General features: G+C 46.0%; 2 protein-coding genes across 2 annotated transcripts in view; one reads left to right on the forward strand and one right to left on the reverse strand.

Moving 5' to 3' along the window:
* The window catches only part of LOC309558152 (uncharacterized protein), a 25351-nt gene extending 17927 nt beyond the window's left edge, over positions 1–7424 (forward strand). The window contains exons 10-12 of the mRNA XM_082261155.1: positions 1017–1129; positions 3960–4044; positions 6652–7424. Of these exons, the coding sequence (XP_082117281.1) occupies positions 1017–1129; positions 3960–4044; positions 6652–6708 (255 nt within the window). The 3' untranslated portion in view covers positions 6709–7424. The remainder of the gene's footprint in view (positions 1–1016; positions 1130–3959; positions 4045–6651) is intronic.
* A 15749-nt stretch (positions 7425–23173) lies between these two features.
* LOC309558155 (guanine nucleotide-binding protein subunit beta-5b-like) lies at positions 23174–59642 on the reverse strand. Its single transcript, XM_082261159.1, has 11 exons — positions 59536–59642; positions 39863–40028; positions 39686–39770; positions 39264–39399; positions 37092–37281; positions 34335–34443; positions 32182–32213; positions 31596–31695; positions 29578–29643; positions 26215–26307; positions 23174–23422 (listed from the first exon to the last, which is right to left on the reverse strand). Exons 2-11 carry the CDS (start codon positions 40006–40008, stop codon positions 23279–23281), a joined length of 1101 nt encoding a protein of 366 aa, XP_082117285.1. The 5' UTR covers positions 40009–40028; positions 59536–59642; the 3' UTR covers positions 23174–23278.
* Positions 59643–60948: the final 1306 nt, after the last annotated feature.

Genomic DNA, 60948 nt, shown 5'->3' on the forward strand with positions numbered 1-60948 from the left:
TTCTTTCTGTGTCTTACCCTCTTGCTTGAGGGTGTCAATGATGGCCTTCTGGACAGCAGTCAGGTCGGCAGTCTTACCCATGATTGCGGTTTTGAGTAATGAACCAGGCTGGGAGTTTTTAAAAGCCTCAGGAATCTTTTGCAGGTGTTTAGAGTTAATTAGTTGATTCAGATGATTAGGTTAATAGCTCGTTTAGAGAACCTTTTCATGATATGCTAATTTTTTTAGATAGGAATTTTGGGTTTTCATGAGCTGTATGCCAAAATCATCAATATTAAAACAATAACAGGCTTGCACTACTTCATTGTGTGTAATGAATCTAAAATATACGAAAGTCTAATGTTTATCAGTACATTACAGAAAATAATGAACTTCATCACAATATGCTAATTTTTTGAGAGGGACCTGTATAAGCGCAAGTGAAGTTCTTAGATTTGTGCAAAACCTTTCACATTGCAGTCCAGTCTCCAAATAATTTATTCCCAGGAGTAGAACAATAAGGAGAAATGTCCAAACACAGGACCTCAGCAGTGTGGATCAATGTACAGCAGATGCAGGCGTTTCCTTCCTTCAGACAGAAATCTGTTGCACCATCACAGATATAATCCCAATGGAAACACTCACCACGTGTGGATGACCGGTTGCTATTAAATGTTGGACTGGCCTCCTTGCTCTGCAGGCTTTGGCATATGTTCCCTCAATATAGAGTATATCCAAAGTAGTAAGAGGGGGGGATCAAAGTGCGATCATGGTGGAACACCATTCATAAAAAGTGTAGGTGTAACTGTGATGTAAAATCTAACAAACGCATTGCTTTGCCCAGCACCAAAGACTAAATAATATTACAAGAAGCGCACACCACTAGCTCAGAGACCTGTATGTGCCCCCCTCCTCCATGCACGTTGATGTCACCCTGCATTGGGTTCTGATTGCTGTTGATCCTCCTGCTGATCTCTTTATCTGCACATTATGTCCTGTGTATATTTCATGGGTCTCTGTCCTCTTCTTTTTTGCAGTCTCCCTTCGAAACCCTCTGGGCCCTGGTGCCGGAAGACTATGTCCTTTATACTTTCCTGACTCTTGCACTGCTGGCCTTTCTGTTTCTGCTGTTGGCCCAGAGATGCTTCAGGTAAGCTGATCTTAGCTGTCAGTCTTGTTTTTGTAGAGGGCTGCTCTGCGGGCTCTTAAGCTGACCTCAGCTGCATCAAAATTTGGCTGGTTCAGCAGGGACTGGCCGAATTTCCATCCATCTATGGCCATTCCTGTTTGTGAGAAGTCGATCATTAGAAGGGCTTGTTGGTAAATTTTTGTAGATCAGTGTATTCTGAGTCCCCACTGTCAGAATACAATAACGAATCGGAAGGATTCCTCTATCCACCTCACTTGTGTGGATGAGAAAACTTGTTTTAAAGCAGCCCGCTGCTTATCCCGGGGGGGGGGGGGGGGACTCACCCATGTGACTCCAGCTTTCTTTTTTTTCTTGCATATATTTGCTTAACGGGTCACCTGGTACAAGGGTTCAGCTAATGTAAATGTATTGTAAAGCATATATATATATATATATATATATATATAATACAATATATGTGCATGTATATATAATGTGTGTATGTATGTATGTGTGTGTGTGTGTGTGTGTGTGTGTGTGTGTATATATATATATATATATATATATATATATATATATATATATATATATATATATATACATACATACATACATACATACATACATACATACATACATACATACATACATACATACATACATACACAGTACAGACCAAAAGTTTGGACACACCTTCTCATTCAAAGAGTTTTCTTTATTTTCATGACTATGAAAATTGTAGATTCACACTGAAGGCTTAAAAACTATGACATGTGGAATTATATACATAACAAAAAAGTGTGAAACAACTGAAAGTAGCCACCTTTTGCTTTGATTACTGCTTTGCACACTCTTGGCATTCTCTTGATGAGCTTCAAGAAGTAGTCACCTGAAATGGTCTTCCAACAGTCTTGAAGGAGTTCCCAGAGATGCTTAGCACTTGTTGGCCCTTTTGCCTTCACTCTGCGGTCCAGCTCACCTCAAACCATCTGGATTGGGTTGAGGTCCGGTGACTGTGGAGGCCAGGTCATCTGGCGCAGCGCCCCATCACTCTCCTTCTTGGTCAAATAGCCCTTACACAGCCTGGAGGTGTGTTTGGGGTCATTGTCCTGTTGAAAAATAAATGATGGTCCAACTAAACGCAAACCGGATGGAATAGCATGCCGCTGCAAGATGCTGTGGTAGCCATGCTGGTTCAGTATGCCTTCAATTTTGAATAAATCCCCAACAGTGTCACCAGCAAAAGCACCCCCACACCATCACACCTCCTCCTCCATGCTTCACGGTGGGAACCAGGCATGTAGAGTCCATCCGTTCACCTTTTCTGCTTCGCACAAAGACACAGTGGTTGGAACCAAAGATCTCAAATTTGGACTCATCAGACCAAAGCACAGATTTCCACTGGTCTAATGTCCATTCCTTGTGTTCTTTAGCCCAAACAAGTCTCTTCTGCCACTCGTTTTCCTGTACTTAGCTGCTTTTTTCTTGCTATAATACAAATTCTAACCAGGGCCATCTTTATTCTTGATTGGACCCTGGGCAAAAAATTTCTTGGGCCCTCTTGAATCCACTTATTAACTATTTGGGGGCTCAAGGGGCAGCTGCTTTGGGCCCCACAACAATGACTAGACCCGGGGCAGCTGCCCCTTTTGTCCTGTGTTAAAGACAGCCTTGATTCTAACAGTCTATTCAGTAGGACTATCAGCTGTGTATCCACCTGACTTCTGCACAACACAACTGATGGTCCCAACCCCATTTATAAGGCAAGAAATCACACTTATTAAACCTGACAGGTCACACCTGTGAAGTGAAAACCATTTCAGGTGACTTCCTCTTGAAGTGTGACTCTACAATTTTCATAGTCATGAAAATAAAGAAAACTCTTTGAATGAGAAGGTGTGTCCAAACTTTTGATCTGTATTGTGTGTATGTATGTATGTATGTATATATATATATATATATATATATATGTATGTGTGTGTGTGTGCGCACACACACACATACTGGTCTGGGTCATTGGTTCATTAATTAGTAGAGCAATGGTGAGGACCGCCCCAGAGCATGCAATGTCACAAACTATTGGCCATGGCAGCTACCAGGTTCTCCTTTTTTATATTGACACATGGAACACTAAAATACTTAAGAGCACATTGTACTATATGATATACTCGATGACCCTATGTACTAGGGAATAATAAACTGCTCACCTCAATCTCTGCACCAGAGGAGCTTGCAATCTTATTCCCCACCACAGTTACATACTATTATACATTTATATAGCTCTGACACATACCGTGGTTCTGTACAGAGAACACTGAGCCATTCACATCAGTCTCTGCACCAAAGGGACTTACACGCCAACGTCCCCACTACAGTCACACACTATTATAGATTTATATAGCTCTGACATATACTGCAGTGCTGTACTGAGAACACTGAGCCAGTCACATCAGTCTCTGTACCAGAGGAGCTTACACTTTAATGTCCGCATCACTGTCACATGCTACTACTATTATTATTATTATACATGTACTATATATAGCTCTGACATATTCCTTGATGCTGTACAGAGAACACTGAGCTATTCCCATCAGTCTCTGCACCAGAGGAACTTACACACTAATGTCCCCTCCATAATCACACCCTATTATATATTTATATAGCTCTAAAATTTTGCAGTGCTGTACAAAGAACACTGAGCCAAACACTTCAAGATCACCAAAGGAGCTTACATTCATTTGTTTTTTATTCCGATCGGGGCCAGACCCAGAGAGACTTGTATTCCTATGTCCCCTCCACAGGGTCATTTTCATAATTTTTTTTTTTTTTCTTTTCTATTAAACCTTCTTAGGACACGTCCAACTCTAAACAAGAAACAGCGACGATTCCTACAAGACCGCCATGTGTATATCAGCGAAGTGGTTGTTGAGAAAAAGGTGAGGCATCTTCCGAATGTTGTCTTTCTAATTCCTAAGCAGGTTCTGCAGTTTCATTTCAAAGTGTGCCTGCCATAGGACGGGGAAAATAATACTCCAACTAGAATAGAAAACTGAATTGTTCATTTTGTGAGATGTTTTCTGTAGATCCTGCCAATCATCCCAGTCTTGTAATGTTACAGAGCTCTTGGTGGAAGGATTGTATAGACAGACTGAGACACTAACTGCATCGTACACATTGTTTAAAGTAGAACTATAGGCAAAACTTTTTTTTCCCATTTTGGATAGAGCAAGGAAGGGTTATAACCCCTGTCTGATTATTTTTTTTCCGCTATCTGTGTCCCATTGCAGGAATTTACTTTCACTTCCTGTCCCATAGCCAAACAGGAAGTGAGAGGAAATCCATTAGGAACCCCCAGGTCACTATTACTGGTGTCCCCATTGCAAGATTTCCCCTCTCTCTTACTTTTCTGGGGACAACCCGAGATGTGGGATTTTCTTTTCACTTGAGAACTGTAAACTGGAAAAATAGAGGGTGAATCCCCTTTATGGGGGCACAGACACCAAAAAAAACTGAAGCGTTCTAATCCATCTCTACTCTATCCAAAACTGCTTGTTTGGGTATGCTGTGACTTGTAGTTCAATGACATGAGTTTCACCGGATTGTAAGCAAATGGCAAGACTTTCTTCTTTTTTTTTTTTTTTTTTTTTTTTTACCTGGTTCAAGATAAATGTATTATGCCGTTTCCAAACACAAGTTCAGAATTTTCATTGGAATGAAATATTGATAGGTTGCGTTGGAAAAATGTTTAATAACAAGTATCCCAATAAGTAATTACTTAAATCAGTCTCATTAAAGTGTATCTAAATCAATTTAGGTTTTGTTTTAGACAAAGGGAGAGCTGACTCTCTAAGGTTTTTGTTGCTGTCCCCAATGGAGAGACTCGCCCTCTGTTTTTCTGGATGACCGTTTTCACTGGAGGCTTTACATTTTTTTTATTATTTATTTTAATAAACTTTATTTTTACACTGTCCCTATTTATTTTTATTTTTTTGGATCTCTTTTGTTGCTATCACAAGAAATGTAATGGCAATAATGCATGATGGGCCCTCTCTTTGGAGACATCTGGGGTCTAGAAGACCCCAGATCTCTCCTCTACCCTTGAAAGCATCGGACCCAAAAAAAAAAAATTGATCTTGTGCTTTCCAGGAAAAAAATCGCTTTGTTTACATTTTCTTTAACTGGAAGTGACCTGATGCTGTCACTTCCAGTCTCCTAGAGCAGGGGCCTCCAAACTTTCTAAAGAAAGGCCCAGTTTATTGGGGGGCCAGACTGTGCCTGGTTGAAGAAAACGAAGCTTGATCTTTGGTATTAGGAGGAGGAATAGTTAGTGTCTGTGAGAGGAATATAGTGCCCAATTTTTGTTGTCAGTCCAAGGATATGCCCCATCGTTGGTGTCAGTGGAAGGAATTATGCCCCATTGTTGGTGTCAGTGGAAGGGATTATGCCCCATCGTTGGTATCAGTGGAAGGGATTATGCCCCATCGTTGGTGTCAGTGAAAGGGATTATGCCCCATCGTTGGTGTCAGTGAAAGGGATTATGCCCCATCGTTGGTGTCAGTGGAAGGGATTATGCCCCATCGTTGGTGTCAGTGAAAGGGATTATGCCCCATCGTTGGTGTCAGTGGAAGGAATTATGCCCCCATCGTTGGTGTCAGTGGAAGGGATTATGCCCCATCGTTGGTATCAGTGGAAGGGATTATGCCCCATCGTTGGTATCAGTGGAAGGGATTATGCCCCATCTTTGGTATCAGTGGAAGGGATTATGCCCCATCGTTGGTATCAGTGGAAGGGATTATGCCCCATTGTTGTCAGTGGAAGTAATAGTGCCCTATTGTTGGCATTGGTGGCAGGAATTATACCCAGTGTTGGTATTTGTGGTAGGAATATTGCCTCAAGAGCTGGATAAAGGCAAGCAAATGGCCACGGTTTGGAGACTACTGTCCTAGATCATAGAGATGATCGGAGACCTTCCACTCCCCAGTCAGCTCTATGACCAGCCAGCGGAACCACTGACTTCAGTGCTGGGCTCCCCGATCACATGGGAGAGCCCAAAGAGACACGGATGAGAGGAGAGGGACGACCCCTCCCACCGCCTGTAAAAGTGATCCAGCGGCTAATCGGCCACTAGGATGGCTTTTGCATAGTAGAGCATTGCCGGCTCTGTGGTTTTAGCTAACAGCTGCAGCCATAACACCGGTATAACTGCTTAAACACAATCACAAACATGTAACACGATCGTGCATTAAGTGGATAGAGAGGAAATTTTCCAATAGGGATACCTGTGTAAGAGGGGATTTCCCTCGATTTGGAGAGTTTTACTCTCACTTCTGTTGTATCTTAAGACAGGAAGTGAAAGAAAGTCTCCCCAATGAGACCTAATCTTTCCCCACTCTTATCAGTAACTTAGAATGTTTTACTTACTGCACTGTATACTGTAAATGAAGAGAATTGAACAACGGACAGTTGCAGCAATACTCTGCAGTCATGTTATGCAATGTCTGGGCTTCCTCTCTTACAACTTTTTATTCTTTCACTTTTTTCAGAAAAAACTGTATGAAGAGTATCTGAAGCAAAGTGTGGGTGAACATGACATGAGCTGATTTCTGGAGAAGCCTGAGATAAACCCCCAACCTACCAATCATTCATCAGCCACCAATAACCTTTTCCCTATCACAGGGGCCATCTGAGATTTACACCCATCAACACTACGGCCACTCCTTCTCTTCCCTCCGATGTCCTTGTCCCCACTTTCCATACGCCCCAACACTAGTTCAGGCTGGTAAGGGCCTGTTCACACCGGATGCATGCGTTTTAGTGGTTGCATTTTTGTAGTATTAAATCTGTGATGTGAAGGACCCCTTTCAGTTTATATGAATGGGAAAACATAGGTCAGCATACCTAAAATGCAGCATGTGGGGTTGGTTTTGACGTCGGACCCCAGACATGCAATGGTCTGAACTGGCTGTATAGAAAAACAAGACTTTCTCGTGTCTTGCAGCATTTTTCTGCTCCGTTAAAAAGCACTAAGGCACAGTGGCATCTGCTGAGAACAAGGCTTGAGGGATCTACTCTACTTTTCACTAGCAATTAACTACTGATATTTTTATAAGCTAGAGTCTTGTGACGTGGCAAATCTCAACACACCTTGTTTAGTTTGTTCATAGACCAGACTGTATTCTGGTGCAGGAGTCTGTCACCCAACTCCTGGATAAGGTACTAGTTTCAGGGCAGAATGGTCCTCTTTAACATCTTGCACAGTAAGATGTCTGACCTGGAATTAGCACTGGTTGTGGGAGTTGAATATTTGCATTAGTGCTCGGAAAGGAGCTGGACGGACCTGTGCTAACCAGTTTATTTTTAATCCATGAACCTAAATCCCAAATGGCTGATATAAAATGTATATGTGACTTCTGTTAACTGAACCTCTTTATGTGGGAAAAGCCTGACAAGGTTCAAACCATCCCCACAGACCAGGGTTCCTCCAAAGCTTGCTAGGGGTTCCCTGATCTGTGGCTGATTGACCTCCCATTTGAAGGTGCCTGCATAGTTCAGTGGTCAGCATCACTTAGCAGTCAGTGGCATAACACCATTGATATTTTTTTTAGCTATCTGTAAGACTAACCACCACTGTAGGGGAAAGGTTTCCTTAACATTGACCACCAATGTAAGGGGGTCATTCTTCCCACTGACCACCAATGTAAGGGGGGTCATTCTTCCCACTGACCATCAATGTAAGGGGGGTCATTCTTCCCACTGACCACCAATGTAAAGGGGTCATTCTTCCCACTGACCACCAATGTAAAGGGGTCATTCTTCCCACTGACCACCAATGTAAAGGGGTCATTCTTCCCACTGACCACCAATGTAAGGGGGTCATTCTTCCCAGTGACCATCAATGTAAGGGGCATTCTTCCTGCTGACCGCTAATGTAAGGGGCATTCTTCCCGCTGACCGTCAATTTAAGGGGCATTCTTCCCACTGACTGCCAATGTAAGGGACATTTATTCCCACTGACCGCCAATGTAAGGGGCATTCTTCCCACTGACCACCAAAGTAAGGGGCATACTTCCCACTGACCACCAATGTAAGGAACATTCTTCCCACTGACCACCAATGTAAGGGGGTCATTCTTCCCACTGACCGCCAATGTAAGGGACATTCTTCCCACTGACTGCCAATGTAAGGGACATTCTTCCCACTAAAGGCCAATATAAGGGACATTTCTTCCCACTGACCGCTAATGTAAGGGTCATTCTTCCCACTGACCGTCAATGTAAGGGTCATTCTTCCCACTGACCGTCAATGTAAGGGTCATTCTTCCCACTGACCGTCAATGTAAGGGTCATTCTTCCGACTGACCGTCAATGTAAGGGTCATTCTTCCCACTGACCGTCAATGTAAGGGTCATTCTTCCCACTGACCGCCAATGTAAGGAACATTTTTTTTCCCACTGACCGCTAATGTAAGGGTCATTCTTCCCACTGACCGTCAATGTAAGGGGCATTCTTCTCACTGACCCCCTATGAACTGGTTTTAGCTGGGGTTTCCCAAGACCTAAAAAATGTTTCAATGGTTCCTTCATGGTAAAAAAAAGGTTGAGAAATGCTGCCATAGACTGTCACAGACTTTGGTGCTATCCTAATAAGAAGGCATTCATTGTGAACAAAGCACTCCGTTCTGTAGCTACTTTGTAAGGTACATCTCATACTGCACCGTGTATATTTTTTCATAAATTATATTTTCCTATGGTTTGATTACTACATATAGTAGCATTGACCTGTGTGGGGTTTACATTTTATTCTGTTGTTCAATGCCAGCAACAAGCGTCTTAATGACCATTTTATTTATAAGTCATGTATACATCTGAGCAATCCAGAGACAAGATGCCCCCACTGCAGTGCCTTTACTTTTATTGTTACAAGACTAGAATCACTGTGAATGTTTCCCCTCCTCTTCCTATAACTGCCAGTATTGTGTGTTGGGTCAGTAGGGGGCAGTCTTGTTTACACTCCATCTCTATCCTGAAATGTACCTGTCTAATGTATATCACAGTGGACTTTTTGTAGGTTGGCGCAATTGTTGACCTGTCGTTCAAGAAGGAACTGGTGCTACATCACCTTTTGCCACAATCACTGGTTCCTCCTGGGGCGACAGGCTGCGTAGTTTGCAAAATTGGCCTATATCTTATCAAGGCTGCCACTTTAAATGACAGGTTCTCTTTTAAAAGCACCGTTATGAAAAAGTGAGCCTAGTAATGTTATCATGTTCATATAGAGCTTTTGTACAAGACAATAAATAACTTATTTTCCGTTGTGGCTCGTTGGTGTATTTAATCGTGTAGTTCATGGTCTGGTGATGCAGAAGATGTTAAAACTTCAAGGTTGTATAAGCCAAACTATGAATGTTTCTAATTTGCTCCCTTCTAGTCTGTTAATCTCTTACTGATGCTTCCTAATGGATCTTTAAGGGATTCTGAACAATGGAGGCAGAGCTCCTGATCATGTGACCACTGTAATGTCAGAAGTAACATGATCTTTAGCCACTCCCACCAGTTCCCAATTGTCAACAATGATTGGGGGCTGTCCGTGTGGCTTTATCAGTGTGCTCTGAGCATGCTCTCGACACACAGCGGTGCACCATTGACGCATATGTGCAGCAGCATGTGGGTTGTGGATATATGCGTTGGGTATGCGTTGGGTGATCACCAAGAGGTTAAACATAATATAGAAAGAATAACTCCACACCTAAAAGTAAAAAAGGACCAGCTAGCACTAAGAGCTATGAAACCAAATCAACAAAAAATAAAAAGCGCAGTGCTACAAGATCTATATACACAGCACGAAATGATCAAATAAGTTGCTAAGTAGCCTTCCATTGAAACCCGAAGAATCAAAAAAAAAAAAAGTTCCATAACTTTCCCAATGTCCCTGTGCTAAAAAAGGAATACAAAAACAAATTCTTCAACGATATACCTCCACCAAAATTTAAGGGATAATCCTATAATAATCCTATATACTTATAGATAAAACTATAATCCTACCACTTTATAAAACTCTGGTCCGACCACATCTGGAGTATTCTGTTCAGTTCTGGTCGCCAGTCCTCAGGAGGGATGTGCTGGAACCGGAGAGAGTACAGAGAAGAGAAACCAGTAAATACGCTCCCAGATAGCAGTAACCTGGGCGTATAAATGGGGTAATAAGTGCCACATCCTAATGAAAGTCAGAAAAATGGAAAAAAGAAGAAGTGTGGACTTTGCAGGCACTGGATACTTAAAAATAACATTTTATTAAATAATACATCTAAAATCATCAATAGAGGTCACAGAAGACATATAGCAGTAGTATATCCCATGTATAAAGGGAAACATAAAAATGCAAAAACAACGAATGAGTAATTACATTGTTGGTAAATGGTGGACAGTTATACAACAACAGTAACAGTATATTTAAATGATACTTTACATCGAAGCGATCCTAACCGCAGGTGACAGGGAGATATGCTGTCTTCCCGGGAAGATCGGGCGATGTGTTTAGCAGTAGATCGTAGAGTTCCGTTGAGCCATAGTGCTCGGCATGTTTCGCCTTAAGCTTCCTCTAGGAGCTAATGGATCAATGTTCTGTATATAATCAGCAAGCAATGACGATGTAGGTAAAAAGCTTAATTAGTAACCAGCAGGGAAGGTGTATGGAGGATCAGAGTCATCAATAACAATGGGTAAAAAGGTACATACGCAGCCAAGCGTCATAAACCAGCAAGGATTAGCATAAAGCACATCAGCCGGTGTGCCAACCAATTAATCTTTAATAGGACAGAGTACTCGTCATAACGAATACGGGTACTCAAAATATCTGGTAGGGCCAATAATATAACCCTCAAGCAACTTCTGATCCCAAAGCAAACACCCTCCCCGGATGGGTGGATACAGAACATTGATCCATTAGCTCCTAGAGGAAGCTTAAGGCGAAACATGTCGAGCACTGTGGCTCAACGGAACTCTAAGATCTATTGTTAAACACATCGCCCGATCTTCCTCGGAAGACAGCATATCTCCCTGTCACCTGCGGTTAGGATCGCTTCGATGTGAAGTATCATTTAAATATACTGTTACTGTTGTATAGCTGTCCACCATTTACCAACAATGTAATTACTCATTCGTTGTTTTTGCATTTTTACATTTCCCTTTATACATGGGATATACTACTGCCATATGTCTTCTGTGACCTCTATTGATTTTAGATGTATTATTTAATAAAATGTTATTTTTAAGTATCCAGTGCCTGCAAAGTCAACGCTGCTTCTTTTTTCCATTTTTCAGAGTACAGAGAAGGGCAACAAAACTTATTAGGGGATTAGAGGACCTTAATTACGAAGAGCGTTTAGAAGCGCTTGATTTATTCAGCCTGGAGAAGACGCCTGAGAGGGGACATGATAGCGATTTAAAAATACCTCAACGGTGATCTCAGCATAGAAAAAAAAACTATTCAGTTGCAAGGAATGCATGAGACACGAGGCCATACAATGCGTTTAGAGGAGAAGAGATTTAACCTCAGGCTACGCAGGGGGTTCTTTACTGTAAGGGCTACAAGGCTGTGGAATTCCCTGCTAATAGTAGTAACTGCGGGGAGTATGGCTACGTTTAAAAAGACTCTTGGACGTGCATCTCAAGGATCAAAACATTCAGGGGTATGAGAAATGATTACATCCACACACATGTAAAACACCACATAACCACCTCAATTGCACATGCCAGAAGGTATGTGACCATGTACAGAGCCTTGAATAAGTATTCATACCCCTTTTAAATTTTCCACATTTTGTCATGTTACAACCAAAAATGTAAATGTATTTTATTGGGATTTTATGTGATATACCGACACAAAGTGGCACATAATTGTGAAGTGGAAGGAAAATGATAAATGGTTTTCAATTTTTTTTACAAACCTGTGAAAAGTGTGGGGTGCATTTGTATTCACCCCCCTTTACTCTAAGGCCCCTTTCACACTATCCGTCCATGGGACGGATTCTGTTTTTCTCAGCGGGGGATCGAGCCGCTGTTCCCCCGCTGAGCAGGAGGATGACAGCTGTGTCTCCGCGCTGTGTGCAGAGACACAGCTGTCGGTTCCCCATGCATCTCTATGGGGGAAATCGGATAGGAACGGACCGTAGGTCCGTTCTCATCCGATCCGATCCGCTGGACGGATGGAAAATAGGTTTACCATCTGTCCAGATTTGACGTTGACATCCGATCCCCCATAGAGATGCATGGGGGGACCGTTCAGATCCGCCAAAAAAATGGACAGGCAGATCTGAACGGTCCGCCTGTGTGAAAGGGGCCTAATACCTCTAACTAAAATCCTAGTGGAACCAATATCCTTCAGAAGTCACCTAATTAATAAATAGAGTCCACCTGTGTGTAACACACCAGACAGGTCAGGGATAAAGTTGTGGAGAAGTTTAAAGCAGGGTTAGGTTATAAAAAAATATATCCCAAGCTTTGAGTATCTCACAGAGCGCTGTTCAATCCATCATCTGAAAATGGAAAGAGTATGGCACAACTGCAAACCTAGCAAGACATGGCCGTCCACCTAAACTGACCGGCCGGGCAAGGAGAGCATTAAAGTGATTGTAAAGACTTGTTTTTTTAATAAACATGTCATACTTACCTCCTCTGTGCAGTTGGTTTTTCACAGAGCAGCCCAGATCCCCCTCTTCTTGGGTCCCTCTTTGGCTCTCCTGGCCCCTCCCTCCCGTTAAGTGCCCCCACAGCAAGCAGCTTGCTTTGGGGGCACTCGAGCCAAGTCACAGCTCCCTGTGTCCATTCAGACACCGAACTGCAACCCAGCCCCACCCCTCTCTCTCCTGATTGGATGAATGATTTTGCTTGACAGCAGCGGGAGCTAGTCACGCCAAGCTGCTCTTTCAGCCAATGAGGAGAGGAGTCCCAGGCAACTTAGACACTCCTGCAACATCGCTGGATAAAGATGGGCTCAGGTAATTTGGGGGGCTAAGGAGGGCTGCTGCACACAGAAAGTTTTTTACAATCCCCATTAAGATTAAAGGGATTGTAAAGGCAGAAGGTTTTTTTTTTTTTTAATTTATTGCATAGAATGCATTAAGATAAAAAAAAAAACTTCTGGCTTTACAATCCCTTTAATCAGAGAAGCAGCGAAGAGGGCCATGGTAACTCTGGAGGAGCTGCAAAGATCCACAGCTCAGGTTGGGGAATCTGTCCACAGGATAACTATTAGTCGTGTGTTCCACAAATCTGCCCTTTATGGAAGAGTGGCAAGAGGAAAACATAAGAAGTCCTGTTTGCAGTTTGGGAGAAGTCATGTGGGGGACACAGCAAACATCAGGGTTCATACGGTCATGAAAATCCTGGAAAAGTCATGGGATTTTGACATGACACTTTCCAGGCCTGGAAAAGTTATGGAAAATGAGTAAACCCCACTAAGTTTTGGAAAAGTCATGGAATTTTGTGCAACTATTTAATTTAGAAACTGCCCCCTGTATTCTGTGGGAGCGGGGGACAGTAAGTGGACTATTTTCTCTGTTTCGGGTTAGGCGGATTAATCAGCCGCAGCGCACTGCACAGCTGAAGCCTGGTCACTGGCCTCTTCAATATGAATAGACCGTGACAGGCAGGGAACTCTGCGGCGGATTAATCCGTCTAAACCTGAAACCAAGAAATAGTGCACTTACTGTCCTGCTCCTAGGGGCGTACCATACTGTCCCGCTCCCAGGGGCATACCAGCGGGGGGAGGGGGTCGCACACGCACTGGGGGGGGTCAGCCGGGCCACCCGGATCGCCGCACTGGGGGGAGTCAGGCCACAGTGGGGGGGGGGGGGTGTCAGGCCGGTGTCCGCCGGGCTGTCCGCATCGCCACACTGGGGGGTGTCAGGCTGCACTGGGGGGTGTCCGCCGGGCCGCCTGCATCGCCGCGCTGGGGGGGGGGTGTCCGGCTGGAGAGTGGAGGAGAGCTGAACCTGAGCCGGAGCTCGGCACTGGAGGATGACACCTTTGCTGAAGCAGAAGCGACTAAGCACCAGAATGGTCTGAAGAGGTTGGTGATGAAGGACGTGCAGATTTCTCTGACTGCTGCTTCTCCCTCCACCAGTAGCCAGTTGGAGCTGTGGTGAGCACTGTGGTCCAGGAGAGGAGCATCCTGAGAAAAGGAATTATGGTGAAGGAGGGCAGAGTGCGGGCCAGTGAGTGTACCCAGAACAGGGGATCAGGGTCCCTGGGTGTGACATGGAGGATCCCTGGTGTGAAAGGGTATCAGGGTCACCAGGTGTGCCAAAGGGATCGGAGTCACCAGGTGTGACATGGGGGATAGGGGTCACTGGGTGTAACAGGGGTTTGGGGTCACCAGGTGTGCCATGAGGAAATGGGGTCCATGGGTGTGCCATGGGGGATTGAGGTCCCCAGGTGTGACATGGAAAAACATAGACATAGAGGCATTGTGACAAAGAGGAACATTGGGCTCACTGTGTATGACAGCATGACATGGAGGAACACGGGGATCCCTGGGTGTGGCATGGAGGAACATTGGGGTCAGTGGGTATGACAGCATGATATGGAGAAATATTGGGGTCCCAGGATGTGACATGGAAAAACATCAGGGTCCCTGGGTGTGACAGAGGGACATCAGGGTCCCCAGGTGTGACATGGAGAAATATGGGGGTCACTGGGTACGACAGCATAACATGGAGGAACCATCAGATCAGGGTCACTGGGTATGACAGAGGAGTTTTTAACCCCTTCCCTTTTTTGTTTATTTTTTTTTGGGGGGGGGGGGGCGCAAGTGGCTGGTCTTGCCTAGGGCGTAAAATAGTCCAGCACCGGCCCTGATCCGATCGCTGGATTTTTCACCCGTGCGCCTGAAGTGACACCGGCTCCTAGCTGCGGCAGCGGTGCTTCCATCTCATCCACTGGAAAACAAGGGACCATTTTGAGTCACGCTGTATCCAGAAACGAAACCCTAACTGCAGAGGTACTGTACACTACAAAGATTGTCATTTATTTTAGTAAAAATATGCTGGGTGTGACATGGATTTTCTTCTTATTTAACATGCATACATAGACATTTCATGAAACTTTAGGTCATGAATATTTACGTGAAGTCATGGAAAAGTCATGGAATTTTATTGGTAAAAATGTGTATGAACCCTGAAACATGTAAAAGAAGGTGCTCTGGTCAGATGAGACCAAAATTGAACTTTTTGGCCTAAAAACAAAACGCTATGTGTGGTGGAAAACTAACACTGCACATCACCCTGAACATACCATCCCCACTGTGAAACATAGTGGTGGCAGCATCGTGTTGTAAGGGATGTTTTCTTCAGCAGGGACAGGGAAGCTGGTCTGAGTTGATGGGAAGATGGATGGAGCCAAATACAGGGCAATCTTAGAAGAAGACTTGAGACTGGGGTGGAGGTTTATCTTCCAGCAGGACATGACCCTAAACATACAGCCAGAGCTACAATGGAATGGTTTACATCAAAGCATATTCATGTTTTAGAATGGCCCAGTCACAGTCCAGACCTAAATCCAATTGAGAATCTGTAGCAAGACTTGGAAATTTCTGTTCACAGAAGCTCTCCATCCAATCTGACAGCACTTGAGCTATTTTGCAAAGAAAAATGGGCAAATATTTGACTCTAGATGTGCAAAGCTGGTAGAGACATCCCCAAAAAGACATGCAGCTGTAATTGCAGGGAAAGGCGGTTCTACAAAGTATACAGAATACTTTAATAATCCCAAAGGGATATTGGAAAACAGGGGAGCTGAATATAAATGCACGCCACACTTTGCAGATATTTATTTGTAAAACATGTTGAAAACCATTTATCCTTTTTCATTCCACTTCACAATTATATGCCACTTTGTGTCGGTCTATCACATAAAATCCCAATAAAATACATATATGTTTTTGGCTGTAACATGACAAAATGTGGCAAATTTTAAGGAGTATGAATACTTTTTCAAGACCCTGTATGAGAATATGCAAATGGTATAAAAAAAAATGTGTAAATAAATACCATTATCTGCTGATATTCAATGTAGTGCAAACTTGCATAAATATTCAAAAAGTGCAAAATAGTGCTGTTATATCAAACCTGCATAAAGTACAAAACGGTGCTAATTCACCATAATAAATAAATACACATATGGATTGATAAAAAATATATATGTGCACGTCTACTCCTGTTCCTTGAAAGTCCCAAAACAGTCCAATGTAAGCAAGTATCCAGTGAAGGAAAAGTGCAATGTGCTCTGTGCTCTTCACTAAACATATCGGTGTCAATCCGTGCCAATAAAGTGCAAAAATGTGCAATTCTACTCCCTTTTGGTGGTCCACTTACCAGACTGCCAGATACTGCATGTGGGTCAAATGTGCTAGAGTCCGGTGTGGGGTGGGTTGTTTCCATATGAAATGGGATATCCTTATGGACCTCTCTTTTTTGCTAGTCTCCCCAGTTGGGCGGGTGTTTAAAACCATAGAAAGAGAAAGACGCTCCCATAGTGTAGTAAATCAAAAACACGCTATTTATTCAAGTAAAACAAAGGATGTACACTCACAAAGTTTCCAAGTTGGAGATCGCGGTGGAATATAATACACACTTCCTGCTTACGTGTGGCCGATCGGGTCTCCCTGGTCCCTGATTGCGTTCTACCGTACCGGAAGTAATGCAATGGTTCAGCCATCAGCCTGAAATTGAGTCGACGCGTTTCACCAGATTACTGGGCGTTATCACAGAAACAATACGTCTAATGGCTGGTGGGCTTTGGCGCAGAGCAGCCGAATATTTGCATACCAATTCGCTGACACAGGCTGTGCCCTGCGTGCTCCCGGCACAGTTACCAGCAGCAACAGAAATCTCCCGATCGCTTCTTGCAAATGGGACCTTTCTGTTCATGTAACTGCCATGACAGCCAATCACAGTGGTCACATGATCATAAACCCTGCCTCCTGACATTTAAAACCACTTAAGCCCCGGAGGATTTGGCTGCCCAAAGACCAGGCCCTATTTTGCGATTCGGCACTGCGTGAATTTAACGGACAATTGCGCAGTCGTGCGACGCTGTACCCAAATGAAATTGACGTCCTTTTTTCCCACAAACAGAGCTTTCTTTTGGTGGTATTTGATCACCTGTGCGATTTTTACTTTTTGTGCTATAAACAACAAAAGAGCGACAATTTTGAAAAAATAACAATATTTTTCAAATTTTTTTATATGAAATTTCCCCCCCAAAAAAATGTAAAAATCAAAATTTTTTAACATCTTAGGCCAATTTGTTTTCTGCTACATATGTTTGGTAAAAAAAATCGCAATAAGCGTATTTTGATTGGTTTGCGCAAAAGTTATTGCATTTACTAACTACGGGAAAGATTTATGTCATTTTTATTGTTTTATTTTTTTAATGAGTAATGGCGGCAATCTGCGTTTAATTTTTTTGTGGGACTGCGACATTGCGACGGACAGATCGGACCCTTGACTGACATTTTTTACACTTTTGGGGGTACCAGTGACATTACTACAGTAATCAGTGCTATATATATGCACTGTTACTGTAATAATGACACTGGCAGGGAAGGGGTTAATTTTATTGGAGAGGGAGGGGTTAAGTGTGTCCCTAGGGGCGTGATTATAACTGTAAAGGGGTGTGGCTAGTGATGTAACCACAGAGACATACGATCCTACATAGCAGGTTTGTATGATCTCTGCAGTTAGATCAGGGAGAATGACAGGCGGCTTTGTTTACATCAGCAGCCTGCCTTTCTCCCTCTGCACCGGGAGATCGCGAGTGACTGGCGGACATCGGGTCAGCCGGTCACACGCGCGGACATGTTAGTGAACGAGCGGGGGCGGGAGCGCACCTCCGGCAGCGCGCGCTCGCCCCCTAGAGGCTCTCAGGCTAGCGACGTAGTACTACGTCACTTTGCCTGCCGCAGTAAATATACTGTGGGCGGTTGGTAAGTGGTTAAAGAACCGAGAGGCGTGGGCCCAAAGGGGTTAAAAACACCTCTACCGCTTCTGTATACGACAGCTTCCCACTGTCAATGGTTCCTAAGGAAGCAGGGGGTGCTGGCCCTCACATGGTTGGGAATCTCCGGCCATATAAGCAAAGTGGCGTAGATAGTAGTGACATCATTAACCATATTGGACAGTAATGTCACTACTCTCTGCTCCTCTTTGCTTTAGTTTATAACACATATTGTAGCCATGGACAGTCAACACTTCTGTTTTTTTTCTCCTTTGTAGAAATAAAAGAAACTTTATAACCTTTAGCTGTCCAGGTTATGGAGATGATGCACGGATGACATATTTTCTCATTGAAAATACTGAGCACAGATTTTGGTTTCTGAATAGAACATGAATTGCTACAAAATGGTTTATTAGTGGCACACACACAATGCACGTCTCTTCTTACTTTGCTGTCTGTGTCCAGTTGGGGGAATTTTTCCTTTTTTCCTACCCTGGAGACACAGCAGGAAACCTCTCCAAAGTGACAGGACTTCCCATCTTAGATTTCCCCTCACCTCTTGCTTTGGTGAAAACTCAAACATTTTGGATTTCCTCTCCTTTCCGTCTCTTTGAGAATGGTTTCAGAGGTGGAATAAACCCATTGGGAGCTCAAGCTATTTAAAGTGGCTCTTCAGTTTTTTTTTTAATCTTTCCATCTATTAAATCCTCCACCCTTGTTTTAACTTTGGATAGTAAAACATTTTTTTTCTGCCAGTAAATACCTTATACAGCCCACTTCCTCTTTCTTGTCTGGTAATTAGCCTAAACCAGGGATGGCGAACCTTGGCACCCCAGATGTTTCAGGACTACATTTCCCATGATGCTCCTATTCTCTGCAGTGTAGGTGAGCGTCATGGGAAATGTCATTAGCCTAGACCAGTGATGGCAAACCTTGGCATCCCAGATGTTTTGGAACTACATTTCCCATGATGCTCAACTACACTGCAGAGTGCATGAGAATTATAGGTAATGTAGTTCCAAAACATCTGGGGTGCCAAGGTTCACCATCACTGGCCTAAGCCAATGGTGGCAAACCTTTGCACCCCAGATGTTTCGGGACTACATTTCCCATGATGCTCCTGTACTATGCAGTGTAGTTGAGCATCATGGGAAATGTAGTTCCAAAACATCTGGGGTGCAAAGGTTCATTGGCCTAGGCTAATGACATCATGCACAGCTAACTCTCGTGAGAGTTTCCCAGCAAGGGAGGGAGGGGTAAGTCATAGGACAGCCAATGAGAGCTGCAGAGCTGGAGGGGGCTGGATAAGGGTGAAGGTAACTGAAAACTGAAGAGATCCATGAGTATTCATAAAGAGAGAAATGTGCAAGCAAGCAGTGGTGTAATGTCACTTTTCCACTGCATGGAACCTTACCGGTTCGGCAGGCTTTTGTGCTTTTCCACTGCTGGTACCGCATGGTATAGGGTCGGAACGGTTCGGTACGGTATAGGTTTGCTTTTCCACTGCATGGAACCGAACGGTATGGTACGGTACGGCTCTGAAAAAACAGTACCTACTCGATTGTGGTTCCAACAGGTACCAAACTGGTACCATATCCCACAATCCTTTGCATGCAGTCACTACTAGCCACTGATTGGTCAGAGAATCCCACCCACCCCGTTGTTATCCCACCCACTTAACTTTAGTACTACTTTAGTGGAAAAGCAAACCTATACCGTACTGTACCAAACCGTTCCGACACTATACCATGCGGTACCAGCAGTGGAAAAGCAAACCGGGCCAAGCAGGGCCGAGTAGAGCCGAGCAGGTACGAGCCGGTACTTGCAGTGGAAAAGTGCCATTAGTGAGTGTGTCTGTATATATATATATATATATATATATATTTATTTATATACATGTATATATATATATATATATATATATATATTTATATGTTTGTGTGTGTGTGTGTGTGTGTGAGAGTGTGTAAATCCAGGAAGTGAACAGGCAGCAGCTTCAGCTGCCCACAGGTAAAATGGCTGCAGCCAGACTTAGTGGAGGGAGATTTCTGCAGCATATTTGGCAAGTACAGAATCACAGTATATATTAAAAAATATGCAAAGTGGTAGGAGGGAAGCTTCAGAATGGCAAATATGTTTTTTATTACAAATTATGTGAGCAGATTGCAGTTCCTCTTTAAAACAAAAATTGACAGGGCCTAACCATTTCTTATTTTCTAAAACAAAGAAATTGCCTTTACATACATGGTTGGCAATAGTCTGAGAAATAGAAAGAAATACATTCGCTGATCACAAGCCCCATAATACTGGGTCACCATATTGGAAACGGGGCTGCTGAAAGACAGGCAGAGGCTTGTACTATGCCGCAAGCTGCCAAAAAATCCAGGAAGGAAAAGGTTGCAGCGTTCCATTACAATTTAATATGGGATGTAACTTTATTGTTCCAGGCATGGAGTCCCCGCCTGGGACCTCCTCACTCACACATTTCTCAAAAAAGCCTGAGATTAATTGTAGAGGATGAGGTTCCAGGAGAGGACTCCATATCTGTCTGGAACAATAAAGGTACATTAACTTTTAGTGGGAGTTGCCATCTCTTTCTTCCTGAACATTCTGATTCATGGTAACAAATGTAATCATGTGCCGGTGTTGTCAGCACCCCTCCTCCCCTCTATCCGCGCTAAACATTTCTGCAGTATTCGTGTTTAGAGAAGGACTGCACAGATTCTTAAAGGGGAACTAAACCCTCTCCTTTACACCCAAGGAAGCTGCCATCTTAGCCTTTGCTTCCTGCAGTTGCCATGGTTATGCTCATATGATTAGTTATAACATCAGCCATTTGATGGCTTGACAGTTTGGTTGAGAGCACCAGCTACTGTGACAGTTCTCATTCACAGCATGCCTTGAATGTTTTAGGAAACCGTTTAATTGATGGCCTTAATTTCGCTTTAAGGCTCGGTTCATATTGATGTGATGCATCAGTCGATCTGCTGTGGGTGTCAATTAAGGGTCCTTTCACACAATCCGCTCCGTTGGATGGACTCCGTTTATCTCAGCGGGGGATTGATCCGCCGATCCCCAGCTGAGATAAACTGAGTCCGTCCGACGGAGCAGACTGTGTGAAAGAGCCCTTAATTGACACCCACAGCAGTTCAGCCGATCCCCCGCTGAGCAGGAGGATGACAGCTGTTCTCCGCGCTGTGTGCGGAGATACAGCTGTCAGGTCCCCATGCATCTCTATGCGGGAATCGGATGGGAATGGACCGTCTGTCCGTTCTCATCTGATCCGATCCGCCGGAGGAATGGAAAATAGGGTTTCCATCCGTCCAGATTTGACGGATCGGATCGGATGTCAGCAGACATGTCTCCGCTGACATCCGATGCCCCTATAGAGATGCATGGGGGGACCGTTCAGATCCGCCAAAAAAACTGACAGGCGGATCTGAACGGTCCACATGTGTGAAAGGGGCCTAAGGGTTAACGACACCTCAAAGCAGGTTGTGGAACGCGGTGCGCTTGCTAGAATGGGAACACATGGTAATAAACATCCATGCGATTAGATTCCAGTGTGGCAAATAGGTGCCTGCACCCTTTTCACGCGGATGCGGTGCAAACTGAGCTATACAAAATGATAGGCTCAAATCGCACCACACAGAATCGCATGTGATTGGCACAAGAATGCGGTGTGATTCCTGTGCGAATCACATGCGATGTGACGCATCAGTGTGAGCCCACAGGTTTACACTTGCCTACAGACTGCGGGCTGGTTGTGGGTGCAGGAACCGCACTTGTTCCTGCACCCGCAGCCAAATCGCGCTGCTCTTACGAGTCGTTTTCCTGCAGCCACGTTTGTAAAAAGGTGCATGCTACATCGATGCATAACACAACTTATTATCTGAAACAAACAAATCAAACAAACAAAACTTATATCAAATAAAGCCCCCCCACCCCACCCCACCATGTTTTCTTAAAGCAAAACTCCACCCAAAACATTACAGTCTCTGGCAGGTATGTAGTATTGTCTGTGTCCCTTTGAGGAGATTTCCCTTAACTTCCTGACAGGGTGGAAATTCCCTTCAATGGGGACCAAGACAAAAAAAACTGTTTTACTAGAGGGGGTTTGAACTGTAACAGCTGCATGTGAATTCCTGTCTAGTTGATGACCAAACCCCATTTTTTGTATAGGTGTAATTGGATAGGAAGTTAGAATGTTGGGTCAGATACAGAAAAAAAAACTCACCCCATTAAAAACTGGAAACAACGTTGCTGAAATTTAAATTCAAAATGCTTTATAAAGGCCACTTTCACACTATCCGTCCGTCGGACGGATTCCGTTTTTCTCAGCGGGGGATCGAGCCGCCGATCCCCCGCTGAGCAGGAGGATGACAGCTGTGTCTCCGCGCTGTGTGCGGAGACACAGCTGTCAGTTCCCCATGCATCTCTATGGGGGAAATCGGATGGGAACGGACCGTCGGTCCGTTCTCATCCGATCCGATGGACGGTTGGAAAATAGGGTTTCCATCTGTCCAGATTTGACGGATCGGATCGGGTCGGATGTCAGCGGACATGTCTCAGCTGACATCCGACGCCCCATAGGAATGCATGGGGGGACCGTTCTGATCCGCCAAAAAAACGAACAGGCGGATCTGAACGGTCCGCCTGTGTGAAAGGGGCCAAAGAAATATCTGTCTTGGAGAAAATTAAGTCAAATGACTTCTGCTGCAGAGAAAAATGGACTGAAGCCCAATGAGAAGGCTCAGACAAATACCTAGGCATTTGGTATAATCATGAATCATCATGGGAGTCCAGGAATGAGTTTTCCCCAAGACACATAACTATTTCCGAGGTTCATTTCACATATTTGAATTCAAAGCATCGGGGTGGTCCAGATGTAGTTACTTTATTATACAGTAGATGCACTGTATAGTAAAGTACTGTATAGTAAAGTAACTGAATTCAAAGTAGCACCAACAACCCTTCAACACAATATTTTCCTACAGAAAAAAAAAACACACATAGGCAGCACAACAAAACTAAAAACTTCTATGTTTAGAGAGAAACAACACTTGTGGAAAGTGAGCACCAATACAAGTTCACAATCTGTTGGCTTGTCCCACCTCTATACCGAGCACCAGAATTTCTTTATTTCTATCACATTCATGGGGGTATGGGTGATGGGCTTATGAGAAAGCACTCCCAGTAGGACGGAGCAGGAACAGTTTGTGACTGGAGGTCACAGCGATGAGGGGTGCACTAGACGGACTGGAAGCAGATAGGTCAAGACTATAAACTCCACCAGGAAGATCGATCAGGGACCCTCGGGTCTGTTGGAGAGAAAAAGAGAAGAGTGAGCGGCTACAGTCTAAGTAGATGTAAACTCAATCACTAAAACCTCATGGTGGACATGGGGATGTGTGTAGCTTGTGCCTGCAAAAGCGCCTCAGTGAATTAGTGCCAAATATATGTAGCATAGCTCCCAACGGTCCCTGATTTCGGGGGACTGTCCCTCATTTGGAACAAAGTCCCTCTGTTCCTCTTTCCTCCTCATTTTGGTCTGACCTTTATACAGTAGTTGTATATAAAATGCACTTTTTATCTTTCAAAAAATGTTTCCCAGTGCTAAACCATTCATACAATTTCTAAATTGCTGCATTTGTAAATTTCCAACGTCAATATAAAAGGGATAGTAGTGGTAAAAAAAAAACACTTGTGGGTTCAACTAATCCTTTTTTTGTAGAATTCTCCTTTAAGGGGACATGGCAGGGGTTGTGTCCTATGCCTGCATGCGTTTGCCAATAGGTGTCCCTCATTCCCATCTCTAAAAGTTGGGAGGTATGTATGTATGTAGCAGTATGTGCTCTTCACCTCCACCATTGGTCCACCATAGAGGGTCTTCTGCACCAACATACTTCAGACTAAGTAAAGGACACAAAGCATGTGTGAATATAAAACAAGGGTACATGAAGCCTTATTTAGTAGAGCACCCAGCAGACAAATCTTCATATATACAGAGACTTTGGGTAATACACTTCTAATTCTCCATTTTATAGTGCAGGCTTTCCCAACCAGGGTTCCTCCAGAGGCTGCTAGATAAATTCCTTGATAAATGATCAATTTCTGCCTCTTACATACCTAACAAATTACACCAATGATCCTTTGAGCTATTTGTAAGGTGGGCATTCTTCCCATTGACCACCAATGTAAGGAGCATTCTTCCCATTGACCACCGATATAAGGAACATTCTTCCCACTGATCCCCAATGTAAGGGACATTCTTCCCACTGATCCCCAATGTAAGGAACATTCTTCCCATTGACCACCAATGTAAGGAGCATTCTTCCCATTGACCACCAATATAAGGAGCATTTTTTCATTGACCACCAATGTAAGGAGCATTCTTCCAACTGACCACCAATGTAAGGGGCATTCTTTCCACTGACCACCAATGAAAGGGACATTCTTCCCATTGACCACTAGTATAAGGAGCATTCTTCCCATTGACCACCGATATAAGGAGCATTCTTCCCATTGACCACCGATATAAGGAGCATTCTTCCCATTGACCACCAATATAAGGAGCATTTTTTCATTGACCACCAATGTAAGGAGCATTCTTCCAACTGACCACCAATGTAAGGGGCATTCTTTCCACTGACCACCAATGAAAGGGACATTCTCCCCATTGACCACTAGTATAAGGAGCATTCTTCCCATTGACCACCGATATAAGGAGCATTCTTCCCATTGACCACCGATATAAGGAGCATTCTTCCCATTGACCACCGATATAAGGAGCATTCTTCCCATTGACCACCAATATAAGGAGCATTTTTTCATTGACCACCAATGTAAGGAGCATTCTTCCAAATGACCACCAATGCAAGGAGCATTCTTCCCATTGACACCAATATACTGTAAGGGGCATTCTTATGACTGACCACCAATATACGATACATCCTTCCAACTGACCACCAATGTAAGGAGCATTCTTCCCACTGACCTCCAATGCAAAGAAGAATTCTTCCCATTGACCACTGATGTAAGGGGCAATCTTCCCAATGACCACCAATGTAAGGGGCATTCTTCCCACTGACTACCAATATAAGGAGTAGTCTTACCACTCACCACCAATGTAAGGGGCATTGTGCTGTGTCATTTGGCCCCCTGTAACACCTAAAAAACCTGTCTGATCCTGCCAGTTTCTGCCCTCCTCCCTGTAAACTGACCACAGTATATCATGGCTGCTGAGCCCTGGCACCCTGTGGTCAGTGTACATGCCTCCTTCATCCATCATCCGTCATCTGCAGTCCTGCACTGTCCCCATGTCCTCCTCTCCCCCCCTCCCCTTCCTGCCTGTCTGTTTGTCAGTGCCCGCTCCCTCGGCTCCTGCTGCTCTTATATTTGCTTTAAAATTATCTAAACCCCTCTGTAATAGAACAATAAGTGCTCCTGTGTTATAGAAAATATATGCGATCTGTACCTATATTAGAGCGGCTCCCAGCGATCACATGACCGCTCGGCTCTCTCTCCTCTCTTCCCCTCCTTCCCAGCTGACGTCAGAGCGGCAGTGCTCAGCCCCGTCTGCTGGAGCTGTCATCCTGGCAGAGAAGAGAGCCGAGAGGTCAGCTGAGTGCCGGTAGCCGCTCTAATTTAGGTACAGATCTGCATATTTTTTTATACCACAGGCACAGGAGCATTTATTGTTCTAGTACAGAGGGCATTAGGTAATTTTATATAAGTGGCTTAACAACCACTTTAATGACACTTTAGATCAGCCATTCTCAACCAGGGTACCCAAAACCCTAGGGTTCCTCCAGAGGTGGCTAGGGGTTCCTTGACCAGTGGCTAACTGATCTTTCATGTGATGGTGCCAGCATAGTTCCAGGTCCAACACCACTTGGAAAAACCAGAAGCATAACTGAAAGGGTGGTATATTGGCCACCACTCTAGGGGGAGTATTCTTCACATTGACCACCACCAATGTAAGGGGAGTTCTACCAATGACCACCAATCTTAGCAGGGGTTCCTTAACACCTGAAAATTGTTACAAGGGTTCCTTTGGGGTAACTATTCTACAATGCACAGCCAGGACAAGGCATCTTTATATCTGACTTACCATGTGTGAATTGCGATCAATAATCCGGAACATGTTGATGTCACTTCCCGCTGCAACCATGTGACCTGCGCCCACCCAGCGACAGCAGTAAATCTATAAGTCAGAAAGAACATTCAATGATTTGTACACTACAAGTCAGATTTATAAAATCTGTACAATGGAGTCACTGGCCCATAGTGACCATATTCCAGAAGCTTAAAGTTGTTAGAACAAAGGTGATTGCTGTTTGGCTGCTAAGGATCACTGCACTGTCTGTGCTGCTCTTTGATTGATTAAATATGTCCAAAGAGCTCACTGAATGTCTCGGTACACAACTATTATTTAGATAATTATTTTTTAGATTTTGACTCAGCTGTAACACCGCTCCAGAGGGCCCCAAGCTGCATATTATGGCCGCAAGTTCCAGCCAAACTCCGGTTTTGTCACTTCACCTCCTTGTCTCTAGGACAGGGGTCTCCAAACTGCGGCCCAAGGGCTGGATGTGGCCCTCTGCTAGCCTTTATCTGGCCCTTTTTGGGGCACTATTCCTACCAATGGTATGAGCCAGTATTACTCATATTGACACCAAGTGGGGCATAATTCCTACCACTGACACTGATGATGGGGCACTCTTCCTTCCACTGGCGCCAGTGATGGGGCACTATCCCTCCAGGTGACACCAGTGATGGGGCACTATTCCTCCCCCTGACACCATTGATGGGGCACTATTCCTCCCACTGACACCAATGATGGAGCACTATCCCTCCCACTAAAACCAATGATGGAGCACTATCCCTTCCACTGACACCAGTGATGGAGCACTATTCCTCCTACTGACATCAGTGGCAGGGCACTATTCCTCTGACTGACACTAATGATGGAGCACTATCCCTCCCACTAAAACCAATGATGGAGCACTATCCCTTCCACTGATACCAATGATGGAGCACTATCCCTTCCACTGATACCAATGATGGAGCACTATCTCTCCCACTGACACCAATGATGGAGCACTATCCCTCCCATTGACACCAACGATGGGGCACTATTCCTCCCACTGACACCAATGATAAAGCACTATCCCTCCCACTGACACCAATATTGGGGCCCTATTCCTACCACTGACACCAATGATGGGGTAATACTCCCTCTACTGACCACCAACCCTGAGGCCATGTTTATGCTCACTGATGGTGGGGACATTTTTTACCCCCACTGGCCACAATCCGGCCCCTTCTAAAGTCTGAAGGACAGTAAACTGGCCCGTAGTTTGAAAAGTTTGGAGACTCCTGCTCTATAATTACGTCAAAGTAATAGCCTAAACACGTCAGCATGTGGAGTATCTCTGTCACTTGTTGCAATAAAGCTGGTTAGAAGACACGACTGGAAGCTCTGTGCTCCCAGATTCAGACATGAGATTCAGATACAGTATGAGCAGTGAGGTGGTCAATGACTAAAACTGAAGTACAATGAGCTAGAAAACCTATCACTTTACCAGTTTTTGATGCTTGTGTCACTTAAGGGGGGTGTAAATAAAAGGGTTGGTCCATTCTAAATTGCTACTTTAGTTATAGTGAGGTTTGCTGGCTGAGTAACCCCTCTTGACTTTTTATACCTCTTGGGTTATGACCCCCAATGAGATCTCCTGGCTGTTCTTGGTTAAAACATCAAAGTAGACACACTTGACACCGTAGCTCTAAGCGGTTATTGGGAACCCAAATAGTTGTGAAAGATGACCAGTTTAGTGTCGGCTCCCCAAGACTGGTACGCTGCATCAATGCTGCCCTCATCATACCAGGGATTCTTCAAACAACATAAATAAAACAGAAGGGTGCAGAGGCCTAGTTCATTACCAACAACATTTTTTTATAAAAGCGAGTGCTTTGCTGTGATGAAGAGGGCTTGCCCCTTAAAACGCGTCAGTTGGCAAGTCTGATTAATGACAGGGTCATGGGAATTCCATCTCAAACCTAGGACTGCCACTTGGTTTTTTTATACACATCGCTGTTTGAGCCACTGTGAGTATTCACTCATTTGGTTTTAATGTCCTAATAAAATATTGTTGGCTATGCATTAGGCCTATGTGCCTTTCTTAGTTACATAGTACATAGTAGGTGAGGTTGAATAAAGACAATAGTCCATCCAGTTCAACCTGTGTAGGTGTGTGTGGCTGTAATCATCTCTCATACCCCTGAATGTTCTGATCCTTGAGATGTATGTCTAAGAGTCTTTTGAAAGCCACCATACTTCCCACAGAAACCACCTCTTCTGGTAGAGAATTTCACACTCTTGTAGCCCTAACAGTAAAGAACCCCCCACGTTGCCTGAGGTTAAAACGCTTCTCCTCTAATCGCTTTGTATGCCCTCGAGTCCTCATGCAATCCCTTCGACTGAACAGCTTTTTTTTCTAAGCTGAGACCCCCATTGAGATATTTAAAAGATGCTATCATGTCCCCTGTTCTTGCTTATGTGAGATTTTATATTGCTTAACAGAATGGGGTTTATGCCTTGTGTCAACAGGATTTTGGATGGTTTTAGACGCTTCTGGAATCTTTCAGAGTTAATTGACGGACACATTTGTCCTACAATTGAATACCTGCTGCTCCCATCCCTATGAACTGGGTCACCCCCTTATCTAGCTGGGTACCAAAAGCAAGAAAGCTCATCCTCCCCCTAAAGTATTTATAAATTAGGAAAGAAGCCAATTGAACAACATAAAATTCAGTGTAAGTGAAGCTTTATTTTTCCAAACAAGCAATACAAAGTCCATGCTTGCTGCCCACTGACGCGTTTTACCCAAAACTGGGCTTAATTGTCGAGACAAGGAGGGGAATTTACACATCCATGAAATAGGCAAGTGAAAGTATTAAAGAGATACACATCTACAATTTAAATGCATCTCGCATAATGTAAATAATATGAAGGTTATTAATGCCATCTTACCAAAAAAACACCTCCCCCTACAAGATCGCAAATACCAAGACCCAATAGAAAAAAAAATTGCATCCAAAGAAAAGAGGAACGGCCATCCCCATAAATTCCACCATTAAAACCACCAACTGATAAAATAAAAAATATAAATCCAAATAAATAATCCACAAAGACGTACAGTATATACTAAGGAATATTGAGAGAAGTCTCCCTTCAGGATGTGACTTTGTATGACATTTATTTGGCTACATTTGGCCTCCTTCTAAATTGCCCCAATCTGCTTTTGCAATCCTATTGACTTTAATAGGGACAATAAATGTTCTGATGAAGATCGTAAACTGTTGAATACTGTATATACCTCTGCAATACACGGATTGTATAGAAAATGAGGCAGTGATGAAAGAAAATGTCAGATACAACTGAGCCCTGATTCCTGAGTCTTGGGGTACTCACCTGGGAAGAACCCCTGAAATCATCGGGAACGGTGCTGATTTTCTGTCCCCTCTGAGAATCCCAGACCTGTATAAGGCGGAACACATGGTGAGAGCGGACACCAATAGAGAGCAAACAGACACTGAAGCCTCCAATTATATATTCTGTCTGTGAGATAATCAGCTCATACACAGGAAGACCTATTGATGTTTAGAGGACAAGAGTGCAGGAAGGAGATTGCACCATAAAAGGGTTACTCTACCCAATGATGATACTCCAGTGTTTAGTGGAGTTAAACCCCATCACAGTATTTTCTATCTCTGGTGAACGCTACTGGTTAGATGTCTATACTGAGTTCCCAGGTCTGTACATCTGCTGTGCCCATTATGAGGGGTTCCCACCAACCCTGTGCTGAGTTCCTGGGTCTGTATACCTGCTGTGCCCATTATGAGGGGTTTCCACCAACCCTGTGCTGATTTCCTGGGTCTGTATACCTGCTGTGCCCATTATGAGGGGTTTCCACCATCCCTGTGTTGAGTTCCTGGATCTTTATAACTGCTGTGGCCATTATGAGGGGTTCTTACATCCTTGTATTCAGTTCCTGGGTTTGTACACCTGTTTTGGCCATTATATGGGATTTCTATAATCCCTGTGCTGAGTTCCCGTGTCTGTAAACATGCTGTGCCCATTATGAGGGGTTCCCACTATCCATGTGCTAAGTTCCCAGGTCTGTATACCTGCTGTGCCCATAATGAGGGGTGCCTACCATTCCTGTGCTGATTTCCCGGGTCTGTACCTCTGCTGTGCCCATTATGAGGGGTCCCTACATACCCAGTGCTGATTTCCTGGGTCTGTACACCTGCTGTGCCCATTATGAGGGGTTCCCTCCATCCATGTGTTGAGCTCCTGGATCTGTAAACCTGCTGTGCCCATTATGAGAGGTTCCCACATCCTTGTATTCAGTTCCTGGGTTTGTACACCTGTTTTGGCCATTATATGGGATTTCTATAATCCCTGTGCTGAGTTCCCGTGTCTGTAAACATGCTGTGCCCATTATGAGGGGTTCCCACTATCCATGTGCTAAGTTCCCAGGTCTGTATACCTGCTGTGCCCATAATGAGGGGTCCCTACCATTCCTGTGCTGAGTTACCCAGCTCTGTACACCTGATGTACTCATTATAAGGGGTTCCCACCAACCCTGTGCTGAGTTCCTGGGTCTGTACACCTGCTGTGTCCATTATGAGGGGTTCCCACCATCCCTGTCCTGAGTTCCCAGGTCTGTACACCGTCTGTGCCCATTATGAGGGGTTCCCACCATTCCTGTACTGAGTTCCCAGGTCTGTATACCTGCTGTGCCCATTATGAGGGGTTTCCACCATCCCTGTGTTGAGTTCCTGGATCTTTATAACTGCTGTGGCCATTATGAGGGGTTCCCACATCCTTATATTCAGTTCTTGGGTTTGTATGCCTGTTTTGGCCATTATATGGCCATTATATGGGATTGTCCTGAGTTCCCAGGTCTGTACATCTGCTGTGCCCTTTATGAGGGGTTTCCAGCCCCCCCCCGTGCTGAGTTCCTGAGCTGTACACCTGTCACGGTCATTACAAGGTCTCCTCCTCTTTCTGTTAGACTTTTAATTCAATTTATATTATAGGGATGTGTTAACACTCAAAAGTCTAAGGTGAGAGAGGGAAGAGAGCTGAGAACGGTGGTGAGAAGATCTTGGATTGGCGCACCCAAGAAGTACAATGCACAATGGTATCCCCCAGAAGTGAAATCCTGGTGTAATAGACACAATTTTACATCTTATAAATGTCCTTCACCAACACTGGAGATGTTTGCTGCATCTAAATTCTTCAGATTGTTCTTTTCCTAACATTCCCTCACCTGGAACAGAGAAATGAGAAGCATGTGGCCAGTGTTAGACTCCCCATATCTCCCAGAAATCCCTATGCTTAGGTGTCTGCTGGGACTGGTAGTTCTTTCACCAACCAGATCTGTTCCATCACTTGTCTGCCCCTCCTCCTCCCTGTCTCACCTGTAGGTTCTCCTCTTTCCTCCATGAGCCAACCAGAATCTGATCTTTGTCTGGGTCGATGTCCAAAGCATCTCCGCACACGTGGGGGCCTGAGAGTCTCCTAGAGAGGGGAGGAAGGGGCCCTTTATTCACACTGATACCGACAGTCACTGGGATAGTACACAGCAGTCACAATGTCAGCCTACGCACTAAAGCTGGCCACTCACATTGCAATATGATGTACAATCTCATTGGAGTGGAGACAAATACATTCCTGGCGTCACAATATACAGCAACTTTTATAAATATATAGTCAATGAGCGCCAGTCACCTTGTCTAGGCTGAGATGATGATGTCATCAGTCTGCTGCAGACAGGAGGAAGCATTTCCTCAGTCTCCTCTCCCTCCAGTGATCAGACTGCAACATTGTAAGTTTGCAGCAAGTTACAAGGTGAGAGGCTGCAGTAGGGGCTGATATGTGTCAGACATTTGTGAACAAGGCCAATAACATAAAATATAGAATATAGTTACTGGTAAACCTAAAGGAGATTGTACAATCTGATTGTAACATGTGTGGCCAGCTTTATGAAGATGACCCCAGCCTTACCTTAAGGAATGCCTCTGTCTGATGTCCCAGAACTGCAAAAAAACAGAAAATAGAAGTCAGCACATAATACATAGAGTTTTTTTTTTAAAGCCCTGACTGCACTCTGACATACTGTACAGATAGACATTAGAGCAATAAGTCTCAACCACTGGGCTGCAGCCTCCTACCTCTTGGACCTCCAGCCAGCTGCTAATCCCAACCTTCCACCAGTGCCACAACCTCCCCTAGTGGCCTGCAGTGACCCCCAACCTCCCATAGTACTACCCAGCCACCTACAGTGATGCCTAAATTTCTGCAGAGCCTCCAACCCCGCATAGTGCCCCCATCCTCTGGCACTGTCCTACAGTGCCCCTCAACCCCTCAGAGTGCCACCTAGTGTGTTCAACTGTGCCTGTTAGCTTGCTACAGAGCCTCCAGCCCCCATAGTGCCCTCAACTTCTGACAGCGTCCCACAGTGTCCCCCAACCTTCCAAAGTGCCACCTAGTGCCTCCCACAATACCCCTAGTTTGCTACAGAGCCTCCAGTCCCCCATAGTGCCCTTAACTTTTGACAGTATCCCACAGTGCCCCCCAACTTCCTACAGTGCCACCTAGTGCCTCCCACAATACCCCTAGTTTGCTACAGAGCCTCCAGTCCCCCATAGAGCCCTTAACTTCTGACAGTATCCCACAGTGCCCCCCATAGAGCCCTCAATGTCCAACCATGTCCCTCAGTGCCCCCAACCTCCCACAGTGCCTTCTAGTGCATCCCACAGAGCTCTCTAACTGGCTGCAGAGCCTCCAGCCCCCTATGGTACACTCCATCTCCAACAGTGTCCCACAGTGCCCCACAACCTCCAACAGTGCCACCTAGTGCCTCCTACAGTACCCCTAGCTTGCTCCAGCGCCTCCAGCCCCCCATAGTGTCCCACAGTGCCACCCCCCCGACCTCCCACAATGCCTCCTAGTACATCCCACAGTGCCTCCTAACTTGCTGCAGAGCCTCCAGCCCCTATAGTGCCCTCAACATCTGATAGTGCCTCACAGTTCCCCCCAACTTCCCACAGTGCCACCTAGTGCCTCCCACAGAGCCCCATGCCTGCTATGGAGCATCCAGCACCCACATAGCACCCTCAACATCTGACAGTGTCCCACAATGCCCCCCAACCTCCCACAGTGCCTCCTAGTGTTTCCCACAGTGCCTCCTAACTTGCCGTAGAGCCTCCAGCTCCCTATAGTGACCTCAGTCTCTGGCAGTGTCCCCGATGCTCCCTCAACCTCCCACAGTGCCATCTGGAGAGCCCCCAACCCAGCTTGCTTTGGAGCCTTTAGCACCCCTATAGCACCCCAACCTCCCTCAGTGCCACCCAGTGCTTCTCACAGTAGCTCTCATAGTTTGCTACAGAGCCTCCAGCCCCTACAGGGCCCTAAACCTCTGACAGTGTCCCACAGTGCCCCTAAGCTTGCTACACAGCCTCAAGCTCTCCATAGTGCCTTCAACCTTCAACAGTGTCTAACAGTGCTCCCAAACCTTCCACAGTGTCCCTAGCTTGCTACAGTGCTTCAAGCCCCCCATAGTGCCCTCAACCTCCGACAGTGCCCTACAGTGCCCTCCAGTCTCCCACAGAGACCCATGCAAATCCCTAGCCTCCTGGAGAGACTCCCAGCCCCCCCAGAGACTCGTTGCCCCCAGCTCCCTCTAGAAACCTCATCCCTTATATGGATATGAAATCTGTTACAGAGGTCCCAGTCCAGTTTAGCTGTAAGAACATTTACTGCAGAAGTGATACCTAATTCCTCCAATAGACACATTCTTTAACTGGGAAGGATTCGATCCTGTTGTGTTTTTTATTGCTGTATCCTCATTGGGGAGGTTTCTCCCTTTTTCCAGCCCTAGTAACCACACAATAAGGAAAATCTCCCCAGTGGGGATACAGCTAGTAATAAAAAGCCTGACTGAGGTTCTAATCCTTCACCACTTTATAAGGGTCTCATTTTCTGATTCTGATTTTCTGATCCCCCCCCCCCCCCAATTCCTGATCCAGTGATCTATCCCATTAGAACAGAGATATAAATAAAATCCGGACAATATGTAAACTCCTCCCCTCTTTATCCAAAACTGAAGAATGAAAAACAATGGCAGAAGTTCTTTAAATGATGAGCCTGGGGGTTACCTGGACGGTGTTGTCCCAGCCTCCAGATATAAAATTCATCTCACTGTAGGGGTGAAACTTCAGAGCGAAGACCCGAGAGCGGTGTCCGTCCATCAAAGAGAGAGAAGGGCTGCGGGACAGATGTAGAGTAAAGGGTCACTCCACCCAAAACTGAATCCGTATTCCACTCTTCCAGGTTCAATTAAATCTTTCAATCACTTCCTGTAACCCTGGGCTGTCATGGACCTGCCTACTGGGAGTACCTGAGCCCAGGCTGTCATGGACCTGCCTACTGGGAGTACCTGAGCACAGGCTGTCATGGACCCACCTACTGGAAGTACCTGAGCACAGGCTGTCATGGACCCACCTACTGGAAGTACCTGAGCACAGTATGTCATAGACCCACCTACTGGAAGTACCAGAGCACAGGCTGTCATGGACCCGCCCACTGGGAGTACCTGAGTCGGGGATGTCATAGACTCACCTACTGGGAGTACCTGAGCACAGGCTGTCATGGACCCACCCACTGGAAGTACCTGAGCATAGGCTGTCATGGACCCGCCCAGTGGAAGTACCTGAGCACAGGCTGTCATGGACCCGCCCACTGGGAGTACCTGAGACGGGAATGTCATAGACCCACCTACTGGGAGTACCTGAGCACAGGCTGTCATGGACCCACCCACTGTAAGTACCTGAGCACAGACTGTCATGAACCCACCCACTGGGAGTACCTAAGTCGGGGATGTCATAGACCCACCTACTGGGAGTACCTGAGCACAAGCCATCATGGACCTGCCAGCTGGGAGTACATGAGCACAGGCTGTCATGGACCCACCTACTGGAAGTACCTGAGCACAGGATGTCATGGACCCACCTACTGGAAGTACCAGAGCACAGGATGTCATGGACCCGCCCACTGGGAGTACCTGAGCCAGGGATGTCATAGACTCACCTACTGGGAGTACCTGAGCACAGGCTGTCATGGACCCACCCACTGGAAGTACCTGAGCACAGGCTGTCATGGACCCGCCCAGTGGAAGTACCTGAGCACAGGCTGTCATGGACCCACCTACTGGAAGTACCTCAGCACATGCTGTCATGGACCCACCCACTGGAAGTACCTGAGCACAGGCTGTCATGGACCCGCCCAGTGGAAGTACCTGAGCACAGGCTGTCATGGACCCGCCCACTGGGAGAACCTGAGACAGGAATGTCATAGACCCACCTACTGGGAGTACCTGAGCACAAGCCATCATGGACCTGCCAACTGGGAGTACCAGAGCACAGGCTGTCATGGACCCACCCACTTGGAGTACCTTATAATGCCTGTTCTGTTTAGGTGTGTACTGTATGTAAAAACAAAATTCCCCCGTAACAAGAGACAGGGGAACACAGTGGTTATTTAGATGACAAAAAGTCCTGTGGTTCGGTTATCAAAAAAAGTTTTTAAAATATTCAGTTGTTTAAAATTAACATACACTTCCTCCTATATCAGAAGGAGGGAGGATATAGCACCCACAGTCACCTGGGGACCACACAAGGCCACTTCAAAATATGCATATCTCTGAAGTCTCAAAACGCCCAACAAGGAAAATCCCATTCATTTTAATGGCTCCTGGTCACATCTGAGCGTTTTGTCACCTGAAGCAAAATGCCTGAAGCTCAAAAAAGTACATGAACTTCCTTTTTGGCAGATTACCAGTGTTTTTGTTAGATGTCAATGCCTGCCTCCAAACACCTGCAAACCCCCCCCCCCCCAAAAAAAAGCATGAAAAACGCCCCAAAAAACACCCCCCAAAAAAACACCCCCCAAAAAAAAAAACGCATGAAAAACGCCCCAAAAAACACCCAAAAAACGCCTGAAAATGATATACTCAGATGTGAATGGGGCCTTAGTGTGCTGCTTCTCCTTTCCCTGTTTAGTCATAGGGTGGGGATATAGAAGAGAACTGTAAGTGAAAGTAAAACTGCAACAGAGTAGGTTACCTCCCTGCCAGACAGAGCTGCAATGTGTGGCAGAGATGTGTAAATTTCAGGAGTGGATGGACAGAAATATAAATCCTTTGGCAGGCAATCAGTGTATTTAGCTGGAGTTCAGCTTTAAGTTATTAAATATTAAGTGGAGAGAGGTGGTAGGGCAGGTGGGGGAGGAGGGGCTATTTTATAAAAAATAAGGTGCGGAGAGGGGTGGGAGGACAGGTGGGTGAGGGGAAGGCATCCACTATACAGTAAAGTTGAATCTGAAGTACAATATACACATATAATACTTTAGTCCCCCGGATCAACATGTAAATGCAATTTGCAATTAAATAATTTTGTTTTAGAAGAAATACCTCTTTTGAGACACATTATTGTCATCACTTGTCTGTCTGGTGCTCTTTGCTCAAGTCTGGGGGTAGGAGCCAGCAGGCTTCTGTAAATCTCACAGCACCCTGTCTCTGATTTACTTTCAAGAGCATATTATATGAAAGAACACATCTCTGACATCCCTTTGGATTTGCATGCTCCTTCTGCTGGACAACAGATGGTGCAGACTTTAGCTGTAATCTGCTGATAAATTTCTTGATTTGTAATCAAATAACTGATCGGCAGGTTTCACAGTTAAAGTCTGCACCTCCCAGGATCATGCTTGTCTAAAGGATGCCAGGGATGTGTTCTTTCATTTAGTGCTGGGAAACAAAATGATTGATGGTGGAGAAAGCAAAAGGTGTGCGAGGCAGGCAACAACAGTATAACTGATGGTCAGTGAAAAAATTGGTGGAAGAGGAGAGCACAGACCTGGGCTGGCAGATATTCACACACACCATCTTCTCTGCGTCGTACACGAGGATCTCATCGCCGGATCCCGCTGTTAAGAAATGGTTGCTGGAAGGGCTGAAGGTGGCTGACAAAGTCTGTCTGTCCTCCTGCAGGGAGCGGACACAACTCTGAGTGGAGAGGTGCCAGAACTTCACCTGTCCTCCCGCATCTGACACAACAACAGAGACAAATAAATGGAATTATTCAGAGCAGAGCCAAAGTCAGCGTGGGCTGCAAGAAGACTAAATTACAGCTAGAACCAGTCTACATTCAAGAGAACCAGTCATCATCCAATAGAGCCACTCATCATTCACGAGAGCCACTCATCATCCACGAGAGCCAGTCATCCTCCAAGAGAACAAGTCATCATTCACGAGAACCAGTAATCATTCATAAGAACCATTCATCATTTACGAGAACCAGTTATCATCAATAAGAACCGGTCATCAAAGAGAAGCATTCATAATCCAAAAAAGCCAGTTATCATCAAAGAGCGCCAGTCATCATCCAAGAGAATTAGTCATCAACAAAGAGAACCTGTCATAATAAAAGTGAGCCAGTCAAAATCAAAGAAAATTATTCCTACTCAAATAGCCAGTCATAATCAGCAAGAACCAATCATAATCAGCAAGAACCAATCATAATATAGGGGATCAGTTATAATAAAAAAAGAGACAGACATCAACAAAGAGAACCAATCATAATCCAAGAAAACCAGTCATCATCAAAGAGCACTAGTCATAATCCAAGAGAACGAATCATCATTAGGAAAACTAGTCATCAAACCGAATATATCATAATCAAAGAGAACCAGTCATAATCAAAGAGAACCAGTCATCATCCAAGAGAACCAGTCATCATCCAAGAGAATCAGTCATCATCCAAGAGAATCAGTCATCATCCAAGAGAGCCACTCACCATTCACAAGAACCAGTCATCATCTAGGAGAACCATTCATCATCCAAGAGAACCAGTCATCATTCATGAGAATCATTTATCATCCAAGAGAACCAGTCGTTATCCAAGAAAGCCAGTCTTGGATGCAAGATAGCCAATCAGTATCCACGAGAACCATTCATTATCCAAAAGAACCAGTCATCATCCAAGAGAGCCACTCATCATTCACGAGCACCAGTCATCATCCACGAGAATCATTCATCATCCAAGAGAACCAGTCATCGTCCAAGAGAGCCATTCATCGTTCACAAGAACCAGTCATTATTCACGAGAACCAGTCATCTTCCACGAGAACCATTCATCATCCAAGAGAGCCAGTCATCCAAGAGAGTCAGTCAACATTCACGAGAGCCAGTCATCATCCAAGAGAGCCAGTCATCATTCACGAGAACCAGTCATTATTCACGAGACCCAGCCACCATCCAAGAGAACCAGTCATCAAAGAGAAACATTCATAATCCTATAAAGCCAGTTATCATTAAAGAGCGCCAGTCATAATCCAAGAGAACTAGTCATCAACAAAGAGAACCTGTCATAATAAAAGTGAGCCAGTCAAAACAAAATCAAAGAACACAAGTCCTATTTAAATAGCCAGTCATACTCATCAAGAACCAATCATAATCAGCAAGAACCATTCATAATATAGGGAATCGGTTATAATAAAAAAGAGACAGTCATCAAACGGAAGGTGGAGGAGCGCAAGGTCTCTAACATCCACCAGCTCTGTGATGTCTTCACGGAGGAGTGGAAGAGGACTCCAGTGGCAACCTGTGAAGCTCTGGTGAACTCCATGTCCAAGAGGGTGAAGGCAGTGCTGGAAAATAATGGCGGCCACACAAAATATTCACACTTTGGGCCCAATTTGGAAATTTTTACTTAGGGGTGTACTCACTTTTATTGCCAGTGGATTAGACATTAATGGCTGTGTGTTGAGTTATTTTGAGGGGACAGCAAATTTACACTGTTATACAAGCTGTACACTCACTACTTTACATTGTAGCAAAGTGTCATTTCTTCATTGTTGTCACATGAAAAGATAGAATAAAATATTTACAAAAATCTGAGGGGTGTACTGACTTTTGTGAATTACTGTATGTACAACAACCTTTAGTACCAGCACAGTTCTGAAAAAAAAAAAAAAAAAAACATGAAAAACTGGAATGTGACATTTGGGATATAGAAGAGTCCTCTCACATGTGGCCAGGAGAAGGTCCCCCTTGGCGCTGGGTCTGCTGGGGTGGAATCTGAGCGTTGTGACTGGCAGATGCTCTGCGATCGATTGTTCATCCTTCAGAGTGTGTACACAGCTTCCGTCTGACACCATGTATACCTGCAGGGACACATGACATGTCACATGACAGGTCTGACCATAAAAAAATACAGATGACAACAATACAGAATATAAAGGACTCTTATTTGTTGCGTTCCAGCACTCCTACATGTGATGATTGAAAGGAGTGACATCCAATGAATGAAGGGAGACAGAGACAGTTAGTCTGGGGAGGAAAGTGCTAGATGATGCTGGATGTACTCCAGCCAGGTAATAAGGTCTCTGATTCTAATCCACATTGCGATAAGCACACAGTGTGCAGTGAAATCACATCTTCTCCTAATACCTTGATGGTCCCGTTGATGAGTCCAGCTGCCAACAGGGTCCCCGATGGGTTAAACTGACAGCTTAGGACCTCCTGGCCGCAGTCTCTGGAAGACAAGATGGAGATAAATGTCCGATTTATTAATCCGTCATCTTATACCCCATGAAGATCCCCTCCCCCCTCCATTTCATAACTTACATCTCCCTCTCCAGATGGAGCTCACCCTCGGTACTGGGCTCCGGATTCGGATCGAAGGAGATTTCACCGGCACTGGGACTCAGGAGCTGGGAAGAGGAGCGGCGGGCGCTTACCCTCGGACGCGGTGTCACCAGTAATCCAGACATCTGTGAGCTCCTTCTTTTTCCTATATTAGACACATCCAGATTAAGGTACAAGAGGAGATATACAGCAAGGAGATACAATGCACACAATGATTCCACACAGCACTCTGCACTCTCCTCCCAACATCATCCCATACACCCCCCTATGTATCACCGGACACACCATATACACCGCTATGTATCACCGGACACACCTTATACACCACTATGTGTCACCGGACACACCGTATACACCACTATGTATCACCGGACACACCATATACACCGCTATGTATCACCGGACACACCATGTACACCGCTATGTATCACCGGACACACCATATACACCGCTATGTATCACCGGACACACCATATACACCGCTATGTATCGCCGGACACACCATATACACTGCTATGTATCACCGGACACACCATATACACTGCTATGTATCACTGGACACACCATGTACACCGCTATGTATCACCGGACACACCATATACACCGGTATGTATCACCGGACACACCATATACACCGCTATGTATCACCGGACACACCATATACACTGCTATGTATCACCGGACACACCATATACACCGCTATGTATCACCGGACACACCATGTACACCGCTATGTATCACTGGACACACCATATACACCGCTATGTATCACTGGACACACCATATACACCGCTATGTATCACCGGACACACCATATACACTGCTATGTATCACTGGACACACCATATACACCGCTATGTATCACCAGACACACCATATACACCGCTATGTATCACCGGACACACCATGTACACCGCTATGTATCACTGGACACACCATATACACCGCTATGTATCACTGGACACACCATATACACCGCTATGTATCACCGGACACACCATATACATCGCTATGTATCACTGGACACACCATATACACCGCTATGTATCACCGGACACACCATATACACCGCTATGTATCACCGGACACACCATATACACCGCTATGTATCACCGGACACACCATATACACTGCTATGTATCACTGGACACACCATATACACCGCTATGTATCACTGGACACACCATATACACCGCTATGTATCACTGGACACACCATATACACCGCTATGTATCACTGGACACACCATATACACCGCTATGTATCACCGGACACACCATATACACCGCTATGTATCACTGGACACACCATATACACCGCTATGTATCACTGGACACACCATATACACCGCTATGTATCACTGGACACACCATATACACCGCTATGTATCACCAGACACACCATATACACCGCTATGTATCACCGGACACACCATGTACACCGCTATGTATCACTGGACACACCATATACACCGCTATGTATCACCGGACAGACCATATACACCGCTATGTATCACCGGACACACCATATACACCGCTATGTATCACCGGACACACCATATACATCGCTATGTATCACCGGACACACCATATACATCGCTATGTATCACCGGACACACCATATACATCGCTATGTATCACCGGACACACCATATACATCGCTATGTATCACTGGACACACCATATACACCGCTAGCTACCCTCAGCAATGACTGTAGAGGTAACCGTGGAAGGAAAGAAACTCAAGATGGATGTAGACACTGGAGCAGCAGTTTCAGTTATCACCCAGAAACAATGGAGAAAACTTCTGATCCGAACAACTGTCCGTCCAACACCAATCAAACTGCAGACATACTCAAAGCAGATACTCCACCCACTGGGGTACGTGAAAGTACAGGTATCCTACAAGGGTCAGACGAAGAGAATGCCATTATATGTTATACCTGAAGGGTTTCACATGTACTGTCACTTTAAGGCTGGCTCCACCCAGGAGTGATGACAAGGGTCAAGGGGCAGAGTGGCCATCTTTAGACACATGTAGAGATGTATTGATATGCAGAGCTGTCCTGTAATGCTGTACAGTGAGTCCTGAATAAACAACCGTTGTTCCAGACCAGAGTCCTGTGTCTCTCACAACACGGAGAATATAACAGTGGCGACGAGGATGGGATTTACAAGGTTACTATCCGTGTGAGAAAGGAAAGGAAGAAAAAAAAAAACTCTGGATTGTCAGGAATACAAACACCCACAGAGCCCAGCAGGAAAATGTCATTGATCGGGACATTAAGTGAATTTGATGGCGAACAGACAACGTGGATTTCTTGGATTGAAAGATTAGAACAATATTTCTGTGCAAATGCCATCCCAGGCGACAGGCAAGTAGCAGTTTTTCTGACAGTGGTTGGTGCTAGGACATATGACACTCTTAGGGATCTCATTTTCCCTGAAAAACCAGCAACTAAGACTTTGGCAGAGCTCCTGACACTGTTAGGAAATCACTTCCAGCCTAAACCACTAGAGATTGCAGAAAGATTCAGGTTCTATCAGCGGCAGCAGCAGCCAGGTGAAGATATTAAGGCTTATGTGCTCGCCCTTCGCAGACTAGCCTCAACTTGTTCTTTTGGGGAGTATTTACCGACTGCACTGAGGGATAAGTTTGTCATGGGACTGAATAGTGAGTCTAGCCAAAAGAGACTGTTAACAGAGAAAGACCTTACCCTTACAAAGGCAATTGAGATAGCTTCAGTGATGGAAATGGCTGTGAAAGATACAGAAGCTTTGAACCCCCAGAGCAGAAGGGAAGAGGTTAAAGAGGAAGTTTTCAGAACAGCAGTCAAGCAAACTGCAGCTAACTGTAAATATAGAACCTCACCAACCAGGACGTCAGCTTGCTACCGTTGTGGGAATACAGACCATGATCACAAAGTCTGCCGGTTTAAGGATCAGCTCTGTCATAATTGTGGAAAGGCAGGCCATCTGAAACGAGTCTGCCGTAGTAAGAAGGTGCGAAATAAACAACCTCTGAACACCAGGACAAAGGCATATATGGTGGGAAGATATACATCGTCATCTGAATCAGAGGATGAGGAAGTGCTCCACAGATTGGACATACATCATATGCATTCAGCACCCTCAGCAATGACTGTAGAGGTAACCGTGGAAGGAAAGAAACTCAAGATGGATGTAGACACAGGAGCAGCAGTTTCAGTTATCACCCAGAAACAATGGAGAAAACTTCTGATCCGAATAACTGTCCGTCCAACACCAATCAAACTGCAGACATATTCAAAGCAGATACTCCACCCACTGGGGTACGTGAAAGTACAGGTATCCTACAAGGGTCAGACAAAGAGAATGCCATTATATATCCTAGAACATGGGGGGCCCCCTCTTTTTGGGAGAGACTGGATTGCTCACTTTGGCATGCCAGACATCGCCATTAACCCCTGCAACACCGTGACCATCCCATCAGGGGATGAAGAGGGATGGGTGAAGTCCCTGAAACAGCGATTCCCGCAAGTCTTTGATAACCATTTGGGAAAAATAAAGCATGACTGTGTGAGACTCAGGCTGAAACCCAATGCCCAGCCTAGGTTCTTCAAAGCTCGGACGGTACCTTTCGCACTCCGAGCAGGTGTGGAAGCTGAACTAAGCCGGCTGGAGGAACAAGGTGTCATCTCAAAGGTAGAGCACAGCGAGTGGGCATCACCAGTTGTACCAGTAAAGAAAGCGAATGGGGACTTACGCATTTGTGGCGATTTCCGCATGGCACTAAATTCTCAACTGGAGATAGACCAGTATCCCCTACCCAGAGTAGATGACATTTTTGCCTCTCTTGCAGGAGGTCAAAAGTTCACCAAGCTTGATCTCAGGCAAGCTTATTTACAGTTTGAGGTCCACCCTTCGTCCCGCAAGTTTCTAACAATCAACACTCACAAGGGACTGTATGAATACAATCGGATGGTGTTTGGGGTAGCCTCCGCCCCAGCCATTTGGCAACGCAAAATGGATGAGATTTTGGCGGACATTCCTTTCACACAGTGCCTGTTAGATGACATGCTCATCACGGGCCTGACGGACCAGGAACACAAGCGTAACGTGGAGCTTGTGTTGGCCAGACTCCAAGAGCAGGGTCTAAAAGTGAACTTAGCGAAATGCCAATTCATGGTACCTAAATTGGAGTTTTGTGGCCACCTTGTGGATGCAGAGGGTATACACACCACGGAAGCCAAAGTTGATGCTTTAGTAAAAGCTCCAGCCCCGACCAACGTCCAGCAGCTGCGATCATACCTGGGCTTGCTGAACTATTACCACAAATTCCTGCCGGATCTAGCACACACTTTGTTTCCATTAAACAAGCTTTTGGAGAAACACTCCAGATGGAACTGGTCGGCTGCATGCCAACGTGCTTTTGAAGTTTCTAAGCGAAAGCTGTTGGCGTCACGCATGCTCGTGCACTATGACCTCCAAAGGCCTCTCACCTTGGCTTGTGATGCCTCACCCTATGGTCTAGGGGCTGTACTATCTCACGTTTTACCAGATGGGTCAGAGAAACCTGTGGCATTCGCCTCCAGGTCCTTGACAAAAGCAGAAAGCAATTACTCTCACATTGACAAAGAGGCTCTGGCGCTCATATGGGCAATTAAGAAGTTTCATCTTTACCTGTATGGTAGGGAATTCACCATACTGACTGATCATAAACCACTCCTTCAGATCTTTAGCCCTGACAAAGGCATCTCCCAGACGACTGCAGCCCGTCTTCAACGCTATGCCCTATTCTTGGGAGCATATAGCTACAAAATCCAGTATCGCAGCCATGATGCCAACGCTAATGCAGACGCCATGTCCCGTCTGACAAGGACATTAACAGACTCTTCTCCACCTGTCAAGAGTTGTCGTTACACTAGCCTGTCCTTTCTGTCTTCCGGGGAAGTAGCAGCCCATACAGCCAAGGATACCTTCCTTAAGACAATACTCTCCTGGGTACGGTACGGTTGGCCTGCAACTGTCACACAGGATTATGAGCCTTACTTCCGTAGGCGTCTGGAATTAACTGTGTCTGGCAACTGTGTTTTATGGGGAGACCGAGTGATCGTTCCACAGACCCTCCGGAGACACATTCTGGAATTGCTACATACTGGTCATCCCGGGGGCACACGTATGAAACAAAAGGCCCGAGGCTATGTGTGGTGGCCAAACCTCGACTCCGATATCACGACATATGTGAATGCGTGTGCTGGATGTGCACAAACTGCGAGAGACCCTCCTCGAGGGTGCGTCCAGCCCTGGACTTGGCCCACGGTTCCCTGGTTTCGCCTACACTTGGACTTTGCAGGCCCGATCAGAGGACACACCTTTTTGATCATTATTGATGCCCATTCAAAGTGGCCTGAGGTCGTTCCTGTTACTCAGCCAACGACTAAGGCGACGATTTCCATACTGTTACATCTCGCTGCTACGTTTGGATACCCCAGAGAAATTGTCACAGACAACGGTGCACAATTCACAAGCCAGGAGTTTCAGGGTTTCCTGACTGCCCACAACATCAAACACAAGTTGACCGCACCTTACCACCCGGCTACAAATGGTCAAGCAGAAAGGTTTGTACAGACCTTCAAACGCTATTTCAAAGCTACTGTGGCTACAAGTAAACAACAGTCCCTGTCACCCCAGCAGCTGGACTCCTTCCTTTCTGCTTACAGAACCACACCACATGCAACCACTGGGAAAACTCCAGCTGAACTTCTTTTGGGTCGGCAGCCATGGACTGTTTTGGATATGCTCCGCCCTCAAACGGTCCAGGAACATGTACGGCAGTCCCAAGACAAGAGGGTCGAACACGACGAGATTCCCCGGTTTACAGCCCAGCAAAAGGTATGGGCCCGATCTTATGGCGCTTCCAACACTCGTTGGCTTCCTGCTATCGTCGCAGAGACTTTGGGACCCAAAATGTATAGGGTCTGCCTGGAAGATGGTTCCATTTGCAGAAGGCATGTGGACCAATTGCGTTCTCGTTCTCAGCTGCCCGAATCCCTGACATCGGCTGCACCTCCAGTGTCTCAAGGATCTGCTCCTACCGGATCAGGAGGCATTGAGACTGATGCTTGGGGAGACTCTGAACTTTTGAACTCAGCTCCAACAGAGCCCTCCAGCCCTGGTCCAGAGGTCTGCTCACCCTCTGAGCTAGGGAATCCCCTCTTGGCCCCGCCGGTGTCCATTCCGGCCAGCCCTGCTTCCTCCAGCCCCGAGTCGCTGGGTGCCCGTCCTCAACGACACTGTCGCCCTCCTGACCGGTTTCAAATGCAAGACCGGTTACGAGACTTTCGACGGGCCCGCCGAAAGTGATCCGCTGCCATTTTCCCCCCGGAGCTTCCCTGGAAGTTGTTCTCACATCCGGACGTGGAAGAAACCATGTAAATCTCCTGAGTTGGAGGACTGTATTGGACAATTATGAGTTACTGTTTTATGCCTGTTCTTGTTTTGTTGTTTTTTTTTTGTTGTTTTTTGTTTTTTTTTTAGGTATGGATGGAAGGTGTTATACCTGAAGGGTTTCACATGTACTGTCACTTTAAGGCTGGCTCCACCCAGGAGTGATGACAAGGGTCAAGGGGCAGAGTGGCCATCTTTAGACACATGTAGAGATGTATTGATATGCAGAGCTGTCCTGTAATGCTGTACAGTGAGTCCTGAATAAACAACCGTTGTTCCAGACCAGAGTCCTGTGTCTCTCACAACACGGAGCAATGACTGTAGAGGTAACCGTGGAAGGAAAGAAACTCAAGATGGATGTAGACACTGGAGCAGCAGTTTCAGTTATCACCCAGAAACAATGGAGAAAACTTCTGATCCGAACAACTGTCCGTCCAACACCAATCAAACTGCAGACATACTCAAAGCAGATACTCCACCCACTGGGGTACGTGAAAGTACAGGTATCCTACAAGGGTCAGACGAAGAGAATGCCATTATATATCCTAGAACATGGGGGACCCCCTCTCTTTGGGAGAGACTGGATTGCTCACTTTGGCATGCCAGACATCGCCATTAACCCCTGCAACACCGTGACCATCCCATCAAGAGATAACGAGGGATAGGTGGAATCCCTGAAACAGCGATTCCCACAAGTCTTTGATCACCATTTGGGAAAAATAAAGCATGACTATGTGAGACTCAGGCTGAAACCCAATGCCCAGCCTAGGTTCTTCAAAGCTCGGACGGTACCTTTCACACTCCGAGCAGGTGTGGAAGCTGAACTAAGCCGGCTGGAGGAACAAGGTGTCATCTCAAAGGTAGAGCACAGCGAGTGGGCATCACACGTTGTACCAGTAAAGAAAGCGAATGGGGACTTACGCATTTGTGGCGATTTCCGCATGGCACTGAATTCTCAACTGGAGATAGACCAGTATCCCCTACCCAGAGTAGATGACATTTTTGCCTCTCTTGCAGGAGGTCAAAAGTTCACCAAGCTTGATCTCAGGCAAGCTTATGTACAGTTTGAGGTCCACCCTTCTTCCCGCAAGTTTTTAACCATCAACACTCACAAGGGACTGTATGAATACAATCGGATGGTGTTTGGGGTAGCCTCCGCCCCAGCCATTTGGCAACGCAAAATGGATGAGATTTTGGCGGACATTCCTTTCACACAGTGCCTGTTAGATGACATGCTCATCACGGGCCTGACGGACCAGGAACACAAGCGTAACGTGGAGCTTGTGTTGGCGAGACTCCAAGAGCAGGGTCTAAAAGTGAACTTAGCGAAATGCCAATTCATGGTACCTTAACCTTCTCCCATCCGCGCTACAGCCTATATACGGCTGCAGCGCGGACTCGAATTTTCGGGAGGCCGTTTTTAAACGGCCTCCCAGTGACACGCCCCCCGCGCGCTCCTGCGAGCGCGCTGCGGGGAAAATCTGTGTCGGCCGTGTCCCTTGGACACAGCCGATCACAGATCGTGGTGAATGGCCAATCACAGCGGCCATTCACCACGTGATCGGGCCGTCCAATGAGCGATGATCTCATATGTAAACATATGAGATCATCTCTCATCGCCGGCGCTCCTTCCTCACACGGAGCCTGCAGTGTGAGGAAGGAGGGGGAGCCTCACAGCGCCGGGGACACAGGAGAATGTAATCAGGGCACTGATCACCAGTGCCCTGATTACTAAAGGTAAAAACACACACACAGTGCCCCCCCCATCAGTGCCCACAGTGCCCGCCATCAGTGCCCCCCATCAATGCCCACAATCAGTGCCCATAGTGCTGCTAGTCAGTGTCCATCAGTGCCTGCTCATCTAGGCACTGATGAGCACTGACTGGCAGCACTATGGGCACTGAGTGTGGGCACTGATGGTGCTGCCCATCAGTGCCACCCGTCAGTGTCCAGTGCCATCCGCCAGTGCCCATCAGTGCCACCTATCAGTGCCCATCAGTGCCGCCCGTCAGTGCCGCCTCTCAGTGCCGCCTCTCAGTGCCCAGCAGTGCCACCTCTCAGTGCCCAGCAGTGCCACCTCTCAGTGCCCAGCAGTGCCACCTATCAGTGCTCATCAGTGCCGCCTATCAGTGCTCATCAGTGCCGCCTCTCAGTGCCGTCTATCAGTGCCGCCTATCAATGCCGCCTATCAGTGCTCATCAGTGCGGCATATTAGTACCTCCTCATCAGTGCCCATAAGTGCCACCTCATCAGTGCCCATAAGTGCCACCTCATCAGTGCCCATCAGTGAAGCCTATCAGTGCCCATCAGTGCCGCCTCATCAGCGCACATCAGTGAAGGAGAAAAATGTATTTTCAAAATTTACTCGCAGAAAATAAGAAAAACTTTTTTTTTTTCAAAATTTTCTGTCTTTTTTCTTTTTTTTTTGTAAAAAATAAAAAACCCAGAGGTGATTAAATACCACCAAAAGAAAGCTCTATTTGTGTGAAAAAAATGATAAAAATTTCATATGGGTACAGTGTAGCATGACCGCGCAATTGTCATTCAAAGTGTGAGAGCGCTGAAAGCTGAAAATTGCCCTGGATGGGAAGGGGGTTTAAGTGCACAGAAGGCAAGTAGTTAATTGGAGTTTTGTGGCCACCTTGTGGATGCAGAGGGTATATACACCACGGAAGCCAAAGTTGATGCTTTAGTAAAAGCTCCAGCCCCAACCAACGTCCAACAGCTGCGATCATACCAGGGCTTGCACACACTTTGTTTCCATTAAACAAGCTTTTGGAGAAACACTTCAGATGGAACTGTTCGGCTGCATGCCAACGTGCTTTTGAAGTTTCTAAGCGAAAGCTGTTGGCGTCACGCATGCTCGTGCACTATGACCTCCAAAGGCCTCTCACCTTGGCTTGTGATGCCTCACCCTATGGTCTAGGGGCTGTACTATCTCACGTTTTACCAGATGGGTCAGAGAAACCTGTGGCATTCGCCTCCAGGTCCTTGACAAAAGCAGAAAGCAATTACTCTCACATTGACAAAGAGGCTCTGGCGCTCATATGGGCAATTAAGAAGTTTCATCTTTGCCTGTATGGTAGGGAATTCACCATACTGACTGATCATAAACCACTCCTTCAGATCTTTAGCCCTGACAAAGGCATCTCCCAGACGACTGCGGCCCGTCTTCAACGCTATGCCCTATTCTTGGGAGCATAGAGCTACAAAATCCGGTATCGCAGCCATGATGCCAATGCTAATGCAGACGCCATGTCCCGTCTGACAAGGACATTAACAGACTCTTCTCCACCTGTCAAGAGTTTTCATAACACCAGCCTGTCCTTTCTGTCTTCCGTGGAAGTAGCAGCCCATACAGCCAAGGATACCTTCCTTAAGACAATACTCTCCTGGGTACGGTACGGTTGGACTGCAACTGTCACACAGGATTATGAACCTTACTTCCGCAGGCGTCTGGAATTAACTGTGGCTGGCAACTGTGTTTTATGGGGAGACCTAGTGATCGTTCCACAGACCCTCCGGAGACACATTCTGGACTTGCTACATACTGGTCATCCCGGGGGCACACGTATGAAACAAAAGGCCCGAGGCTATGTGTGGTGGCCGAACCTCGACTCCGATATCACGACATATGTGAATGCGTGTGCTGGATGTGCACAAACTGACAGAGACCCTCCTCCAGGGTGCGTCCACCCCTGGACTTGGCCCACGGTTCCCTGGTTTCGCCTACACTTGGACTCTGCAGGCCCGGTCAGAGGACACACCTTTTTGATCATTATTGATGCCCATTCAAAGTGGCCTGAGGTCACATTCCTGTTACCCAGCCGATGACTAAGGCGACGATTTCCATACTGTTACATCTCGCTGCTACGTTTGGATACCCCAGAGAAATTGTCACAGACAACGGTGCACAATTCACAAGCCAGGAGTTTCAGAGTTTCCTGACTGCCCACAACATCAAACACAAGTTGACCGCACCTTACCACCCGGCTACAAATGGTCAAGCATAAAGGTTTGTACAGACCTTCAAACGCTATTTCAAAGCTACTGTGGCTAAAAGTAAACAACAGTCCCTGTCACCCCAGCAGCTGGACTCCTTCCTTTCTGCTTACAGAACCACACCACATGCAACCACTGGGAAAACTCCAGCTGAACTTCTTTTGGGTCGGCAGCCATGGACTGTTTTGGACATGCTCCGCCCTCAAACGGTCCAGGAACATGTACGGCAGTCCCAAGACAAGAGGGTCGAACACGGCGAGATTCCCCGGTTTACAGCCCAGCAAAAGGTATGGGCCCTATCTTATGGCGCTTCCAACACTCGTTAGCTTCCTGCTATCGTCGCAGAGACTTTGGGACCCAAAATGTATAGGGTCTGCCTGGAAGATGGTTCCATTTGCCGATGGCATGCGGACCAATTGCGTCCTCGTTCTCAGCTGCCCGAATCCCTGACATCGGCTGCACCTCCAGTGTCTCAAGGATCTGCTCCTACCGGATCAGGAGGCATTGAGACTGATGCTTGGGGGGACACTGAACTTTTGAACTCAGCTCCAACAGAGCCCTCCAGCCCTGGTCCAGAGGTCTGTTCACCCTCTGAGCTAGGGGATCCCCTCTTGGCCCCGCAGGTGTCCATTCCGGCCAGCCCTGCTTCCTCCGGCCCCGAGTCGCTGAGTGCCTGTCCTCCACGACGCTGTCGCCCTCCTGACCGGTTTCAAATGCAAGACCGGTTACTAAACTTTCGACGGGCCCGCCGAAAGTGATCCGCTGCCATGTTCTCCCCGTAGCATCCCTGGAAGTTGTTCTCACATCCGGACGCGGAAGAAGCCATATAAATCTCCTGAGTTGGTGGACAATTATGAGTTACTGTTTTATGCCTGTTCTCGTTTTGTTGTGTTTTTTTTTTTTGTTTTTGGTTGTTTTTTTTTAGGGATGGATGGAAGGTGTTATACCTGAAGGGTTTCACATGTACTGTCACTTTAAGGCTGGCTCCACCCAGGAGTGATGACAAGGGTCAAGGGGCAGAGTGGCCATCTTAGAGACATGTAAGAGATGTATTGATATACAGAGGTGTCCTGTAATGCATGTTGTAGTGTACAGAGAGTCCTGAATAAACAACCGTTGTTCCAGACCAGAGTCCTGTGTCTCTCACAACACAGAGAATATAACACCGGACAGACCATATACACCGCTATGCATCACCGGACAGACCATATACACCGCTATGCATCACCGGACAGACCATATACACCGCTATGTATCACCGGACAGACCATATACACCGCTATGTATCACCGGACACACCATATACACCGCTATGTATCACCGGACACACCATATACATCGATATGTATCACCGGACACACCATATACATCGATATGTATCACCGGACAGACACACCGCTATGTATCACCGGACACACCATATACATTGCTATGTATCACTGGACGCACCATATATACACTGCTATGCATCACCGGACACACCATATACACCGCTATGCATCACCGGACACACCATATACACCACTATGTATCACCGGACACACCATATACATCACTATGTATCACCGGACACACCATATACACGCTATGTATCACCGGACACACCATATACACCGCTATGTATCACCGGATACACCATATACATCACTATATATCACCGGACACACCATATACACTGCTATGTATCACCGGACACACCATATACATCACTATGTATCAACGGACACACCATATACACCGCTATGTATCACCGGACACACCATATACACCGCTATGCATCACCGGACACACCATATACACCGCTATGTATCACCAAACACACCATATACACCGCTATGTACCACTGGATGCACCATATACACCGCTATGCATCACCGGACACACCATATACACCGCTATGCATCACCGGACACACCATATACACCGCTATGCATCACCGGACACACCATATACATCACTATGTATCACCAGACACACCATATACACCGCTATGTATCACCGGACACACCATATACACCGCTATGTATCACTGGACACACCATGGTGGATCCCGGTCATCAGGGAAACTGCCACTGCTTATCTTTTAAAAATGCTAAATGCCTGGCTCTCATGACGACTGCTCTCTATCAATATTTCTGACTGTATTTTGCTTAGTATGTGGATTTCCTACGATCATCAGCTCCATCTAGTAGCCATTATCCCTTTTTTTTCCTGAAATACCTCAATCAGGTAAATACAGTACTACGGCCACTAGATGGAGCTGGCAGCTGAGCGAATGTTTGTAACATTCGTCCACCAATTGTTTTTTATACAGACCCTTTGGTTGTTTTACTAAAGCTGGAGTGTGCAAAATCTGGTGCAGCTCTGCATGGCAGCCAATCAGCTTCTTGATTCAGCTTGTTAAATTAAGCTTTGGCAAAAAAAAACCTGGAAGCTGATTGGTTGCTATGCAGAGCTGCACCAGATTTTGCACTCTCCAGTTGTAGTAAATCTTTGAGCCGATGATGACCTGGAACAAGTATATACATAACAACTTTAGACCCCCGCTACCTCTTCTGTAATACTTGTTCTATTAAAAAAAGAAATAAAGTGGACCTGAAATCAGAAACTGAAGATTTGTTGTCCTAGGAAACATTTACAAATGTTGACTTTTTGTCCTTTTTTCCTCCTAAAATGATCAGATGACTTCCTGTGCCTGGAGCTGATAGCTTTATATCTGCAGCATGAGATCATCTAAGGCTCTGCTCTCTCTGACTGCCGGGTTCATCGCATTTGGTGTCACTGCTATGCTGCTTCCTGGAGAGGATGAAAAGGGAAATGTTTATGGTTGGAGTCACTGCCCAGCCCCGGTGTTCTGCCAAAAACTCCAACTTGCCGAGATCTCCACTGATGTTACTTCCGGTGAGTGTAGACCAGGAATAATTGGAGATTTCTACCACTTATCACACAAAAACCCTACCCCATCAGAAATCCATACCCTCGTCATTTCCGGGTTCAGATCAGCTGTGGATTCGTCATGCATCAGCTGTAGCCGCTTTACACGTCTTAGTGCGCATGCATGCAATAGGTAGGGAAATCTGATAATATCGCAACGTGTCGGGCACACGTCAACGGGTAGCGGGCAGGGAGATCTCTTATAACAAATATCCATCCAATCTCCATGCCCCACACTGCACCAACCCGACAATGGGACAATATGCCCACTGTCCATTTGATGGCTATGTCCCATTGTTGGGTCGGTGCAGTGTGGGGCATGGAGATCGGATTGTCCCATTGTAGGGTCGGTGCAGTGTGGGACATGGAGATAGGATTGTCCCATTGTCGGGTCGGTGCAGTGTGGGGCATGGAGATCGGATTGTCTCATTGTCGGGTCGGTGCAGTGTGGGGCATGGAGATCAGATTGTCTCATTGTCGGGTCGGTGCAGTGTGGGACATGGAGATTGGATTGTCCCATTGTCGGGTCGGTGCAGTGTGGGGCATGGAAATCAGATTGTCCCATTGTCGGGTTGGTGCAGTGTGGGGCATGGAGATCGGATTGTCCCATTGTAGGGTCGGTGCAGTGTGGGGCATGGAGATCGCATTGTCCCATTGTCGGGTCGGTGCAGTGTGGGGGATGGAGATCGGATTGTCCCATTGTCGGGTTGGTGCAGTGTGGGGCATGGAGATCGGATTGTCCCATTGTCGGGTTGGTGCAGTGTGGGACATGGAGATCGGATTGTCCCATTGTCGGGTTGGTGCAGTGTGGGGCATGGAGATCGGATTGTCCCATTGTCGGGTTGGTGCAGTGTGGGGCATGGAGATCGGATTGTCCCATTGTCGGGTCGGTGCAGTGTGGGGCATGGAGATCGGATGTCACATGTGACACAAGGGGGCGGGGTCTCCCGATGACATCATCTGGCGGCCAGGCCCCTAATGGCTATATAATAAGCTGCAGAGACCGGCATAATCGCCGGAGACGTCGTCGGAGGAGCACCGGAGGAAGAAGAAGAGCCAACAGCCGACAGCAAAAGAGCAGAAGACCGGAGAGGAGAAGACAAGAAGAGAGGACAGCAGAAGGGCGGAAGACCCCAGAGAGGAGCGGACAGCAGAAGACCCCCGGAGAGGAGAAGACAAGAAGAGAGGACAGCAGAAGGGCGGACAGCAAAAGAGCAGAAGTTCCCGGAGAGGAGCGGACAGCAGAAGACCCCCGGAGAGGAGAAGACAAGAAGAGACGGATGAAGATTTTTAATAAACTTTCCAAAACGTCTCCTGTCGTTATTTCCATACACTGCCTTTTATGTGGTGAATGAGTAGGGGTACAGTGTACCCCATACCCATTCACATAGGGAGGGGGTCCGGGATCTGGGGGGCCCCCTTGTTAAAGGGGGCTTCCAGATTCCGATGAGCCCCCTGCCCGCAAACCCCCACAACCACCGGCCAGGGTTGTGGGGATGAGGCCCTTGTCCTCATCAACATGGGGGCAAGGTGCTTTGAGGTGGGGGGTGCAGAGCCCCCCCTGCCCCAAAGCACCCACACCCCCCCATGTTGAGGGCGTGTGGCCTGGTATGATCCAGGGGGGGTGGGGCCGCTCGCTCGTCCCCTCCCCTTTCCTGGTATGCCGGGCTGCATGCTCGGATAAGGGTCTGGTATGGAACCTGGGGGGGAACCCCACGCCGTTTTTTTCCCCATTTTGGCGTGGAGTTCCCCCTCAAGATTCTCACAACGCAAGTCGCGCCGCAAGTCGGATCACCCTGATCCGACCTGCGGTGCGACTTCCATTCAAATCAATAGGCTCCCATAGGGAACCATTGATTTTGAATGGAAGAAAAAAAAACGTATAACGTGGCTTAACGCACGTTATAGCAACGTTATTCAGCCTTTAGCAGCGTCAGACGTTTTTACAGCTTGACGCTGCAGCTCCAGAACGCACAGTTCCTGGTTTTTTTTTGGAGCTGTAAAACGCCTATGCCACTTGGAGCTCCTAAAAGCTCTATGTGTGCATGAGGCCATAGAATAACATGGATGGGCGTTCTGCAGCTGCAAAAAAAAACGTCTGACGCTGCTAACAGCAGCTCCAAAAACGTCCAGTGTGCATGAGGCCTAAGACGTGTGACGCGGCTACAGCTGATGCATGAGGAATCCACAGCTGTTCTGAACCCAGAAATGACGAGGGTATGGATTTCTGATGGGGTAGAGTTTTCACTCTGCAGCTTTTACACTCCGGTAGATGCTATAATTAGTGCAGATTGTTAGTTCACCTGCTAGTAACCAGAAACATGGCTGCCTCCAAGGAAGGTGACAACTAGCGGGTGGACTAACAATCTGCACTAATTATAGCATCTACCGGACTGTAAAGCCCCGTACACACGTACCGAATGTCGGCCGAACGATCGACCGTTTTTTGTCCGGTGCTGTCCTGTCGGCTGAAAAGTGCTAAAGACTGCACACAAATTTTGTCGGCCAACAACAGCCGACTGCAGAAGTGATGTCATGTGATGGTTAACTTTCCCTGTGTTTTTTCTTTTCTGAGCATGCCCAGTCTTGCAAATCTGCTGTCTGTCAGCCGAATTCTGTATTGACTGGTGAACAATCGGCCGTCCTGGTGACGGCCAACAAAAATTTTAAAGTCTGCACGCCAGATTCTGTTCGGCCAAAAAGTCGCAGTCGGTTGTCGGAAGCATCATACTAACAAGCCGACAATCGGCCGATCGTTCGGCGGCCGAATATTTACGGCCGACAATTGCTACGTGTGTACGGGGCTTTAAGGCTGCCGGTGTTCTGTGAAAACACCAAGTGGTGGAAATCTCCAATTATTCCTGGTCTACGCTCACTGGAAATAATGTTGTTGGAGAATTCGGCAAGTTGGAGTTTTCGGGAGAACACCAGAGCCCCTATAACTGGGCTATTACACCCAGGGGGGGGGGGGGGGGGTCTGCCTGATTACGTGATTGGCTCTCACAGCTGTGATTGGTCCCATCATCTCCTGATCATTATGAGATACTGGAGACTGCCTTCGACAACTCTGCCCCTGTGCTGGGAGAGTGCTCTGCCGCCCATAGAGTATGTGTGATATGTGTTAGTGTTAAAGCCTGTCCTCTTCCTCACCGCTCATACACTATATTACCAAAAGTATTGGGACGCCTACCTTTACACACACATGAACTTTAATGGCGTCCCAGTCTTAGAGCTCTTTCACACGGGCGGTCCGATCAGATCCGCCTGTCAGTTTTTTAGGCGGATCTGATCGGATCCTCCATGCAGCTCTATGGGGCAGCGGGTGTCAGCGGAGTTCACCTCCGCTGACACCCGCTGCCATCCGCATCCGATCCTGTGCTGAAATCTGGACGGATGGAAACCCTATTTTTCCATCCGTTCAGTAATCGGAGCGGAGCGTATCTGATGAGAGCGGACAAGCGGTCCGCTCTCCTCCGATCCCCCATAGAGGGCAGCGGGTGCTGAGACACCTCCCTCTCCGCTCTGCAAGCGGAGACGGAGCTGTCATCCGCCCGGCTCAGCGGGGATCGCGGATCGATCCCCGCTGAGCAACACGGATCCGCCTGTGGAGGCGGACCGTGTGAAAGAAGCCTTAAGCTGTATACACACTATACAATTGTCTTTAGATTTTTTCCTTTAGATTTAGCAAAACCATATAATATAAGGTCAGACCTAAACACTTTCAATTGCGTCTTTCATACATTCCCAGGACAGCCCAGAAATGTGCGTTTCTGAGCATGTTCCTGGAACCCGCAGGTGTGAATGGGGCCTTAATGAGGTGAATGCCGTGGAAGGGGAATGATGTGGATGGGGAATGATGTGGATGGTGAATGCCGTAGATGGTGAATGCCGTAGATGGTGAATGCCATGGATGGTAAATGGCGTAGATGGTGAATGCCATGGATGGTGAATGCTGTAGATAGTGAATGCCGTAGATGGTGAATGCCATAGATGGTGAATGCCATGGATGGTGAATGCTGTAGATAGTGAATGCCGTAGATGGTGAATGCCATGGATGGTGAATTCCGTAGATGGTGCATGCCGTAGATGGTGCATGCCGTGGATGGGGAATGTCGTGGATGGTGAATGCCATGGATGGGGAATGTTGTGGATGGTGAATGCCATGGATGGGGAATGTTGTGGATGGGGAATGTTGTGGATGGGGAATGCCATGGATGGGGAATTCCGGTTTACTCAGGAGCCAAGGGCTCCGATTAAAAAAAAAATTCAAAGCATTCAAAAATGCAGATTTTGGTGTTTTGAATAGATGGAAGTGTAGTGGAGGGGTTTGGTGTCTTTTAGACCCCCGATCCCTCCATAAAGAGTACCTGTCACTGCATATTGCTGTCACATGGGATGTTTACATTTCTTGTGACAACAATAAAAGTGATCAGATTTTTTTCAAAGGGACAGTGTAAAAAATAAATAAATAAAATAAATAAGAAAAAAAAAATGTTAAAGCGCCCCCGCCCCTACGTGCTCGCGCGGCAAAGAAAACGCATTTAACGCAATAAATGTGATCAGAATTTTTTTTTTTTTTTTTTAAGTGACAGTGTAAAAAAAATAAATGTAATAACAATAAATGTAAACAGTGTTTAAACCACACATGAAAGGTATCGTTGCAATCGTTAGAGCGAGAGCAATAATTCCAGTGCAAAACCTCCTCTGTAACACTAAACAGGTAACCGTTAAAAATGTTGAAAGTGTTGCCTATGGAGATTTTCAAAGTATCGTAGTTTGTTGCCATTCCACGAGTGTGCGCAATTTTAACCGCTTGCCGACTGCCGCACGACTATTTACGTCAGCAGTCAGCCCCTCACAGGCAGAGCGACGTAGGGCTACGTCGCTAGCCTGTAAGAGTTTTGGGAGCGAGCGCGCGCCGCCGGATGCGCGCTCCCGCTCAGTCACGGACCCCCCCGCGCGTGTGCCCGGCGGACCCGATGTCCGCCGGGCATTCGCGATCGTCCGTGACAGCGGGAGAAAGGCAGGCGGCTAATGTAAACAAAGCCGCATGTCAATCTCCCCTGTGTAAGAATGGAGATCAAACGGTTCTACTATGTAGGACCGTTGATCACTGTTCTTACACATCAAGCCACAGCCAATCACAGTTAGAAACACGCCCCTAGGACACACTTAACCCCTCCCTCTCCAATACAGTTAACTCCTTCACTGCCAGTGTCATTTTTACAGTAACAGTGCATATATATAGCACTGATTACTGCAGTAATGTCACTGGTAACCCCAAAAGTGTCAAAAATGTCAGTCAAGGGTCCGATCTGCCCACCGCAATGTTGCAGCCCCGCAAAAAAAATCGCAGATCGCCGCCATTACGCGTTAAAAAAAAAAACAACAAAAATTACAAAAATCTTTCCCTTTGTTAGTAAACGCAAATAATCAAAATAAGCTTTTTGCAATTTTTTTTTACCAAACATATGGTAAAACATAGCCCTAAAATGTTAAAAAATTTTGATTTTTACATTTTTTGGGGGGGAATTTCATATAAAAAAATGTGAAAAATATTGTTATTTTTGCAAAATTGACGGTCTTTTTTTGTTTATAGCGCATGATCAAAAAATCGCACAGGTGATCAAATACCACCAAAAGAAAGCTCTGTTTGTGGGAAAAAAAGGACGTCAAATTTGTTTAGGTACAGCGTCGCACGACCGCGCAATTGTCCGTTAAAGTCACACAGTGTCGAATCGCAAAATAGGCCCTGGTCAGGAAGGGGGTAAAATCTTCCAGGGCTTAAGTGGTTAAAGCGTGACATGTAAGGTATCCGTTTACTCAGCAGAACATCATCTTTCACATTTTACAAAAACATTTTTACATTTTAGTATAAGTTTTTTTTTTTTAAAACTTTACTGTTTAGTTTTTTAAAATTCATTAAAGTATATTTTTTCCCCAAAAATTGCGTTTGAAAGACCGTAGCGCAAATACAGCGTGACATAAAATATTGCAACGACCGCCAATTTATTTTCTAGCGCCTCTGCTAAAAAATTATATATAATGTTTGGGGGGTTCTAAGTAATTTTCAAGCAAAAAATACTGATTTTAACTTGTAAACAACAAGTGTCAGGAATAGGCCCGGTCTTGCAGTGGTTAAGGCAGCATAGTGACAACATAACGCTCACACATGTATCTTGGTGTAACCCGTGGCAACCTGTCCGGTCCGGTGACGCCACAATCTCACCAATAATAAAGCAGAGAAATAAAGAGCAGGACGGCGGTGCTATAACGAGTGGTAAATACCTCCTTCAGTAATACGTCTCCTGTGTGGCCCACAGAGCACACACTCCACCGGCAGGGAAGCAGATTCAGAGTAAACAAACTTGCTCCTGTGGTTACCAGGCAACAAAAGTTATGGCTGCCAAGCCCTGGAACACCCACAGGGCGGGGAACACATAGCACAGCCAGGGATACTCACTGAGCATGTGCAGACTACAGCCAATCAGAGGAAAAGGCTTGGCTGTCTCAGGTGTTGCCAAGCAACCCAGCCTTATGCTGTCCAAAACACAGTGCTAGGCCTCATCCACACTGACAGTGTAACCTGTGTTTATATGTATGGGGATAGGTTCAGGCCAGCCTTTGCGGTCAAAGTTTTACCACGCGGGTTAGCGTTAGTGCCGCTTCACACGTCAGCGATGTCAGACATCGCATGAGATTCGCAGCGCACTGCTGTGCAAATCACATGCGATGTCTGTGCGTTGCGAATTCAGCCATACAGATTGTATACAGATTGTATGTCTGAATTGGCATCGCATTTAGATCAAAGTCGCACAGGACCCTTTTTTTTGGTCGGCACCAGAATCATATCACACCTATGCGATCCAATTCCTGTCCAAACTGACATGCGATATGCGAACTGATCAGGGGGTGTCGGTAACTTTGTATTGACACCCCCAGCGGTTACAGAAGTGAATATTTTTAGCACTGATTACTATAGTAATGTCACTGGTCCCCCCAAAAGTGTCAAAAATATCAGGGGTTCGATCTGTCTGCCACAATGTCGCAGTCCCGCAAAAAATCACAGATCGCCGCCATTACTAGTGAAAAAAATAAACATAAATATTTCCCGTAGTTAGTAAACGCGATAACTTTTGCACAAACCAATCAAAATACGCTCATTGCGATATTTTTAGTAAAAAAAAAAAAAAATGTAGAAGAAAACAAATTGGCCTAAAATGTTAAAACATTTTGATTTTTTTAATTTTTTTTTTTTGAGAATGTCATATATCAGAATGTGAATTTTTTTTTCTTTTTTTTTTTCAGAATTGTCGCTCTTTTTTTGATTATAGCACAAAAAATGAAAATCGCACAGGGGATCAAATACCACCAAAAGAAAGCTCTATTTGTGGGGCAAAAAGGACATCAATTTTATTTGGGTACAGCATCGCATGACTGCGCAATTGTCCATTAAAGTAAAGCAGTGCCGAATCGCAAAATATAGCCTGGTCATTTAGGGGGAAAATCATCCGTTCCAAAAGTGGTTTAATAAGGACATGTGTGTTCCAATGCGTTTTTGATGCATTTCACCACATTCCAGTGCAAAAAAAATGCAGCATGTTCTACTTTTTTTTTCTAAGCCTGGAAAGCCCTGGAACTGACTGCGCTGGTGTGAACTATGCCATTGAAAACCTTGTAACCTACTATCCATGCGTTTTT

This window comes from Pelophylax lessonae (assembly GCF_965119305.1).
Source record: "Pelophylax lessonae genome assembly, chromosome: 6".
NCBI lineage: Eukaryota > Metazoa > Chordata > Amphibia > Anura > Ranidae > Pelophylax > Pelophylax lessonae.

Excerpts from the sequence above, each read along its gene's own strand:
- LOC309558155 (XM_082261159.1), bottom strand. The coding sequence starts at position 40,008 with ATGTCTGGATTACTGGTGACACCGCGTCCGAGGGTAAGCGCCCGCCGC. Across the intron at positions 39,400-39,685 it reads TCATCAACGGGACCATCAAG|GTATACATGGTGTCAGACGG; the intron begins GTATTAGGAGAA and ends GTGTCCCTGCAG. Across the intron at positions 37,282-39,263 it reads GGACCTTCTCCTGGCCACAT|ATGCGGGAGGACAGGTGAAG; the intron begins GTGAGAGGACTC and ends TTGTTGTGTCAG.